Source organism: Peromyscus leucopus, chromosome 23 (assembly GCF_004664715.2).
Source record: "Peromyscus leucopus breed LL Stock chromosome 23, UCI_PerLeu_2.1, whole genome shotgun sequence".
Lineage (NCBI taxonomy): Eukaryota > Metazoa > Chordata > Mammalia > Rodentia > Cricetidae > Peromyscus > Peromyscus leucopus.
The window spans coordinates 5,852,176-5,922,187 of NC_051082.1; the positions used below are offsets into that span (position 1 = coordinate 5,852,176).

The window sequence follows — 70,012 nt, forward strand, 5'->3', positions numbered from 1 at the left end:
CTCTCTGGCCCAGGCTCCCTGATATTGGGTAGCGATTAGCTCTTTAAGACACAGGATGTTCGCCAGGCGATGGTGGCGCACACCTTTAATCCCAGCACTCGGGAGGCAGAGCCAGGTGGATCTCTGTGAGTTTGAGGCCAGCCTGGTCTACAGAACGAGACCCAGGACAGGCACCAAAACTACACAGAGAAACCCTGTCTCAAAAAAACAAAACAAAGACACAGGATGTTCTAATGGGAGGTGGAACACTCCATCTAACAGGGAATTCCTTAAACTCAGCAAGTACCACCTCAAAGCTTCAGGAAGTCCTTGAAACTGACCGGACTCACTGGGCCTCTCGCTCCCAAGCATATGGAAGCTGTGAGGACTGAAAGACACTCTCAGAAGAGCTGAGCTGTGTAGAGCAAGCTGAGGCCAACTGGCCTACCTGGAAAAAGGACACTCTCCAACTTGCCAAGCTGCCCGCAGGCTGCGTACACACCGACTCCCAGCTTTGATGAGCTCTCAGCCCTGCTGGGTGGGCTCTGGTGATGCAGCTGTCTGTGAGTCGTTTCTGCTCCTGTAAATAACCCCTCACTCACACTCCTATACGTAACCCCAATGAATCGCACTAGGTCCCTGAGCGGGACTTCGCGAGTTCTCACTTCGGTCCGTGGTCGGTTCCATGTGGGGTGAGTTGACGTGGGCTCAGGTGCCCCCAGCAACAGTGTCACTCGTCACCTCAACCTTGAGACTCCCCTGCTTTAGCCCCCGAGTTCTGGGCTGACAAACGTAGGCTGCCATGGCCAGCCTGACCCTCCATTTTAAACGTGGCCATAAAGTAAAATAACGTCATTAGTGCAGCCAGCTGGGGTCACTCTCAGGTTCAGTGTCATGGCCGTTCTATGTATGGAATATCTATTGGGGTTTTAACCAGTTTTCTTTCCTAACACCTATTTTTTTTTTTATTAAAAATTACAAAAGTGGCCGGGCGGTGGTGGCGCACGCCTTTAATCCCAGCACTCGGGAGGCAGAGCCAGGTGGATCTCTGTGAGTTCGAGGCCAGCCTGGGCTACCAAGTGAGCTCCAGGAAAGGCGCAAAGCTACACAGAGAAACCCTGTCTCGAAAAACCAAAAAAAAAAAAAAAAAAAAAAAAATTACAAAAGCGGGGGCTGGAGAGACTCCTCAGTGGTTAAAAGCACTGGAAATTCTTACAGAGGATGTGGGTTCAATTCCCAGCACCTACGTGGCAGCTCACAACTGTAACTCCAGTTCCAAGGGATCTGATGCTCTCTTTTTATCTCCTCGGGCACCAGACAAGTACTTGGTGCAGAGACATATATTCAGGCAGAAACACTCATACGCATAAAGAAGAAATGACTCCTCCCTCCCCTAAGCTGCTTTGGGTCAGAGTGTTTCAGCTCTGCAACTGAGAAGAAACCACACCGCCAGGAACGGAGGCACACACCTGTAACCCCAGCCCGAGAGAGAGAGAGAGAGAGAGAGAGAGAGAGAGAGAGAGAGAGAGAGAGAGATCATCCTCAAGATGAGGTTTTATCCTTAAGATAAAACCTTAAAAATGTTCCCTAAAACTTCCTACAGTATATTTTTCTTTTTTAGTGCAGAAGCAAATGCCCTCCAATGGGGTATAACTGCAGCCCTTTTGTATTTTTTCTTTTCTCTCTCTCTTTTTTTTTTTTTTTGATACAGGGTCTCATCAGTTTGCCATGGATGACAGCCCTTGGGTTTATTTGCTTTTTTGGACAGGCCCTCACATAGCCCAGGCTGGCCTCAATCCTCCATGGAGTTGAGGATGATCTCCTCTCCCTCTCGAGGGCTGGGGTTACAGGTGTGTGCCTCCATTCCTGGCGGTGTGGTTTCTTCTCAGTTGCAGAGCTGAAACACTCTGACCCAAAGCAGCTTAGGGGAGGGAGGAGTCATTTATTCTACAGGTTACAGTCCATCCTTGAGGGAGGCAAGGTCACCATCTACAGGAAGGAACTACGTTAGAAATGTGAAGGAGAAACCACGGAGGGACACTGCTTGCTGGCTCACTCCTTCAGGCTTGGCTAACTTTCAACCCAGGACCACCTGCCCAGGAAATGATGCCACCAACGGTGGGCAGGGCCCTCCTATTCAAGACAACCAAGACATCCCTGGGGGTTAACAAGGAGGGTCAGTGGTTAGAAGCATGAACTTGAGTTCCGTTCTGCGGCTCACAGGTGGCTCTACACTGAGCTCCAGGGCGTCTGCTGCCACCTTCTGGCCTCCGTAGGCCCTCACACTCACATAATGCATACACAAACATTCTGGCACACATACACATAAAATCAACAAATATTCCTTATAAGACAGGATAATCCCTTAGAGACGTGTCCTCAGGCCAACCTGACAAAGTTACTCAAGACTTTTCCAGGGGATTCGAGGCTGTGTCGAGTTGATAGTTAATGCTAAGCAGGACGACAGGCGTACCCAGTGCTGGGCTCAACCCAGGGCTTCATGCATGCTAAGCCAGCACTTGAGTGGATCTCATTCCCCCAGCCCCTAGACCTTGAACAAGGAAAGCAATCCGGGCAGGCAAGACGGCTCCTCGGTTAACAGCAGAGGCCCAGGCATCCAGCACAGTCACTTAGAGAAGCTGGGAGGGAGGGGCAGGCCATGGGGAGAAGCTGTTGGAGACAACTTAGGTAAGCATGTGGAGACAGATGGGGTCCTCTCCAGGGAGCGTGCACTTCCTCCCCTCTGCTGGGTCCCCAGCATCTAACAGTGCAAAGAGACGTCCATGAATATATCGGACATCTTCTCATGGGTGCATGTGTGGCCCTGGTCTTTCTGAGGTCCACACACTTCCCATTTACCAAGCCCTCTCTAGATGGACCCTAAGGCTTCTTCCATTTGCCCTAGACTTTTGGTCAGTTTGATTTTGCTCTCTCTGGCTTCCAAACAAGTGCCCTTTTGCTATTCACTGCCCCCTCGGCAGACTCTGAGAGCAGACTCCAATCAGGCTCCTTCCACCCCCACACCTCCAGCCTAGGCATCGAGTGAGTCCCCTGTACAATCATCCTATTCAGAGATACACAATAAACATTTGTATGGTAAAGGCAACTCACGCCGCCTTCTACTGAGTAGCTGAAATACTTAAGACTTACACATTAGAATCTAACCCAGCTGGGTTCTCATTTACCTTAGGGCAGTTCACCATAAATCACATGTGTCTCTAAGTAAGCATGATTACCCCCTCCCACCTCAGGAACTGTTTAGCATCCTCGGGCATCAGGCTAGCCCTCCACGTCTCAGCTTTCTTCCTGTGTATTTTCTTTCTATCTGGAGAACTCTCCCTCTGCCTTCATTTCCTGCCTAACACCATCTGGTTGTTCTGGTCTCCGTTTAAAAGCCACTCCCTCCAAAAAGCCCTCCCCTTCCCTGCAGCCAGGGTGAAGACCTACATACTCCGTGTTTCTTGTGACGACTGTTTGCTCTAATTGACTTTCTAGTTGTCTGTGAAGGGGGTGAGGACAGACATGAGGCCTTAGTCACTGCTGTATCCCCAGCACGCAGCACCCAGCCAACCAGATGATGCCGTGGCTCAATAAATGTTGAGTGAATGGACATATGTCGAACGGGCCAGAGGTGGGGGAAGCCACTCACATCCCAGATGCCAGAATCATACCCTGGCCTCTTGGAGCTGGGGTCACAGCATGCTCGGAGGAAAGCCTGCATATTTGCCACACCTCCAAGTAATGTCGCCATAGCAAGAGAAACTTGAAACTACAGAAGACAGAATAAATAATAATAATAATAATAATAATAATAATAATAATAATAAAGCCCTAGGTCCCTGGCTGCCTCACTACGGGGAATGTTTGTCAGTGTGGCATTCACAGCAGCCCTGCACATGCCATGGGCTTGCAGAAGAGGAAAGTTAGCCAGCGAGTCTCAGCCAGACACAAGGCAATTCAGCCACTGTGGATGTGTTCCTGCCCTCCGACCCCGGCACCTGTGTGTGTGTGTGTGTGTGTGTGTGTGTGTGTGTGTGTGTTTTCCCATGTTCTCCTGTTCAGGTGCATGCATGTGTGTCTCCAAAAAGCTTGGCTTTGGGTTAACATTTTTTTTCTTTAATAAAATCTTAAGAGAGGGGCCAGCAAGATATCCCAGCTGGTAAAGCTACCTGCCACCAAGCCTGACCATCTGAGTTTGATCCCCCAAGTCTGATCCCCTCCCTTGTGGGAGGGACCCCAATCTCACAAGTTGTCCTCTGACTTCCACATTCCAGCCATATCTTGTCCACAGATGAACACACAATACATTTTTAAAATGTACTTTTATATTGTTATTATTTTATTATTATTATTTTGTTTTTCAAGACAGGGTTCCTTTGTGTTGCCCTGGCTGTTCTGGAACTCTCTCTGTAGACCAGGCTGGCCTCAAACTCACAGAGATGGGCCTGCCTCTGCCTCAGTGCTGGGGTTAAAGGTTTGCCTCTGCCGCCACCGCTGCCACCGCCATCATCCCCATCACCGAGAAGCAAAAATGTACTTTTAAAACAGTCTTCAGAGTAGCTGGGGACACAGCTCACCGGGTACAGCATTCACTCATGAAGCCCCAACTTTGATCCCCATCACAGAATAAAATAGGTATGGTGGCACAGGCCTGTATCCCTAGTACTTGGCAGGCAGGAGGATTAGAGGTCCAAGGTCATTCTCAGCTCCCTAGGGAGTTCAAAGCCAGCCTCAGTTAATGATCTATCTTCAAGTCAGCTTGGGCTACAAAGTGAGCCCCGTCTCACACCAAAACAAACAGTGCTGGAGAGATGACTCCATGGTGAAGAGCACCAGAGCTGCTCTTCCGAGGACCCGGGCTCCGTTCCCAGCGCCCATGTGGCAGCTCACAAGCATCTGTGACTCCAGTTCCAGAGGACCAGAATGCCCTCTGACCTCCTCGACACTGGCACGGGCATTCATGCAGACAGAACACCTATCCACACAAAACCGTAAAATAAAAACCTCAAAGTAGTTAAGTACAATTAGGTATGATATAAAACTCAGTTTCTCAATACCAGTAGCCACACTTGTGTGTGTGTGCACACATGTGTGAGTGTCCGTGCACATGGAGATTGACGTCCGGTGCCTTCCTCCGTCATTCCCCACTTTATTTTCTGAAGCAGGGTCTCTCCCGTTGGAGCTCACGGTCTAGGCTGGACTGGCTGGCAGACAAGCCCCAGGGACCCTCCAACCTGCACCTCCCCAAGGCACCACAGGGAGAGTTCCGTGACCTGAACTCAGGTCTTCAGCCCTCAGAGGCAAGCTCTCTACAACTGAGCCAGCCTCTCTGTATCAGCGACACTTTAAATGCTGATAACTAGTGACTACCGTACAGAGCCCGGAACATTCCCATCGTTGTGGAGTTCTGGGCTGGGGAGGTAGCTCAGTGGGCAGGGTGCTTGCCCAGCAGGCACAAAGCCCTGGGTAATCCCTAGCACCGCATAAATCACGCTGGCCCATGCCTGTAAAATCCCGTGGAGACAGAGGGACCTGGAGGACCTATGGAGTTGGAGGACAGACTCGGTTACAAGAGAACCTGTAGCCGGGCGGTGGTGGCGCACACTTTTAATCCCAGCACTCGGGAGGCAGAGGCAGGCGGATCTCTGTGAGTTCGAGGCCAGCCTGGTCTACAGAGCGAGATCCAGGAAAGGCGCAAAGCTACACAGAGAAACCCTGTCTCAGAAACACACCCCCCTCCAAAGAAAAAAAGAGAACCTGCGTCAGAAATAAATAAATAATGGAGCTCGTGAAACGGCTCGGCAGGTGAGGGCTGCAAAGGCTCCCCCTGCCCCGGCCTGGCGGCACGAGTTCAGTCCTCGGAACCCACGTAGAGGTGGAAGGAGAGAACCATCTGCATGAAGTTGTCCTCTGACCGCCACGTGTTTGTTATTTAAATAATAAACACAACTTAAAATAAATAAGAGACGAAGCATGGTGGCCCACGCCTTTAAACCCCGTACTTGGGAGGCAGATGGATCTCTGTAAGCGAAGCCGTGGCTATAGACTGTATCTGATCTATGTAATGAGCTCCAGGGAGTCTCTGTGTGAAAAAGTAAATATCAGTCAGGTGTGGTGGCCCATGCACTCCAGAGGCAGAGGCCAGCAGGTCTCTGTGAGTGAAGAGCCAGTCTGGTCTACAGGGTGACTTCCAGGCCAGCCAAGGCGACAGATATAGTGAGGCCTTGTCTCAAATTAAATAATAATGACTGAGGCTTCTGTCTACTTGTAACAACTTAGCAAAAACAAGGCCACAGCTGCTGCAAACTCAGTGCTTTAAATAACCTCCTAGCAAAGCCGGCTCTCCTCTTCCCACCTGTTTGGCCACAGCCAAAGAAGCAGCAGGTCCTTCATCATCCCGTAATCATTGAAAACCGTGCTAAAATTCTTTTTCTGCTGTCTCGTTAGAAAACAGCAGAGGAGAATTATGTTCACAACAGACCGAAAACCTTCTTGAATCTTCTTTCCCTGCTGTCTTCTGGTCCTCCCACACTTGGCACCCGCCTCCCTCAAATTCTCTGCTCCCCCATGCCTCACGCTCTCCCCATCTCCTAATTTAGCTGCTGGTTCTTCCCAGCCCCCCCAGCCCTGCGTGGTTCGTGGCTCATTAGTATGGAGCTCTCCAGAAATCAACTCTTCCGCCCGTCCTTCTTCCTGAATCGAACCCGGGGACTTCGTGCGTGCATGCTGGGCAAGGGCTCTGGCACCAGGCTGGAGTCACGGACGCAGCTCACAAATACACTGGCACATGACAGACAGCAAGCTCCAGGCTGCCATGACCAGTCACACATTCCAGGGACCCAGCCCGCAGCTCCCATGCCAGCCAAGGCCCATTTCTCCAAGATGACTCATTCTCCTACTGACTGTCTCCTTCTTATATCACCCCCCCTTCTGCCTGCTGAGAGAAGTTCATGACTGAGCTTCACACCGAAGGAAGCATTTCACTGAGATGCCAGAGGGGACTGATGTCACAGGGAAAGGGGGGAAAAAAAAAACCAAACCAGGTGAACAGGTTTGAAGACATGGCTTTTTGTTTTGTTTTATTTAATTGGACACTGCCCCACTTTCTGACAGAAAATGGCTTGCTGTGGGAAGGCCCATTGGTTCATTAAAGTACATTCTCAGTATGCACTCCAGGCTGGCTTCAAACGCAAGCTCCTTTTGCCTCAGCTTCCTAAATACTGGGATTATAGTCACTCAACATTATGCCCAGCTCAGTACATTTAACTCCTCACAGTCTGTGAAGGTCAAGAAATGTCTCAGTCATGGTGCCACAGGTCATCTTTCGAGCTTCTTGGGAGGCTGACATGGGAGGGTCCCAGGTTCTAGGGTAGCCTGAGCAACTTAGTGAGACATTGTCTCAAAATAAAAAGTAAATGATAGGCCGGGCAGTGGTGGTGCACGCCTTTAATCCCAGCACTCGGGAGGCAGAGGCAGGCGGATCTCTGTGCGTTCGAGGCCAGCCTGGGCTACAGAGCGAGTTCTAGGACAGGCACCAAAACTACACAGAGAAACCCTGTCTCGAAAAAAAAAAAAAAACAAACAAACAAACAAAAAAGGAAATGATGGCCAGGGCGTCCAGAAAAAAATGATTCAGCAAGGGCCAAGGTGCTTGCTGCCAAGGCTGACAGCCTGAGTTTGATCTTTGGGACCTATGTGGTGGAAAGAGAGAATCAACTGCCTGAAGTTGTCCTCTGACCTCCACGTGTGCGCATGCACACGTGACCCTCTCACCACAAAATAAATACTTGTAAAAATAAAAACAAAGAGGGTTGTTGGTATAGTACAGTGACCGAGCACTTGTCTAGCACGTACAAGGCCCTAGGTTCAATCCCTAGTATTAAAACAATCCTAGTATTAAAGAACAAAACCAAACAAAAACCTGTGGGGCTGGGGAGGTGGCTCAGTTTTTAAGAGCACTGGCTGCTCTCGCAGAGGACCTGGGTCTGAGTCCCAGCACTGGGAGATGAGGGTGGAGAGAAAGCAATCCCTAGAGCTCACTGGCTAGCTAGTGTGGCCGGATCACTGAGCTCCAGGTTCAGTGAGAGACCCTGTGTCAAAACACATGACAGATGCAGACTGAAGAAGACACCTAACTTCAACCTCACTCTGCGCGCGCGCACACACAGACACACACACAGACACACACACACACCTTTAACGGCAGTGCCCTTGGCAGAACCCAAATTCCGAATCCCGTGACTGGCTTATGGCATCTCAGCCCCAGCTGCCCTTTCCCTCCGCACCTGCTGACCTTCCTGCCTAATTCCTCCCCGTCCTTCAGGTCTACAGCTAGTATCTCCTCCTGGAAACAGCTTTAGGATAGTTTTCTTCTTTCACTTGTAATGTCTTTTGGTGTGTTTATGTGTGTGGATGTGTGACTGCCTCAGTGCCCATGTGTAGGTCAGGAGACAACTGGTTGGTCTTCTTCCACCATGTGGGCCCTAGGGATCAAACTCAAACTGTCAGACTTGGCAGCAGGCGCCTCCACCCGCCAAGTCTCTAGCCCAGAAGTTTTCATTTTTCAATTTATTATTATTATTATTATTATTATTATTATTATTATTATTTTTCGAGACAAGGCTTCTTTGTGCATCTCTCGCTATCCTGGAACTCACTGTGTAGACTAGGCTGAACTCAGAGATCCACCTGTCTGCCTCCTGAGTGCTGGGACTAAAGGCATGCACCATCCATTGCCCGGCATCCAGAACATTTTTTTTTTCAAATTTATTTTTATTTTATGTGCATTGGTATTTTGCCTTCATGTATGTCTGGGAAGGTGGCAGATCCCCTGAAATTGGAGCTACAGACAGTTGTGAGCTGCTATGTGGGTGCTGGGAATTGAACCCGGGTCCTGTGCAAGAGCAGTCAGTGCTCTTAACCACTGAGACACCTCTCCAGTCCCCAGAAAATTTTTTTTAATTGTACAGAATACAAGGATAAACATAAACATACATAATTTAAGGGTTGTGTTTAGGAGATATTATTGTTTTATGGTGTAGCCCAGGCTAGACTCCTAACACTCAATGCTTGAACCTCAGCCTTCAGTTATCAGGATCCCCAAAATGTGACTACGGGAACAACGGCTGAGACAAGGGCTCAGTGAACACACTCATTGCCTGGAGTTACAGCTGACATTCTGCTGCCTTTACCTGATCAGATCCCTCCAGCCGTCTAGGTCTGGATAGTCTTCCAAGGCAGGCTCTCAGTATGTAGCCCAGGCTAGCCTACAATTTTCGAGTCTCTCACTTCAGCATTCCGAGTGTGAGAGTACCGGCATGTACCGCCACTCCCAGCTTTGTCTTATTTATTGAGGTTGTTCTCAAACTCACTATTATAGCCCAGAACGCACAAATAGCCAAACCCCACAGTGATGGTTTGGGTGATATTATGAAATGTTTGGTATTAGAGAGTCTTTTACACTCTTATCCTCCACTTCTTTTTTTTTTTTTTTCCCCTTTGAGACAGGGTTGCAAAAAGAGCTTTGGCTGACCTGGAACTTTCTGCATAGACCAGGCTGGCCTTGAACTCACACTTCTCCTGCCTCTGCCCCCACACGGAGTGCTGGAATGAATGGCGTGCACCACCACCATGCTCGCCTCTCCATACACTCTTGACAGCCAGGCTCTGGCGACCACCTCCGGCTGACACCCCAGGTCTAAGCCAAGGGCTACCGACCTGAGCCCTGGGGGCCACGCCGGCCCAGCGCGGGGTGGGGCAGTCTGGGGACTTGCGTGGGGTCAGGCGCCCGGCCGGGCTCGGTGGGTGTGCCCGCAGCCCTGCGAGCCTAGGCGGCGCTCGGGGCTCGCTCGCTCGCTCGCTCCCCGCGACGCCCCACGGGCACCTCTAAGGGCACCGGACACCCCCACCCCGCCCCGCGCACGCGCACGCGCAGCTCGCGGCCGCTTCCCCTTTAAGATTCCTTTAGTCTCCTCCGACCCCACGGCTCTCCGCGCTGCGTTCCCACAATGCAGCGCGGCTGAGCGCCTCGGAGCTCGCGGGGGAGCTGCGGCGGGGATCCGGGCCGAGGCGGCGGCGGCGGCGGCGGCGGGAAGTGGGCTGCGGCGGGCCCGCGGCGGCGGCGGGGCGGCGCGGATGTCGGGCTGGGCGGACGAGCGCGGCGGCGAGGGCGACGGCCGCATCTACGTGGGGAACCTTCCGACCGACGTGCGGGAGAAGGACCTGGAGGACCTGTTTTACAAGTACGGCCGCATCCGCGAGATCGAGATCAAGAACCGGCACGGCCTCGTGCCCTTCGCCTTCGTGCGCTTCGAGGACCCGCGGTGAGGACCCCCGCGCCTCGCCCGCCTGCAGCCCGGCGCCCTCCCTTCCCCCTCCCCACCGCGCCGACCCTCCCGGCGCCCCCACCCCACCCCACTCCCCACCCCCCGCTGGAGGCGGCAGCGGCGGCGGCGGCCGCGACGTCTTTTCCCTCGAGCGTCCCCGGTTGTCACTTCCTTCGTTAGTGTTAAAAAAAACCCAGATGGGCTCCGGGGGGCCCGAACCCGCCAGACTCTTGCCCTCGAGGCCCGGAAGGCACCCTAACCGGGGAGCACTCCCCCCTCCACCCCCAAGGGGGAGCGGCCCGGGGCTTCGAAGCCTCGGGTTCCCGAACCGGCTCTGCAGAGGACTTGGCGGAGTGGGCGGTCGCCCACCCCGCCCCCGGGTCCCGGGTCCCTCGCCGTTGCGGGAGAAGGGACGGCGGGGACAGGTTGCCTTGGGCGGCTGTAAACGGGTGTCTGCAGCCGATCCCCACCCGGGCTCCCCGCCGAGCCTCGACCTTGTAAAAAGAATCGGATTAAAGCAGCGGGGGAGGGAGGCGGCGGCGGCGGCGATTTCACTCCCCTCTGATGGGGGAGCCCCGCCAGAAGTTGCCGGTACCAGCGTTGAGGAAAAAGCTAGGTCCCCAAATCCGCGCTCGGTTGGGGGGCTGTGGTCTTGCAGACGTTAGCCCAGGACCTTTTCAGTGTGCTTTAGAAGTCGCAGCGCTACCGAGGTCACGTCACTGGGAGGGTCAATAAGGGCCTGTTCCTGTCTTCTCAGCATCGCGGGGAGGAAGGCATCATCTCTGCCTGCCTACCCGCCCTCGGCCGGCCTGGGTTGGAGATACCGATTGCCAGGAGAAGTACCCTGGACTTTGAGGGTTGAAGACTTAACAGAGCTTATTCCTAAGTGTCTTGCCTTTTACCTCCAGAGTAGACTGAAGCATTTTTACATATGACCGTGAGAAAGTCAGGGCTCTTATTTAACTAGGTAACAGTGCCATTGTGTACTTTGAAGTCACTCTGTGTCGAGTGCCATGCTGTGCAGTTGGCATTTCCAGCAACCCATGAGGCAGATATTGTTGACCGTATTTCACAGATGAGGAAATTTCGAGTTGGTTAATGCAAGAGTTTGGTAAGGGGCTAACACTTGATGTTTCATAACGGATCTAGGTAGAATTGGAATCTCGTCATGACTTAACAGGTACTGTGCGTTACATGGTCATGGTTTTCCTTTAGTCTTAACAGAAGAATTATATTCTGTTCTAATTGAGAAATTTCAAGCAAAGCACTTAAAATATTGCATCTTAGACCTTTTGATAACCCACTGAGATAGACTTATTTCTCAATTTAGAGGTATGAAAAGTTTAACTCAAGGACTTGACATACAAATTCGATTTTAATCCTTTATATGCCTGCCCCTTCCCAGGCTCCGTTAGAATCACATTCTGGCAGTCAGCGTTGTCCTGGATGTATTCCTAGATGCTGTTTTGTTTGTTTGCTTTAGACAGGGTCTTACTCTATAGCTCTGACTGGCCTGAAACTTTGGTAGACCACATTGGCCTCAAACTCAGACATCTGCCTGCCTCTGGCTCCCATTGCTGGTATTAAAGATGTGAGTCATCGTACCCAGCCCTCACTTATCTTTTTAAAAAGATTTATTTATGTGCGTCTTGCTCCACATGCATGCCTGTTGTCCGAGGAAGTCAGGAGAAATTGTTGGATGCCCTGGAACTGGAGTTACTGATGGTTGTGAGCCACCATGTGGGAGCTGGGACCAGCATCCTGAGATCCACATTTGTCTCTCATTTATGTTTGTATTGACTTTTTGAGACAGTCTTTTTTTTTATACCAGGCTGGTCTCAGAATTTCCTGCCTCAGCCTCCCCAGTGTTGGGAGTAAGGGTGTGTACCACCACACCTGGCCTTTTTAAACTTTTTTGTTTTGTTTTGAAGACAGAGTTCTTCTGTTTAACAGCTCTGGCTGTCCTGGAACCCCATTTTTAGACCAGGCTGGCCTCAAACTCACAGAGGTCCACCTGCCTCTGCCTCCCCAGTGCTGGGATTAAAGGCACCACCATCACCTTTTTAAACTTTTTAATGCGCCCTCCCTATAAGCTTTATGTCTTTAGGTCTTTTGGAAAACTATTACGGGGCCTAATGTGGGATAAACCTTTAGAGCAGTGGTTCCCAACCTTCCTAACACTGTGACCCTTTAACAAAGTTCCTCATGTTGTGGTGATCCCCAACCATAAAAATTATTTTCATTGCTACTTCATAACTGTAATTTTGCTACTGTTATGAATCATAATGTAAGTATTTTTGGAGACAGAAGTTTGTCTAAGGGGTCTAACTCACAGATTGAGAATCAGTTATCCATCAACAATTTTTTTTTGTTTATTTTTTTGAGACAGGGTTTCTCTGTGTAGCCCTGGCTGTTCTGGAACTCACTTTGTGGATCAGACTGGCCTTGAACTCACCGAGATCCACTGTCTCTGCCTCCCGAGGGCTGGGATTAAAGACGTGCGCTGTCACCCCTGACTGTCTCTCCACTTTTCATCCTTAGAATACCATGTGCTTGACGACTGTAGTCTGTTTTCAGTATGTGCATTCAGAATTATGAGTTTTGTTATGATGCCTTCACACTTACATATCACATTTTTTGCTCATATTCAACCCCTTCATTAACTGTATAGTTTAATCTTTTCAGTTCCTGAGTAAGTATTTTGCACTTGAGAATGTGTGCATGCCACAGCTGAGCCCTCTTACTGGCCCGGCTGTAAAGCTTATGAGGGATGTGAAAATGCCCTCAACTACAGTAGAAGTCCATCAAGGTTTTGTTTGGTGTCCATCTTCCTGTTCCCTCAGGCCGACTTCCCTCTTAATTACTCATGCCTTCACTGGGAAGTTACTCAGCCTATTGGACAGTACTGATTTCAAGCTTTGCTTTGCAGAGATGCTGAGGATGCAATTTATGGAAGAAACGGTTACGATTATGGCCAGTGTCGACTTCGTGTGGAATTCCCCAGGACTTTCGGAGGTCGGGGTGGGTGGCCCCGTGGTGCAAGGAATGGGCCTCCTACAAGACGATCTGACTTCCGAGTTCTTGTTTCAGGTATGTTCTCACCACATTGAATGAGAGGTGCGTGTGTGCTACCTCCCAGTCTGGCCGCTAAGGAACACGAGCTGTTAGTCAGTGTGTGGTGTATGTCGGCTTTTTAGTAGCCAGTGCACAGGGACCGTCTAAAACTTTGCTCTAGGTTTTCAGGGAGGCAGGTACTGTACAAATGAAACCGTACAAGTAATATGGCCTTGTGGTACAGAAACTTGTTTCTTTTTTGTTTGTTCATTCACACAAGGTCCCTATGTAGTTTTGACTGTCCTGGAACTCACTGTGCCGACCAGGCTGGCCTCACAGAGACCCACCTGCCTCTGCCTCCTGAGCTGGGATTAAAGGGGCGCACTACCACCGCCTGATAAACATGTTTCTTATAAAAGTAGTTTCTTATTGCTAAAAGGACAAGATGATATCAAGACCTTTGACCTAGAGTTCTAAAAATGTTTTCCTTTGGGAATGTTCCTTGATGTCTGGCTTTATAGACACCACGGGGCCAGATTCAAACAACTAAGAATCTTGGGGATTGTATTGGAAGGTGTAGAACATTTGTAACTGGTGTCAATGAATGATGGGCGAAATGCTAAGCTCTGAAGTTTATGTCTTTGAAATGCCAATGCGGTGTGAAGACCCGGGGGCCTTCTGCACGTTACAGGGAGTTTGGGGGCCCTGGTGGAGTGAAATGTATTGAGCCTGGCGCCTTTTAAAGTGTGAATGTCCCACGATCACAGTAGTGTGTGAGTGATGGTGTCTGTCTATCTTGTATCCCTTTGTAATTTTTTAACCCTAGGACTCTATTCCCTCCTTCAAGATGTCATACATTATCTTTTTTTCTCTCCATGCTGCTCTGAAATCCTGCTTAGAAAACTATTAGGAAATGGCTGCAGTCCTGAGCTGTGAGCGGTAAACACAGCCTTTGAGAGCAGGAGCACATTCCCCTTTCATGACACCAGGTAGGGTTGTGTGACTCCCAGCTAGCTTTAGCGTCTGAGTGTGACTTTCCCCAACTGTAGTGAGGAATGTTGGTGATCTCTTACGAGGTACTCTGTGCTCTGTCAACCATTCACGCTAATAGAAAACAAACTTTGATTTTTTGTTGTGCTGTTCCCTCAGCTACACTTGGTTTGTTTCAAAATTCCCATGTCTCGGGAAAGTAAGTTCACAAGAAATACTTGGTACGAATAAATTTCATAATGAAAAAAACGGAACTCGGTTTTGGGAGTGCCACATTGATTGTGAAGGACAGAGTGGTAAATTCTCAGAGGTCGTAAGCCTGTAACAGGATGCTTTGTTGGGAAACTTTGGTGTCTGGACAGTTAACTAGACTAGCTGCTCATGGTGGTTTTCTGTCTGTACTTATGTATATTTCTCTGGTTTTGTGCCCCTTATACGGATTTGTGATTTGGGAACCCTTAAGAATAAAGTGATCCACAGAGTATAGACCACCATAGGTATTGCTAGCTCTTAACAGGGCAGTTAACGTGGCTGAAGGATGTGGTTCTTCTCTTACATTCTTTGTGCCTAGGACTTCCTCCATCAGGCAGCTGGCAGGACCTGAAAGATCACATGCGCGAAGCTGGGGATGTCTGTTATGCAGATGTACAAAAGGATGGAATGGGGATGGTTGAATATCTGAGAAAAGAAGACATGGAATACGCTCTTCGTAAACTGGATGACACAAAATTCCGCTCTCATGAGGTGGGTTCTTACCTTCTAGTAGGTCTAATTTAGCAATCGTAGCAACAGGTCATGGCCTTTGCCATTGGATGACTTCCCAGTACCATTAAAGATCTATCTACAGGGGTTGGAGAGATGGCTCAGCTGTTAAGAGCACTGGCTGCTCTTCCAGCACCTACATGGCAGCTCACAACTGTCTGAAACTCCAGTTCCAGGATACCTGTATGACACCCTCATACAGACAGACACACATGCAAACAAAACACCAATACATATAAATAATAAAGGGAGTGTTTGCTATTCCTAAGTCCCACAAAGTCACAGCAGGGAGAAGTATGCATTTGTTTACCTTGATTTTCTTCCTTTTTGAAATGGGAGAGTAAGGGTACCTACCTCCAAATAACATTGTCAGAGTTGAATAACATCCCAGCCTCTTAGACAGCCAGGTTAGAGGTCGGCTTCGCTTACTGTTCTGACCCTTCTCCCTTTTCTGTTGTTCCAATCTCAGGGTGAAACTTCCTACATCCGAGTCTATCCTGAGAGAAGCACCAGCTACGGCTACTCCCGGTCCCGGTCCGGGTCCAGGGGCCGTGACTCTCCGTACCAAAGCCGGGGCTCTCCACACTACTTCTCTCCTTTCAGGCCTTACTGAGGACGGTGCGGGAAGCTTCTCTATTTTTTTTTAGATGTGCTGAACTGCTCCGTGCTCAGAATCGACATTCCAGATTGATAATTTAGCGTCTTAGGAAATTTTTTAATTTCTTTCTTTCTTTCTTTTTTAAGGAAATATATAATTTCAGCCAGGGCCACCGCACTAGCAGTGAACTGTTTTAGACTGCAGAGGTAGAGGTTGTGGCTCTGGTACAGAAACAAGTTGTATGTTTTTCACCCGATTATGGGACAGAAATCAGTGCTGCATCCTTGTGGGCTGCTGTGCTCTGGAGGTCAGCAGTTACGACGACTGAGTCGCCCATTTTGTTGAGAAATATATTTTAAATGTTTAGTAGTTGGTGTGTGGTTGTCTTTGAGTAAACACATGGATAGGTTTCATTTTTATCTTTTTAAGATTGATTTTTATGTGCATGTGTATACCACATGTGTGTTAGTGCCCACCGAGGTCAGAAGGACAGTACAGACCCCCTGGAACTGGAGTCACAGGAGGTTGTGGGCCCCTCTGAGTCGACATGTTGTAGGAGCCTGACTCCAGTCAGACAGGAGACTGGGAAGTGCTCTGTTTTGTTTTTGTTCTCGAGACAGGGTTTCTGTGTAGTCCTGGCTGTCCTGGATCTCCCTCTTAGACTAGACTAGCCTGGAACTCACAGATCCTCCTGCCCCTGCCTCCCGACTGCTGGGTTTAAAGACATGCGCCATGGCACCGGTTTAGGAAGTTCTCTGAACCACTGAGCCATCTCTAACCAAGATTCAGAGTTCTTCTAAGTCAGAGCTGACACTGTAAATTCAACTGCCTGTAAGATGAGTTCAGAGATGATCTGTTCATGCCTCTAATCCCTGTATCTGGGAGGCTGTGGCAGGGAGATAGCTGTGTGTTCAAGGCCAGTCTGAGGTACAGAGGCCCTGTCTGAACAGTGTGTGTGTGTGTGTGTGTGTGTGTGTGTGTGGGGGGGGGGGGGGGGGGGGGGGGGGGGGGGGGGGAACATTACAGATAAAGGGAAGAGGAAGAATGAAAACAAGCCCAGTGCTATTTTTAACAAGTTCTCTTTTTAGAAAGGAACTGTTGGCTGGTGTTCACCGACACTGTGTGTGTATGTGTGGGGAGGGGGAGGTGTTCACAGACACTGTGTGTGTGTGTGTGGGGGGAGGGGGAGGTGTTCACAGACACTGTGTGTGTGTGGGGGGGGGAGGTGTTCACAGACACTGTGTATGTGTGTGTGTGTGTGGGGAGGTGTTCACAGACACTGTGTGTGTGTGTGTGTGGGGAGGTGTTCACAGACACTGTGTGTGTGTGTGGAGGGGAGGGGGAGGTGATCACAGACACTGTGTGTGTGTGGGGGGGGGAGGTGTTCACAGACACTGTGTGTGGGGGGAGGGGTAGCCCTACCTTCTGAGAAAGGAAGATGATTCTAAATTAGGAGTTCCCAGGCTGGAATTTATTTCAGTGCTACGCAAACCTTTCCATAAAATGACCCCTCTGGTAGGAATAAAGTAGGGACCAGGGACAAATGAAGGTGGTGGGCTGCTCAAGTCAGTGGAAAAGAAACTAAAATGAGTTGTCACCTGGTCACGGGCGACCTCTCCCCTAAGCATAAACAGAAGAGTTCACAGAGATACATTCTGATAGTGGTTTTAGGAGATGCAGGAGGATGTTTTCCACACAACAGCCTGTGAGTTCTTGATCCATTTCCTTTGAAGCAGGCTGTGGTGGTCTATTGCTGGGTGTTTTCCATTTCTGTCCTCGGAAACCAAGAAGTCATAAATGTCCAGTTTACACCAGAATTCACAGTAGTAAGTGACCACCTTTGTGAGTCCACCATCTTGATAGGGTTCCCCTTTCCCAGAACAGCTACTCTGCTGTGGGAGAAGGGATCTTGTTTACCATGTCTGGCAAAGGAATATTACCTGTTTGAAAACAAGAAAGAGTATTAGAGTTGAGCCTGCTGTCCAGCTGGCCTTCCCAAACTAAAGGTCACTTGGTTTCCATGGAAAACAGTGGAAGTAGGTATTAATGCCACCCTTTTTCCAACTCTCACGTATCAGTAACAGTTCAAACTGAAGCCAGATCCACACTTTGCAGTGCATAGAGGAAGCTGTACATAACCACCACATATGCAGGAAGGAGTGGGAGACTAAGACTGGACCTCTGTGCCTAGTGTGCATGTCTGCAGCAGGTTCTATCTCTGTGATGTGGTCAGTATCGATCTGATGAGGTAGCAGCTGCTGGGCCCTGAGATGGCAAGGCTATAGATCAGTCTTTTTTCTTTAGCTAGCTGAGGCAAATATGGCCTTGTGAAGAGTTTAACCCACGGGCAGTGGTGGCACACACCTTTAATCCCAGCACTCAGGAAGCAGAGGCTGGTGGATCTCTGTGAGTTCGAGGCCAGCCTGGGCTACAAGTTTCAGGACAGCCAGAGCTGTTGTATAGAGAAACCCTGTCTTGAAAAACCAAAAAAAAAAAAAAAAAAAAAAAAGTTTAACCCATAAGTTTGTTAGTGTAGTTAGCCAAAGCTTTATTTATTTGTTAACTACCTGGTCTTGGTGTCTGATGTGGAAGCTGAGGACTCGTGCACAGGAGATAAAAGGTCAAGCTGCCCCAGCTTCCATTTTAAGTGTGTACAGTGAGGGTGGAGATGTAAGCTGCTGCTGTATCAGGGATTACAAACCATGGCTAAGATACATAGGCTTATGGCATGTTTCAGCTGGCCTATGGGACACGTGAATTTTTCTTACTTGAATTGGTTGCCAAGACAAGTTGAGGAACTAGCAGACAAAATGTCATACATTTAAGTTCTCCAAGCAGATGGGCTCGGGTTCCTCTGGCACCAGCAGAGCACCAGGGATGGCAGCTGTTCCTGTAGACAGGGTTCCAGCCCAGGAGGTGCTGTCTGCTGCACAAACACCATGGTCCTTCACTGCTGACTCCCAAGGGGAGTGTGGCTCCTGACACTGTCCTAACGCCACCACCCGTGTACGGCCGATCCTTCTGTCTTCAACGAGAAGGTCGGAACTGCTCTGTTGAACTTCCCCGGGTAACACATACCTGGCGGGGCCACAAAATACTCCTCCACGATGTGACGGGAATTCTGTAGGAGTTCTTCAGTGCAGTTGCCTTCGGCTACATGGTCAGATCTCAGGTAGAGACATCTGCAAAAGCCAAAGGTCGGAGTTCCACTTGGAGGGGACCGGGGCTTCCCGAGCACAGAGAGACAGGGTCAACAAGGAGGCTAGAGGGGAGCAAACAGTCTTCGCTGTGGTCACCGTCCCCAAGTAGGGGTGCTGTGATAAAAGTAAACTAAAGAGCTGTCTGCAGTGTGTGGGGCCTCCTGAGCACCGAGGTAAGCTGTGATTATTCCCTAGCTTGACTAGCAAACTTTTGGATAATTAGTATGAATGGATTAATTTTGGTGAAGTAAGCGAAAGGGCAACTATGCTACACCTGTATTAAATCTGGGCTGGAGAGATGGCTTAGTGGTTAGGTGCACCGGCTACTCTTGCTACTCTTCCAGAGGACTCGGGTTCGGTTCCCAGCACCTACATGGTGACTCAAAACGGCCTATGTAACTCCAGTTCCAGAGGATCTGATGCTTTCTTTAAGGGCACTGCACACACATACACAACATACTTTAAAGTGTCCCAGACCCTGCTTCAGTGAGAAGCATGTACTCAAGAATCACTGATGTCACTGGCAAAGGATAGACAAGAAATAACTGGATGGGGGATGGGGGAAATGGACGTTTTACCAGATGTAGCATGGGTTCATGCAAGAGAATACAGCTGATCAGAGAGTGAATCGGCAGGAAGTCTAGCAGGACCCTAAGATGAATGAAGCCACCTAGAGGGACACACAGATGCCTGCCGTCGGCAGGATACACTGAACAGTGCCATTAGATGTACATGCCAAGAACCCCTGCACTTAGGTAGTTTAAGGCTAGTGCCAACATTGGCTTTGTCTCAAAGTAAGGTGCATCACAAACATGAATCTCTCTATTCTCTAATCGTAGTGGCTTCTCTAAAATACGTAGATTGCTTAGTGGGTCAGGGCACCTGCCACCTAGCTTAACAAGCTGGGGCCACGTGGAAAGAGAGTCGACTCCCATTCTTTGTCCTCTGCTCAGTGCATTTCCGTACAGACAGACAGACACAATACTCAGGTGATGGGACACTGCTTTAATTCCAACATTAAGGAGGCAGAGGCAGGTGTGAGTTCTTGAGTCCTAAGCCAGCTTACTTACATACTAAGCTCGAGATCAGCCAGGGCTACACAGTAAGATTCTGTCTCAAAGAAAAAAAAACTTAAGTAAAATCTCTAGTGAAACTAAAATGGGAATACATCGACAGTGAAACATGTCAGGTGGTTTCACTCTGATTTCAAAACATGCAGGTGCCCTACCAGAGTGAGCCTGCTTCTAGATACTCCTGTTAAAAAGGAAGGGGTCTAGCACCTTTAATCCCACTACCTGGGAGGCAGAGGCAGGTGGACCTCTGAGCTCAAGGTCAGCCTGGTCTTCAGAGCATGCTCAGGACAGCCACCTGAGGAAGTCTGTCTCCAATAACTACAAAAGCTGAAGTCACTAGCCAAGGTAGCTAACCTAACAGAAGCATCCAGCTCACAGCTAGATAGTGTCATTCATGGTAAGAGGACGGAGGGGGGGGGGGTTTGGAATTAGTTCTAGGGTCCACACTTGTCTGGTTGGTTTTGGTTTTCCCATACTATGTATGCCACGCTGGACTCAAAACTCTTCATCCTTCTTCCTCTGTCTCCTGAATTGAGTGTGCCACTATAATAACCCCATCTCCTTCCCCACCCCAAAAAACTGAAACTATGTTAACTGTGGCCTTGAAATGGAATAGTCTTCCTAGACCAAAGTTTCTTTTCAAAAAGTGAAGGTTGCACTTCCATGGTTTTTTTCTTCGTTTGAGACAGGAACTCACCATGTAGTCCTGGCTAGCTGGAAGTCATGTAGACCAGGCTGGCCTCAAACTCCTAGAGATCCTCCTACCCTGGTCTCGTGAGTGCTGGGATAAAGGCAGGAGAGTTGGCATACCCAGCAAACTCTGTTTTGGGTTTTGTTTGCTTGCTTGTTTGGTTTTTTTGAGACAGGTTTCTCTGTGTAGCCCTGGCTGTCCTGGAACTCACTCTGTAGACCAGGCTGGCCTCGAACTCAGAAATCTGCCTGCCTTTGCCTCCCGAGTGCTGTGATTAAAGGCTGGAATTTGTTTTTTTTTTTTTTTAGCCAAAAAACAAAACAAAACAAAAATTGGGGGCTGGAGCTGTTGGTCAGTGGTACAGTGATTGCTTCATATGTGTGAGGTCCCAAATTCAATATCTAGCACAGAAGGTAGAGAAAAAAATTGCCATTGTACCATTCAGAGGCAGCCATTGGTCTTCCTGGACTTAGGATTCTGTTGGAGAATGCTGAGAACACATGCTGAGAACACCAGAGATCCTAAGTCCCAGCTCCGCAAAACCCATCTCTCTTAGCTTCCTTCGTTTACAGAAGTGCGGAAGAAGGCTTCATAATATTGCTGGTAACATCTAACGTGATTTAGAGATTTAGTTTTGTTGTGTGTTTGTGTGTGTGTGTGTGTGTTTGTGTGGGTGTGTGCACTCGAGTACAGTGCCCATGAAATCGAGGCATAGGATCCCCTGGAGTTCCGAGTCAGTTGTCAGCTGCCTGGTTTGGGGTGCTAAGAACTGAACTCAGTCCTCTGCATGAAGTTACCACTCTTACCGCACAGCCATCTCTCCAGTCTCCAAATGTGTGGTGCTTTGTTTGTTTATGTTTTTAAACAAAGGACTCCTGGTGATGGTGGCAACGGTGACAGCGCACACCTTCAGTCCCAGCACCTGAGTTCGAGGCCAGCCTGGCCTACAGAGGGAGTTCCAGGACAGTCAGGGCCACACAGAAACTCTGCCTCAAAAAACCAAAAAGGGAAAAAAAGAAAACCGGGGTGGGGTTGGCAGTGAGAGGGCTGAAGTAAAAGTGCTGCTTGGGAGCCGGGCGGTGGGGGCGCAGCCTTCAGTCCCAGCAGGGGGCAGAGCCAGGCGGAGCTCTGAGTTCGAGGCCAGCCTGGGCTACAGAGTGAGTCCCAGGACAGGTACCAAAACTACACAGAGAAACCCTGTCTCGAAAAAACAAACAACAACATGCTGTTTGACCCAACTCCCTCCACGTGTGTGCTATGTCATTCTCATTCCCCCCCCCCACTAAATGCAATAAAAAAGATTTAAGAAACATCAGCAGGTAGCAATACCTAAATGAGGTTAAGGTAGGAGTAGCAAAGCTGAAGCCAGACCAGGCTACCGCTGCATGACAATTTCCCAGGAAGACTGACAGACACCTCATCACAACGACAGACCAAAGTCTAGCTTGGGGAAGCAATTGGTTTAACCGGGGTTACTTGCAGGAGCACGGACAACTTAGAGGCAGTTATAACACTGAAGAAAAACACCGCTCCTAGCAACTGTTAACTGGTGGTAAATCTTGGGGAGGGGCAGGCCCTCATGAACCCCTTCCTCCCTCCATAATCAAAGTCAAGGAGCCCAACTTGGGCTGGTTTCCTTTGGATAATTCCACCTGACAGCTCAAGAGGCCGGCAGCATGTCATGCTGGAAGGCGATGTCTACAACAAATGCATAGCGAGATCCTGATGTTTGTTTGTTTGTTTGTTTTGGAGACAGTGTTGCTGAGTGCTGGGATTAAAGGCGTGCCACTGCCTGGTACAAGATCCTGTTTTAAAAAAGCAAAATGCAAGCCAGGAGATGGTGGCACACACCTTTGATCACAGCACTCAGAAGGCAGAGGCAGGCAGATCTCTGAATTTGAGGCCAGCCTGGTCTATACAGAGAAACCCCCTCTCGGTGATGGGGTGGGGTGGGGTGCGTGGGGGTGGGGATCTGACATGACAGCAGCAGGCCAGCATTCTTGCAGCAACTCCAGCATCTTAAACACTGAACAGGCATGGATGACTTTGTGAGGAGTTTTTTGTTTTGATTTTGGGAGTTAGTGGTGAGGAATCAACCAAGGACCTCATGCTTACTGGCTTTGGAGGCGTTATTTGTTGAGTAGAAGATTTTTAAAGGTTATTTCTAATTAGGTGTGAGTGCCAGTGCCTTCAGAGGTCCTGGAGCTGTATGTGGTTGTAAGCCCCCTACCGTGGGTGTTGGGGCTCAGCTTAGGGGTCCTTTGCAAGGGCAGCAGCAGAGATTCTTAACTGCGAAGCCAACTCTCCGCCCTTATTTATCTGTTTTCTAGAAACGGGGTCTCCTTCAGTAGCCTAGGCTGAACTCAAACTTGGGTCAGTCCTGCCCAAGCATCCCAGGTCCTACAGTTATGTGTGTGAGCCACCATGGCCAGTTCCAGGCCAGCTATTTACTACGTGTCTACCTCACCTGTCTTCCTACACTGGGATTCTACAAGATGAATTAAATGTTCCAAGACATTCATTTCCATAACGGTGGCTTTCCTCAGCATCAAGGCCAGTGGTTCTCAACCTGTGGGTCGTGATCCCTTAAGAGGATGCATATCAGACATTTATGTTACGATTCATTACAGTAGCAAGATTACAGTTATGAAGTAGCAATGAAAATAATTTTATGGTTGGAGGTCACCTCATGAGGAACTGTATTAAAGGGTCGAAATGTTAGGAAGGTTGCGAACCGCTGAGCTAGGCTAACATAAGCCATGTAGTTTCCTGTGAGGAATGAAAACTGATTCTTTCTGGGTCCTGGTTCAGATGAAGAATCCTGGCTAAAAAGGGTTGGGTTTGTGAACTCTATCTATGTTGCCACCCAGGAAAGCGCAGATAAGTCCTTTACCCCAGCACCCGAGGAAGTGCTTGGCACCAGGAGGGAGGAGGGACTTTGTGTGTGCTGCCGGGTCTTGAACTATGGAGCATTTGGGCCACTGTTTCCTTCTGCGTCCCCCTGTTCACTCTGGCACTCAGGCTTATGGGTGCCAAGTCATAAGCCTGGCTCTTCCTGTGAAATTCTGAACCCGCTTCTATGCATGGAATTGGAATTCTTCTTTGCCTTCCAGAGTCATGTATGATAACTGAGGTACTGCATACAAACTCCTAGTCCACAGAAGAGGCACACTAAGGCTCAACCCCAATAATACATTATTAATGTGTGGACAGACTTCTATTCTGTTACAGCTATTACTGGCTTCTGCCTTAAACTGCTGAAAAACTACTCGGGTGTTTCAAGCGCAGATGAGCATTTAAAACATTGAAGTCAGGGGCTGGGGAGATGAAGAGCACTTTCCACTCTTACGAGGGCCTGGGTCCGGTTGCTTGTACCCAGAGCGGGATTCACAACTGCCTATAACTCCAGGTCCAGGATCTTGCCAGCACCACACTCTTGGGACCTCTGTGGATTCCTGCACACATACGCATAGACTCAAGCACATACACGTAAAAACACATTCAAGCCTGGCCTGGGGTGCTGGGGTTTATGAGGCCTAGTTTTTTGAAGTCCTACAAATGTCATATTAAAATGACTAGTGGGCAGCACTCGGGAGGCAGAGGCAGGGGGATCTCTGTGAGTTTGAGGCCAGCCTGGTCTACAGAGTGAGATCCAGGACAGGCACCAAATCTACACAGAGAAACCTTGTCTTAAGAAACAAACAAACAAACAAACAAAGACTAGTGGGATTCATTAACCTAAAATATATTGAAATGATGGAAAGAAATGCAGTCCACTGAATGACAAGCTCAGATTCCAGCCAATACTTGCTATGTCAACTACTGCTTTTTATTTCAATTTATTTATTTTTATTTTATGTGCACTGTTGTCTTCCTGCATGTATGTCTGTGTGAGGGTGTCAGATCTTGGTGTTAGAGACAGTCAAGCCTGCTCTCTTCTTCCACCATGTGGGTCTTGAGGATCAAACTAAGATAATCAGGTCTGGCAGCAACCACCCTCCCCCCCACTCCATATTGCTTCTATTCTCTCCCCCAAATAAAATGATATGTTCATTCAAGCATTTACCAAGTATAGACTCAGTGCTTATACCGAAAATCAGCGATACAAACATGCTCCATGGAATGTAGTTAAACAGAAGGGGAGGGATAGAGAAAGAACATCCAAGTAGATCCATCGTGATTAACAGCTCTTCTGAGTATCATAGAACCACAAAGATGTAACTGGACAAAGGAATGAAGACTCTGGCAGTCAGCAGCTTAAGAGGAAAGGAAAACAAGTAGAAAAGCAGCTGGGATGAAGCACCGGTTAAAACAAGGGCTGAGAACTGTGAGAAAAAAGCAACACGGAGGGAGATTCTGTTTCAAAAATAGATGGAACATAGCTTATATGTTATTTGGATATGCCATATTAGCATATGAACTTACTTGAGAAGGTCTCCAAAATATATAATAGTATTTGCTTCTTTCAGATAGTTAATCTGATGAGTGTGGCTTGCTGAGAAAGTTATGAAAGCCAGTACCGGCTGGAGGGTCCAGAGGGAACAGTAAGTACATCCGAGTGGATGAGCAGGGGATCTATGAAGTAGGGCTTCGAAGGCGATGACTACAAGCAGTTCGGATTTTGTTCCTATTACACCGAGACTAGGAAGGCTAGAGGCTTCTAAACGGGAGTAACAGGATCTGTAATAAACTAGGGAGGAGTGAAGACATCCTCTCGGTGACTGGGCAAATTCCCAATCACGCAAAGGACACTGAAAGGACCTGAAGCAGCCTCGAAGGTGCCCTGGTCAAGACCTGGAGGCAGCAACCGAGAGTTTACCTGTCCTCCAGTACCGACTCCAGGGGCTCCACGCCGTCGGTGTCCACGGCGTGCAGCTGGTCGGCGAAGGCGATGGCTTTCTCCAGCCGGGCCACCGCCTCGCGGCTGCCGAAGTTCACCAGCGCCAGACGCTCCAGATGCTCGATTTTCGCGGGGGGCACGGGGCCGCCGCCCTGCGGGGCGGGGCGTGGAGTGTGGGTCCCGGGGCCCGCAGCCTGGACCTTTCCCTGTGGATCCGCTTTGGAAGCGAAGCCTGGGCCCCGGTGCAGGGCAGCCCGAAAACGTCCCCGCACAGCCCGTGCCCACATTTCTTTGCTTCTCCGCCTCCGTAGTGAGAAAGGCGGGGCGACGCGCGCGATACTGACGACATTAGAGTGCGCCGTGGTCGCCGTCGCAGCCGCCGCCATCGCCATGAACAGCGTCGGGGAGGCTTGCACTGACATGAAGCGGGAGTACGATCAATGCTTCAACCGCTGGTTTGCCGAGAAGTTCCTCAAAGGGGACGGCTCCGGGGACCCCTGCACAGACCTCTTCAAACGCTACCAACAGTGTGTCCAGGTGAGCCTCGCCCCAGACCCGCCGCAGACGCCGCCGCAGCCAGCCCTCTTCGCCATCCCTCGAAACTGGGTCTCTTCTTGACACACGGGGATGCTTTTGTGGTGCTTTGCTTTCTGCGGAGTACAGTAGCATCTTCTGGTTCCTTTATTTGGTGCTCATTCTAAACTTGCAAAGTAGCCGTAGTTATCCAACAGTTAAAAAAACTGTTGGGGATTTAGCTCAGTGGTAGAGCGTTTGCCTAGCAAGCGCAAGGCCCTGGGTTTGATCCTCAACTCTTAAAAAACAAAGAAACAAACAAAAAACCTGCGTGTGTGTGTGTGTGTGTGTGTGTGTGTGTGTGTGTGTCCGTGTCCGCGATGAGGGTAGGGACAACTTCCCGGAATTGGTTTTCTCCTTCCACGTTTATGTGGGCTCCGGAGATTGAGTTCAGGTCACCGGGCTTGGCCGCAAGACGTTGTTATCTGTATCTTACAGATGGAAAACTAGCACTCAAAAGTAGTGATTGGTTCAATCACTAGCACAATCAGATGCACTAGTGTCTGGTGACCAATGATTATTTTGTTGGTGGTGCAACGTTTCATTGTTATTAGAAGTGAATGGTGTTTACTGTTTTCTAGACTGTGGACATCGCGGTGGTCCTCACTGTTTTGTTATGATCTCTTTTTGGCCCTGTTTTTCCCCATCAATTCCCAGTTGCAGCTCTTAAGGTTTGATTCCAGACCAGCAGATGCACCTGCTCCATTCCAGGAGCGATTTTTAGCCAATTCTCAGACAGTGAAGGCGACTCAGTCGCATAGCCGCTGATACGGAATAGATTTGAACACTGACAGGAAGACAAAGTAGTGGTACCTCCTGCCTCTGCCTCCCAAGAACTGGTGTGAATACCACACAGGAGTTACTATCTTTACAGTGGTACTTCCTGTTAAAACAATGCTGGGTGTGGTGGTACACACCTTTAACCAGGAGGCAGAGGCAGAGGCATGTGGGAGTCCTGGGCTAGCCAGGACTACATAGTGACACCATGTCTCAAAGGGTGTCCTTTGACTTGTGGTTCACTTTGGTTTACTTTTGTGCCATTACACTGCAGTTATAAAACACTGACTTCAAGCTTCTATAGACTTTTTTTTCTTCCTGTTTTTCGAGAGAGGGTTTCTCTGTGTAGCCCAGGCTGTCCTAGAACTCACTCTGTAGACCAGGCTGGTCTTGAACTCAGAGATCCACCTGGCTCTGCCTCTCAGTGCTAGGATTAAAGGTGTGGGCCACCACCGCTCAGCTACTTCCATAGACTTTGATAATACATTTTCTTCTTCTTTCAGAAAGCAATAAAGGAGAAAGAGATTCCTATAGAAGGACTGGAGTTCATGGGCCATGGCAAAGAAAAGCCTGAAAGCTCCTCTTGACCTGCTTGTCACTTGGAAGATGTCGGTACATTGAGAGGCCTCTGGATTGTGTCAGCTAGGCTGTGAAGCTAGCCATGGGATTCCAGGAGTTTAAGAGGGGAGTTTTATTTCTTCCCTCTTGGTATTCTCCTCTCACTTCTAAAAGAGCAGCTGTCCCTCTTGCTTTGAGAGTTTCACTTTTGCTGGCATCTTGCAGGGACTCCATGTGCTACAATGGAACAGCTTCTTGGGGTTTTGGTTATAATAATACATGGTTTGGAATCAGCTTTAACTAGTCCTTGGATGTAAATAATGACAAGCTGGTCATGATCAAGGTTGCCTGACAGCTTTTGCTGCAGAGGACACTACACGGGAGTCATTATTCATGAGCACAGTTGGTCAGGACCTCTTTTTCCTCTCAGGGAGCTAATGCTCTGAAAAGGGATCCGGACACAACAGTTTCAATCACTGCTTGGGAACATGATTGTATTTTTATAGTAACGGTTATAACTGCTGGCGGCCTGGGTAAACGAAGTAGAAGACAGCTTTACTCAGCTCCTGCCTTAACGAGGTGTCGGATTAACTTGTAAAAGCTTCAGAAATGGCATAAACATCACTTTGGAGCTCACAGCGCCGCTCATAGCTCCACACCTGGAGTGGCTGTGGAAGAATCACCTACATTACAGCTTTGCTGTTGCCAACTTTCAACTCCGTGAATTAAGGTCAATCTGCATAGCATATAAAAGGCAAAATGCATCTGGCCAAGTGGGAAAAAGGTGCTTACTTATTTTTGTTTGCCTACCACGCCCTAAGTCTGTAATCATGAAAATGGAATAAATTCTAAAATTCAGATTTTATTCTTTGCCCTTGGAACTGTGCACGTTATAGAACAATTGTTACCCAGTTGCCCCATGTATCTCATTGTGCTGCCGAGAGCGAGCTTTGCTTTGTAACTTGATTTGTTTAAGCCTAGGTGGCTGAGGGAACACGTAGGTCAGCAGTTTGACGTTCAGGCTGGCCTCCTGCCTCTACCTTCAGCTTGCTGGGATTACACATAGGCACTGTAATACCCAGCTTATATAAATAGCTTCTTTAAATTAGTATGTATTGTGGTTCCAACACAATGTCATGTAGCCCTCACACCTCCCTAAATTTAGAATTTAGTATATCCCTAAAGATAGAATGAAAGCTGATGCACAAGGCTTACATTCTATTTTCTGTGTTACTAATTACTTCATTTTAATTTGACCAACCCTAGTGCCATTTCAAAACATTTTACATTTACATTTTTAGGAAAATATAGATGTAAAAAATATTCATGTTTTTCAACTGGTTAAGTCATTGTCCAAAAGATCACAAGAGATTTTTGAGACCTGTATGAGGGAAGCCAGGAGGCTAAAGGTTAGTGCATGTATTCTAAACTCAACCTGGCACAACTCTGTGTAAGGAAGGGCTCAGTACAGCCAGTAGATGGCAAAGAGAACAGATTTTTTTTTTTTTTTTTTTTTTGGGCAGTCTCCCAGGATGGCCTCAAACTTGATAATCCTTCCTCTACCTCTTGAATGTTGGGATTTCAAGTATGTTCCACCACAACCAGATTTACAAACTTTTTTTTTTAATTTAATTTTTTATTTTATTTTATTTTATAATACCATCCAGTTCTACATATCAGCCACGGGTTCCCCTATTCTCCCCCGCACCCTCCCCTTACCCTCAGCTCACCCCCCATTCCCACCTCCTCCAGGGCAAATCCTCCCCCGAGGACTGAGATCAACCTGGTAGACTCAGTCCAGGGAGGTCCAGTCCCTTCCTCCCAGACTGAGCCAAGTGTCCCTGCATAAGCTCCAGGTTTCAAACAGCCAACTCATGCAATGAGCACAGGACTTGGTCCCACTGCCTAGTTGCCTCCCAAACTGATCAAGCCAATCAACTGTCTCACCTACTCAGAGGGCCTGATCCAGCTGGGGGCCCCTCAGCCTTTGGTTCATAGTTCATGTGTTTCCATTCATTTGGCTATTTTTTTCAATAATTGAGTAAAACTGAAATTTATTATAAGCCACAGTCGTCCTAGGGACCTCCATGCTATATATATAGCCTCTATGGTTCTATGGGTTGTGGTCTGATTGTTCTTTATTTATATCTAGAATCCACTTATGAGTGAGTACATACCATGACTGTCTTTCTGGGTTTGGGTTACCTCACTCAGGATGATTTTTTCTAGTTCCATCCATTTGCCTGCAAATTTCATGCTTTCATGATTTACAAACTTTTTAAAACAATTATTTTATGTGCATTGCTGTTTTGCTTGTGTGTCTGTGTGAGGGTGTTAGATCCCCCTGGAACTGGAGTTACAGACAGTTGTGAGCTGCCATGTGAGTGCTGGGAATTGAATCTGGGTCCTCTGGAAGAACTGCCAGTGCTCTTAACCTCTGAGCCATCTCTCCAGCCCTGATTTTCCTGTATTTTTATTGCATTTTGTGTGTGCAAGGATAGAATCAGTTTTCTCTGCGTCCTGAGAATCCAACTCCTATCTATCTTGTTAAGTGCCTTTACCAGCTGAGCCATTTTTTTCCTTTTTTTAAAAAGATATAGTCCTTGAATTCAATGGATAGTTGAGCATGACCTTGAACTACTGATCCTCCTGCCTCTGTCTCCCACATACTGGGATTTAGTTAAGATCACACTTGATTTATGTACTGTTGAGGTTAAACCCAAGATTTCATGCATTCAAGTATTTATCAATTGAGCTACATCCCCAGACCATTTTTTTCCTTCCTATTTTTATTTATTTATTGTGTATGAATATTTTGTTCACATGCATGTATGTGCCTGTTGGACCCCTGGAACTGGAGTTATAGATGGTTTTGAACTATTATGCAAGAACAAGCACTCTTAATTAACCACCGAGCCATCTATCTCTAAGACTTCATGTAGCCCAGGCTGGCCTCAAACTTGCCATGTAGATGAAGAACTCTTGATCCTACCTCCACCTCCCAAGTATAGGGATTACAGGTGTGTTCCTCGGGTGTGTACCATCATATTGGGTTACTTTTCTATTGCTGTGAAGAGATAGGGAACTCAGTTCCAGAGAGGTTTTTGTTGTTTTAAAGATTTATATTTAATATGTATATAGTGTTCTGCCTGTATGCCAGAAAAGGGCACTAGATCTCATTATAGATGGTTGTGAGCCATCATGCGGTTGCTGGGAATTGAACTCAGGACCTCTGGAAGAACAGTCAATGGTCTTAACCTGAGTCATCTCTCCAGCTCTAGTTCCAGAGACTTAAGTCTGTCTTCATCATGTCAGGAAGCATAGCAGCAGACAGGCAGGCATGAAGCTGGAAACTCATCCTGATCCACAGGCACAAGGCAGTAAGCTGACTGGGAATGGTGTGGGTTTTTGAAACCTCAGAGCCTGCCTGCCCCCAGTGACACACCTCCTCTAACAAGACCATGCCCCCTAATCCTTCCCAAACAGTTCAACCAACTGGGGACCAAGAATTTAGACATGAATCGATGGGGCCATTCTCATTCAAACCACCACACTGGGGCAGTCCTTTTTGATAACTGATTCATGTGGGCAATTCAGCATTTGTGCATACGGACGTAGGCCAACATGAGCAGTTGGTCCCCTCCTTCCAATGTGTAGGTCTTGGGTATGGGACTCAGTCATCAGACTTGGCAGCAAGACCTCTCTCTACCTGCCTTCAAACCATCTCATTAGTGTCCCGTCTCCCCCCCTCCCCCCCCCCCCCCCCCCCCCCCCCCCCCCCCCCCCCCCCCCGCTTTCAGACAAGTCTCAGACTGTAGCTTAGGCTTGCTTTGAACTATGGCAGTCCTCTGGCATCAGACTCCTCTTCCCAAAATTCTAGAGGTTATAAGTATGTACCACCATGGTCTTTTAGGGTCTTTGTTGTTGTTTTGGGGTGGTGGTGACGGTGATCATTTTTGGCTTAGAAAGAAAATCATTCAAATTCCTTAACTTTCAGAATAGATTTAAGAATCCTTGAAATAGGGGCTGGAGAGATGGCTCAGAGGTTAGGAGCACTGGCTACTCCTCCAGAGGTCCTGAGTTCAAGTCCCAGCACCCACATGGTGACTCACAGCCATTTGTAATGAGATCTTCTGGCCTGCAGGCAAACATGCTGTATACATAATAAATAAATAAATCTAAAAAAAAAAAAGGGGGGGTAGAGAAAAGAAAAAAAAAAATCTCTGAAATAGCCAGGTAGTATGGTGGTGGTGACACACACTTTTAATTCCAGCACTCAAGAGGTAGATGGAGGTGGATATCTGAGTTTGAGGCCAGCCTGGTCAGCAGAGTGAGTTCCAGGACAACTAGGGTTACATAGAAAAACTCTGTCTCTAAATACAAACAAACCAAAGAATCCTTGAAATAATGGCATGGTGGTACATGCCTTCACCTAGCTCATGATGGTGGGGCTAGAAAGCCCAGGAGTTCAAGATCGCCTAGGCAACATCACAAGACTCCGCCTTAAAAAGAGCAGCCATAATAGTCGCCATGCAATATACACCACAGAGAATATTCAAACACAATTATTTTAAAGAATTGGAAGCTGGAGGCACGAGGGCCGGCAGTTCAAGGCCGTCCTCTCTGCACAGCACATTTGAAGGCAGCCGGCTACTAAAAATGTCATTAAGCTCCAGCCTAGTGTCAGGATTTAGAAAAACATTACTTCCTATTTGAGTTGTTTAGACTTAGTAATCACTGCCTTTAGTTTAGGTTTAACAGAACCCACCGGTCTAATGTTAGAAGCTCTACAGTGCCTCAGTTATGCATTGTACTATAAGTAGCCAAGTTACTCAGATGCTACCTGGGCATGGAGGTGGGGTGCAGTAGCTCTGTTCCTGGCTCAACAGACCAGTTTCACTCAGGAGCTATCAATAATCAAATGTAAAGTGACATACTCTTTCACTTGAAAATCTGGTTTTGTTGTAGGACAGAAATGGTTAGCCGTGTATTATTTTTTGGGGTAAATCCTTATAATTAGTGGCTATAACTAAAATCTAACAGTGTTAAACTCAATAAAATTAGTTTCTCACTAATAGATAAAATAATGAATAAAAGCCACTAATAACCTCCTTGCTTTACACCACATTCCAACAGGATCACCTTAAACTGCTAAGACAAATGTTGATTATCCACCCTACCTGACTTCATCCTCTCTAGAAAATAACCCCAGCTATTTCAAAGGTCTTCACTTTTGACAAGCAATTAATGGCTATGTCAGAGTCATTTTGTAATTACTGCTACTGCTGTCTTTTGTTTTTCTCCCCCGCCCCCCCCACAAGACAAGTTTTTTCTATGTAGCCCTTGCTGTCCTGGAACTCACAGAGATCCACCTGCCTCTGCCTCCTGAGTGCTGGGATTAAAAGTGTGCACCACCACGCCTGACTGAGAAACGAATCTTTACCCCTCTGGTGGACTCAAACTGGACAACACTGAGACCCACGGCAGAGCTTACAGGAGCACAGGCACTCTGTTGGGTCTGTGTGGCCTCAGCTGACCTGAACTTGCTGTTTTGAGGTGGTCACAGGTACCTGTTATTGGTGGTCAACAGCAGCCATTCTATTGACCATTCAGTGTCTGTCAGGGAACCCATCCCAGTAGATAACTGCTCCTGCTCTTGACGGTACCCACCCTAAGCACAAGAAACCAACATGGAACCAATTATAAACAGTATTCAGTAGGCTAAACCAGATCTGAAGCTCTGTAAAATAGCAAAGTAATGTCGATTTCTGGGAATAAACAAAGACTGAGACATTCAGCTCATGAACAATCTAAGTTTAAGTTATTTATTTAAGCCATCTCCTCTTGGAGCAAAGGGATGGAAGATTGGTGTAATGGTCACCTTTTGATACAAGGAAAGATGCGCTTTCGTGGTCCACACACAGAGTAATGGTCCACACCAGTGCTGTGGTCCCTTGCCGTCTGGGGGAAGGTCCAGGTTCTCTTTACTCGTCTTCATAGCCAGTCGGAAGTGGGTTCATATGAGGGTTGTGGAATAGGGTATGGTTACCATCTCCCCAGGGGAAGGGCTGTGGAGTGAAGATGTCAATTAGATAATCGTTCCCAAAAAATGCTCACAAAGATCTCGGCCATGAACTGCTTGAAACAGATGATACATAAAACCAAAATGAAATTCTGCCCTTTACTGGCACAATTTCAATTTTCCCATAGCTTTCCCCCCTTAGATTTATTTATTTATGTATTTTATGTATGAGTGCTCTGTCTTCATGCACACAGAAGAGGCAATCAGATTACAGATGGTTGTGAGCCACCATGTGGTTGCTGAGAATTGAACTTAGGACCTCTGAAGAGCAGCCAGTGCTCTGGACTGCTGAGCTCTCTCTCCAGCCTCGACTTTCCCATAACTTGTGTGTTCTAACAAACAACTAGCAGGAGGCCCTTGAAGTAGATGGTAAGGAAAGCAAGCTCAAGATAGCTTGAGATGGCTCAGCAGTGCCCAAGCTTGGCTCCCAGCACCCACATTAGGGAGCTAATAACTCCTGTACTCTAGACCCAGGGGATCTGAAGCTCGCTCTGGCTTCCCTGAGCATCCACATGCACACACACTTATTTAAAATAAATCTTTCTTTCTTTTTAGTTTTTTGAAACAGGGTTTCTCTATTTAACAGCTCTGGCTGCCCTGGAACTCTCTTTTGTAGACCAGGCTGGCCTCAAACTCACAGAGCTCCCCACCTGCCTCTGCCTTCTGAGTGCTGGGATCAAAGGTGTGTGCCACCACACCTGTCTAACTCACTACCTTATTTTAAAAACCAGTTTGTTTTGTGTATGGTCACTGTCAGAAGACAACTTGCAGGTGTATGTTCTAGAGCCTTCTACAGAGTGGGTCTCAGGACTGAACTCATGTCCTCAAGCTTGGTAGCAAGTGCCTTTACCTGCTGAGCCATCCCAAATCTGGGAGCCTAGATTTGTTTTCTTGTATGATTCTGCCAATTACAATGTCTTTTGTTTTCGGTTTGTTTGTTTTTAAGACAAAGTCTCTCTCCATGGCCTTGGCTGTCCTGGAACTTGCTATGTAGACCAGAGATCTGCCTACTTCTGCCTCCCAAGTGCTGGGATTAAAGGCATGCGCCACTATGCCCAGTTTTGTTTTGTTTGGCTCACAACCATTTTTGGTTTTTCCGAGACAGTCCCATCTGGCCCAAGCTAACCTCGATTATACAATGTAGCAGCAGAGAATAACCTTCAGCTACTGATCCTCCTCGTCTTCACCTCCCTTGTGCTGGGATTACAGACTTGAGCTACCACCTAGGGACAGGCTACGGAGCAGACATTTAGGAGGGATTAGTACTGCCACCTAGTGGCAGACGCCAAGGCAAGATGCTGTCAAACACCTTACCTTCCCCCCACCCCTTTTCCTGAGACAGGGTCTCACTAAATAGCTCTGGCTGTCCTGGAGCTCACTATGGAGCTCAGGCTGGCCTTGAACTCAGAGATCGACCTGCCTCTGCCTCCCAGGGCTGAGGCTGTACAAGACTGGGCTCGAGGCCCAGGGGTTCTACGTCTAGAACAAGTTTCTGCGAGGCTAGTCCTAGGTGAGTAAGGTGACACCGTTGTTTAAGGAACAAGAAGACACCCTTGTTAGAATACATCAAGTGACGGGAGAGCGGATTATTTGACTGTCTAAACGCACAGCCAAGGAACGAAACAGTTGAAATGATAGGCACCGTGAGGGGCACCCCGGCAGTCGGGTCGGTAAGCACCGAGCATCACCACCCAGCACGGCAAATGCCGAGATGGCGAATCACCTTCGGGGCTTGCCCTTGCTAGGAAAGGGCACCCCACACACCTCCAAGCTTTCATGCAAGAAAACAGCTGCTTCTGAGCTGCACCCGAAGACGAGAGGCGCCGTAAAACTGGGGAAAACGGAAACCTAGAGGCATTTTGCCGTGCGACCTTTCAAGAAAGCTGACCCACGAGCTGGCTTCCCTTGGGTAAAAAGGAGAACAAATAAAATGCCCTGTTTGCGCGGACAGGGCGGCAGCCAAGCTCCCGGGGCCCCCAAGGGCTCGGAACAGGGCGTGGGGAGGGAAGTAACGGCCGCTTCAAGGGCGGCAGAGGCCTGGGGCGAGCGTACCTTGGTCCTGATGCGGAGGTGGGGGTAGGCGACGAACTCGGGCCGCTCGTGCTCTCCTCGCCGCGACGTGAGGAAGGCGTTGAGCATGCTCACTGCCACCCCGGGCAGCGCCACGAAGTAGGTGAGGGCCTTCCACATGCGAGCTGCGGCGGCGGGGCGGGCGGGGGGCCACAACGTCAGCCTCGGCCTCTCCCCTCCCGCCAGGCCCTCCCGCCAAGGTCACACGGCCCGGCCGCGTCGCCCCGACGGCCGCCGAGGCCCCCCCCCGCGCTCCCACCCGAGTCCCTGTACCTGAACCCTCCTCGCCGTGGGAGCCACTCGACATGGGCCGCCCCACCCGTGGCAGGGCCCGGCCCAGCAGCCCGGACAGCCGAGACGCACACACCGCCGCCACCATCTTGGAACTACACCGGAACGCGCCGGAAGCGGAAGTGGGAACCCGGCGAAGGGGGGAGGGGGCGGGACAGAGACGCCGAACGACCTCCCCATTGGGCCACGCCTTCTCGACGCCGGCCAGGAGCCGCGGTACCTGCGCACCTCTGCGGTCCCGGCCCAAAGCCTCCGGGCGGCGCCAGCGGGGGTGCGCATGCGCCCTGCGCCTGCGCCCCGCTTCCCTCCTGTCTGCTGCTAGGTGACCGTGATCGCTGCATTGAGCTCCCGCGGAACTCGTGCGGCTTTATTTTTATATATATATATATATATATATATATATATGCACACATATGCATATACGCATATATATACATATGCGTATATGTATAATAAATATATTTAAATATATAAATAATATATTCTATATAAATGAATGTGTATATATATATATATATATATATATATATATATATATATATATATATATATATATAAATTGCTACCTTCTTTGGAGTCCCTGGACAGGATCTGAAGTTACCGGACACGCCGTTCTCTTTCCTCGCTGCCGTCTAATTCTGCGTTTTCCAAGGCACCCGACACCCTCGTCCCCGTTCTCATTCTTAACGACAATTATCACTGTCTTCTGTGACGCCCTCTATAGACTGTAAAGTCCGTGGTTGTGCCAGCGCTGCATGCTCAGAGTTACTTGCTCGGAATCGTGCCCAGGCAATCGTGCCTAGCAGGCGCTTAATACAATTTAATAAATGAATGTATGGATCCATGTCTTAATGAGTCATTGAATAGCTAGCTCCTGGAATCAGGAGGAAGCCTGGAAATGGTGCCGGAAAATCTGAATTCTGATATCAGCTCCATATCCTCAACGTTTGGCCTGTGGTTGTTGCTGCCATTTTCTCCCTCAAATTCCACAAACATCTGTTAAATTTTGTCTATATAACTTTTTTTTTTTTTTTTTGAGATAGGGTTTCTTTGATAGCTTTGGCTATCCTAGAACTCGCTGTGTAGACCAGGCTGGCCTTGAACTCCCAGAGATCTACCTGCCTCCGCCTCTGAGGGTTGGGATTAAAGGTGTGCACCGCCAGGGCCCAGCGCCTATATAAATTTTTAATTCCTCCTTTCTTCTTTCTATTTGTCTAGAAGCCTTCATTAAGATAAAAGTTAAAAAGCCGGGATGCCAGGTGTGGTGGTGCACGCCTTTAATAACAGCAGCTGCGTGAAAGACACAGATGGAGCTAATTCCAGGCCAGAGAGTTTCAGGGTACAATAGTGAGACCCTGTCTCCACAAAATAAAATACTTGCAGTATGTAGTGTCACATTCCTTAAATCCCAGTGATCAGGAGGCAGAGGCAGGCAGATCTCTGTAAGATCAAGGCTAACCTGGTCTACAAAGGGAGTTCTGGGCCAGCCTGGTCTATAAAGCAAGTTTCAGGTCAGCTAGGGCTACACAATGAGACCTTGTCTCAAATAAATTAAAAGCAGTTTTCAAAATGTACTCATGGTTTAACAGGCAATGTCAAGGAGGAAAGTGACTATAAAGAATGTCTGGAGACCCCTAACCCAAGGTCTTTATGCTTCAAATTAAGAACTCCTGGCAAAGCTAGGTGTGGTGGCTTACTCCTATAACCTCGGAAATCCAAGGGCTGAGCAGGGGGCTCTTGAGTTCAGAGACTATCAGATAGTCTCCGCATTTGCAAAGCTTTGGATGACTGAGTTTAGGCAGCCAAGAAAAACAAAACTGTTAGTACAAAGAATGTGTAATAGTTTTTTCATTTGTTTGTTTGTTTGACAGGGTTTTTCTGTGTAGCCCTGGCTGTCCTGGAACTCTCTCTGTAAACCAGGCTGGCCTTCAATTCACAGAGATCCACCTGCCTCTGCCTCCTAAGGGCTGGAATTAAGGGTGTGCAGCACCACCACCTGGCTTCTTTTTTCTTTTTGTTTTTTAAGACAGTGTCTTACTATGTAGCCCTGGCTGTCCTGGAACTCACTCTGTAGCCCAGGCTGGCCTCAAACTCACAGAGATCCAACTGCCTCTGCCTCCCAAGTGCTGGGATTAAATGTATGCACTCCCAAACTTACCAAATTTATCTCGTACTTAAATCTATGTTAGGCATTTTGTTTATTTTATCTAACCATCTTTTAAAATTTCATTTTGTTTTAGGCAGGGTCTCACGTGTCCAACGCCAGCCTTGAGTTCACTATCCAGCCAGACTTGAGCTTTGATGCTCCTGACCCACCTGCCCTGCCCTGCCAACCCAGATTCATGCAATGCTGGGAACTGAACCCAGAATTTCGTGTATGGTAGGCAAGCTTTCTACCAACCGAGTTCCATTCCAGCCCATGCTGTACCTTTTATATAAATTGCTTTCCCCACCTCAGGAAATGGTCTTCTATTCCTGTCACAGTCGCTGTAATCTTTAGACCTTCTCACTAATATTCCATCACCGCACATATATTTAAAATCTTTGTGTGTGTGTGTGCCTGCTTATCTGTATGTGCACCATGTGTGTGCAGTGCCCACAGCGGCCAGAAGAGGGCATCAGATACTCTCGAACTGCAGTTACAGGCTGCTGTAACCCACCTAATGCAGGTGCCAGGAACAGAACCTGGATCTCCTGCAAGAACAGCAAGTGCTCCACACTGCTGACCCATATCCCCAGTCCTTTATTTTATTTTAGACAGGTCATTTTTGTTTTGGCTTGGTTGAGTTTTTTTAGGCAGAGTCTCATTCTGTAATCCAGGCTGACTTGGAGCCCTCTGTGTGGCCAGGGTGGCCTGGAACTAACTATGTAGCTCCAGTTGATCTTGAACTCATGGTCAGCTTCCTGCCTCAGCCTCTCAAGTGCTAGGATGACAGGTGAGAGGCCCCACAGTGGCTGGGCTATGTGGGTTTGTTGATGTCTTTGTTTTTGAGACAGGGTCTCACTATGCAGCCTCTAACTCATAACGCCTTCCAGATGCTGGGATTACATGTGTGTGCTACCCATCTTCCCTGTTCTTGCAACCATTTTATCAGAGAGGCCTTCCTTGACCATCTTTAAGCAAAACAACTCCTCCCCGCACGGACACTCTATCTGCCTTCCAGTGCCTTATCTACTCCATCGTACTTACCACCATCTGTTGTATTAAATATTTATGGGATTCGTGTCTGCCTTCCTCCATTAAACTCCACGGGGGCCGGGACTTGGTTTTGTTTACTGGTGGGGGACCCCAGCACTTGTCCCACGACAGGCACTCACTGATGACGTGAATCCCCACCTGGATCCCGTTAGGTGGATGCCGTCCTCACGATTTCAGATCGTGAAACTGAGAGTCTGAGATCTTCAGGGAAACCGCCCCCAGATGGCACGGTCTTAGGTAAGCCGTGGACCCGGGGAGGCTGGAGCTCCACCTGTTCTCTTAGCCTCAGAGCTACGCAGAACAAGGACTTTCGGGAGCTCTTGTTGGCCAAGCTCTTGCTGAGCAGGTGCCGCATATCAGAACAGGAAGGGCTTAGCAAAGTCGGTCACGGTAGCGCAAGCCTATAGCCCCAGCACAGGGAGGCTGAGGCCGGAGGATGGACAGCGTAAGGGAAATACCAGTTAGGAGAGACTGGGAATGCTGTGGGCTTTCAAGGGAGGTGGAGGAGTAGAGAGATTGATAAGTGCACGTGGTATACTCGAGCAGACATATCACACTGAATCCCCTTAAGAGGCGCGGTTCACGTCCGCCAATCAAGAATAACCGTTTCAAAATGTTCTGACCTCTGCAGAAATATCTCATGTCTTCCTTGAGAATGGACCAGGCCATCGAATGTCTTCTAGGGACACTGAGGTGGTACTTCGGCACACGCTGCCTCTCACCATTTTCCACTACCTGGGGCCAGGCAGGCTTGGATCTGATGTCATCCTCTCTAGTGGCTGGTGATGGTCATGCTGGGGCCACTGAACCTGTCTCTGCCGTACTATTTTCTGGAACCAGGAGCTGGCAGGTAAAACGCTCCATGGTGGGGCAGCTCACGTCAGTGGAAGAGGGTTTTGGGGTGACCCTGGCTAAGAACAGCACTTGCTGAGGCAGAAACCATATCTGGGGTATCCTGCCTGCTACTTCGGCTACAGTTTCCCCCAGCTGAGAGCACTTTTTAATCCCTGGACCAATAGATGCTTGTCTACCAGGAGACTGATTCTGGAAGGCATTGAGGCATCTCTTCAGCAGATTTCCAGGGAAGCAAGGATGTTATGACCACCCCATTCATCCTTGTGTAGCTGAACTGGGCACCCTGATTTCTTAGGTGTCTCCATATCACCCTTCAGCTGGTGACCCAACAGTGGCCAGTCTAGAAGGAGGTACATGTCAATGTGTTATGACAGCTAGTGTGATGGAGACAGGACAACATAAGTCACTGATGTCAAGTTCAAGTCTCATGTCTGCCACTTAGCTATATAATCATCCCTAAGTCACCTGTGAGAGCCCCACTTGTGAGCTGGGGTTATTCTGCGGACTTGGGATGATTGATTTAGCTGGCATTTATTAAACACTTACTGTGTAACAGGGCTCTTCCCTTGTACTGATTTCTTTGTTACAACATGTTGACACGGGTTTCGTGCTCATCCCCATTCTGTAGATGAGGCAACTGAGGTTCAATGTGGTTAAATCACTGGCTTGAGCTTCACCCTTTAAATGATAAAGCCAGTGTTCAAATACAGAAGCTCGTACCAACATTTTCACGTTGGACCACTATGAAATGCTGCAGCAAGGGGCAAGGAGAGATGCTGGCCCAGCCATTAAGAGCACGTGTACAATCCCAAGGACTGGAGTTCTTAAAAAAGAAGCCCGGTGTCCACAAAACCCTGCAACTGCACATCCGAGGGATCTGATGCCCTCTTCCGCCTCCCCAGCGAGCGCACGCACAAACACCAAAGCAGACACACGTACACACAGATAAATGATGTTTTAAAATTTTAGGTTGGCAGATGGCTCAGGGGGTAAGATATTTTCTGCCAAGCCTATGACCTGAGTTGGATTACTGGGACTCGCATGGTGGAAGGAAAGAAACGAATCCTGAAATATCCTCTGTCCTCCACATGCGTGCTGTGGACGTGTGTGCACACAAATACATATGTGATTGAAAAAGCATCTTAAAGAAACACTATATATCAATAACTCAAGAGTGCCTGGCACAGAGTGAGAGCTCAGCTGGGCAGGATGGAACACTTGTGTGAGTTTGAGGTCAACCCAGACCATATAACAAGACCCTGTCTCTCAAAAGGAAAAACAAACAAACAAACAAACAAAAAGGTGAATAAATAAATAAAGTGATCAGGGTGATGGTGGCGTATGCCTTTAATCCCAGCACTCGAGAGGCAGAGGCAGGCAGAGTTCTGTGAGTTCGAGGCCGGCCTGGGCTACATAGCAAGTTCTAGGTCAGATAATATAGTGAGACCCTGTCATGTTCAAATAGCCCTCCTTCCTCATTGCTGTTTAGATTCTTTTTTAGGGCGGGTAGGGGTTTGGAGACAGGGTTTCTCTGTGTAGCCCTGGCTGTCCTGGAACTCACTCTGTAAGACCAGGCTGGCCTTGAACTCCCAGAGATCCACCTGATTAAAGGCATATGCCGCCACTGCGCGGTCGCTGTTTCGGTTCTTAGACTTGTCAATGCCTGACTTCCTTCAGGCTGCTCTGGAAGCGCACTGGATACTCCATCTCTCACCTCTGCTCTTCCTGCCCAGGCCCCAGCTCCCTACCCTCCACAGGCAGCCCCCTCCTGATTACTTCCTGCCTTCCGGCTTCTGGCCCCCCAGTGACCTTTACCACACTCTGCCTCTTGTAGGAAAAGGCTCTGTATCCTCATCTCCACCGTGAGTTTCAGGAGCACCTGAACCTCCAGGGGCTGGCACAAAGCAGGTCCAACACGCTGTTAGGCATGAAGGTTCAGGATGAAGCTGCATTTAGATCCTGGTTCGGCTGCCTTTGTTGAATAAATCTCTATTTTTCTGGGCCTCGGTTTCTTTTGCATAACAAAAGAAATTATAGCATCTGCTCTTAGTGTTATTCATAGGACTCAATGTGATCTATATAAATCATTTAGAATCTTGCTCAACAAATAACAGCAATTATTAATTTTCTTTTCTTTCTTTTTCCTCTTTCTTCTTTCTTTCTTTGTCTTTCTTTCTTTCTTTCTCTCTTTCTCTTTCTTTCTTTCTTTCTTTCTTTCTTTCTCTTTCTTTCTTTCTTTCTTTCTTTCTTTCTTTCTTTCTTTCTTTCTTTCTTTCTTTCTTTCTTTCTTCTTTTCTTCCCCCCTTGGACAGGATCTCACTGTGTAGCTCTGACTGCTGTCCTGGAACTCGATAAGTAGACCAGGCTGGCTTCGAATTCAGAGATGCACTTGCCTCAGCCTCCCAAGTGCTGGGATTAAACGCTTGTGCCATCATGCCTCGATGGATACAGGCCCTCAGTTTGTAGCCCAGGCTGACCTAGAATTATTATGAAACCCAGTGATCCCCCTGACTCAGCCTCCTGAGCAGCTGGAAATACAAACTCGCACTGTGAGTATCAATCACCCACAATGACATTCAATTCAAAATGAACCAGACCCAGGGATGTAGTTCAGTCGGTAGGGTGCTTGCCTAGCATGTAGGAAGCGCTGAGTTTGATGCCCCCCCCCCACAACCCTAATAAAACTGGGCGTCAGGGTACACATCATCACTCTACGAGTGGATTCAGGAGGATCAGAAACTCAACCTCATCCCGGGCTACATAGCCAGTTAGAGACCAGCCTAAAATACATGAGATCTTGTCTCAAACAAACAAACAAACCAACCAACAAACAAAACCAAATATATGGCGTGTGAAGGTGTGGACTTCGGCACCGAAGAGATAGTTCACTGGTGTAGAGCACTTGCTGTTCTTGCAGAGAACGAGGACCCAGCACCCACATGATGGCTCAGAACAGTCCATAATTCCAGTTCCAGGGGATCCAATGCCCTCTTTTGGCCTCCATGGGCACCAGGCATGCACATGGTCCATAGTCATACATGCAGGCAAAACACTCATACAGATAAAATTAATAATAATGAAAACATGGCATCCTGAAACACACTGTGTGCGTCCCTACCATATTGGATTTAAACATAATTAAAAAAAATAAAGGCTGCCTACAAAATATCATGAGTGGCTGCCTTCAATTTTGTAAAACGTATAGCGTAGCATCTCTGCACACCTGTAATGGAAGTTACGTTTGGGCTTTTCTTTGAAATATTCTGCTATGAATGTATACATACTATTTGTGTTGTAAAAAAAATTCTTCCACCAAAAACAGGGCTGTTAAGTTGCTGCCAGGATTTCTGTTCCTGTTATCAGCCCCATTAGACTGTAAGTCACATGAGGACAAGAACCCTTGGAGCTCAGTGGAAACCGGGAAAGAGCTGGGTAGGGGTGGGTCCTGCGCACCTGCGACTGCAGTACCGCTCTCTCCCAGTGGGTGGCAGGCTCCTCATATGCGGGCGCCGCCCAAAAGCCTGGCCCGGGGAAGCCCTGCCTTCGACCTTCAACGTGGCTGGTCTAGTCTCAGGTTCCTGGAAGGAGGGAGGAGGTGAAACCTGAGAAAGGAACAGAGAGAGGCCAGCCAGGCCTCAACCTCCGGGACTCTTTCTTCCGGCCTTCCTCCCGAGGCGTCTCATCTTCCCCACACTGGAACAAGAAGAGAAATCTTCAAGGTAAGGCATGGTAGTGCGCCTGTTATCCCGGCACCTAGGAAGCTAAGTCAGGAGAGAATCAAAAAATGGACGTGGCGGTGGCGCACACCTTCAATCCCAGCACTGGGGAGGCAGAGACAGGAGGGTCTCTGTGAGTGTGAGGCCAGCCTGGGCTACAGAGTGCATCCCTGGGTGGGTGGGGGATGGGGAACCTTCAGTTGTTCTAGGCAGGCCTGTAATTTCAGCTTACCTTGGAGGATGGAGAAAGGAGATCACAAGTTCAAGGCCAGCCTAGGGTAGAGATCCAGTTCCTCCAGGCCAGTCTGGACAACTTGCTGGTATCTGTCTCAAATAAGAAGTAAAAGTCAGGCACGGTGTGGCCCCTGATTTTAGCTTAGCTTCCAAGATTGGCCAGGGCGGTGTAGCTACAGATTGCCGCGGGGCACCTGCCTTTAAGCCCAGCAACAGAAGACAGAAACAGGAGAAATACTGCAAATTCAGGGCCAGCGGGAGCTGCATATAAAAAAAGAAAGAAAGAAAGAAAGAAAGAAAGAAAGAAAGAAAGAAAGAAAGAAAGAAAGAAAGAAAGAAAGAAAGAAAAGAAAAAGAAAAGTCAGAAGAAGGCTGGGCCTACAGCTCAGGGGTCCAGCAATTGCCTAGCATGTGTGAGGCCCTGGGTTCAATCCCCAGCCCAGCGACACCGTTATTAGGAGAGAACCGAGGAAAGCGCTTGGGATGAAGGTGAGCAGGTAAGGTGCTCGCCTAACCGTGCAAGGCCTGCGTTCAGTTCCCAGCACTGCACAGCACCCGCCGTGGTGAGGAAAACCGGCCTGGTGATGAATGCCTGTAACCCCGGCATGCAGGAGCACCAGGGACTCAAGGTCATTTGCAGTTACAGAGCAAATCCAAGGTCATCCCAGGCTGCACAAGAGCCCGTGTGTGTGGGGGATCGAAACTATTTTGAAAATCAGCATAACTCAGGACTCACTTGACAGTTTATTTATAGACCCTACTCGGCGGTTCCTTGTGATGTTTCAGGTGGTTGTGAGCGGTCTGATGGAGGTGGGGACTGGGATTGAAATTGGGGTCCCCTGGAAGAGCCACACACTGAGACATCTCTTCAGCCTCTGGTTTGTTGTTAAGTCAGGGTCTCACTGTGTAGTCCAGGCTAGCCTTGAACATACACTCCCTCTGCTTCCTCCTCCTTCGAGTTTATCTTTTTACTTTTATTTACTGCCTCTGTGGTGTGAGTGTGAGTGTGTGTGTGTGTGTGTATGAGTGTGTGTGAGTGTGTGTGTGAGTGTGTGTGTGTGAGTGTGTGTGTGTGTGTGTGTGTGTGTGGTGTGTGTTCAGTGGACAACTTTCAGGAGTTGGTACTCTCCTCCCACCACATGGGTCTTGGGGAATCGAACTAAGGTTTTCAGGCTTGATGGCAAGCACCATTAGTCAGTGAACCATGCTACCACCCCTTCTCTCTTTTTAATACAGGTCAGGGACCTGGGCAAAAGCGTAGTCAATAAAGTGCTTGCCTTATAAGCACTCAGACCTGAGTTCAATTCCTAGAACCCATGTGGGGAGAAAAATATTTGGAGGAGACCAGAGGTCCCCTGGGGCTCACCAGCCAGTCTAGTCTACTTGATGAGATTCAGGCCTGTGAAAGACAGACAGCCCCAGGCCCTGAAGAAAGACACACACACACACACACACACACACACACACACACACACACACACACACACGATATCATATGGTTAAAACAAGAGAGAAAGAAAGAAAACCTCTCCTTATCCCTGTCCTGTTCCCCAGTCTCATCCTGAACTTGTTGCACAGTTGAGGATGATTTTCAATTTCTAATCCTCCTGCCTCCAACTCTAGTGCTGGGATCACAGGCGTGTGTCGTCACTGTGGTGCTGGTGCTCAAACCCAGGTCTTCCTGTGTGCCAGGCAAGCACTCTGCCCACTGGGCTACACCTCCCACCCTGGAGGTTTCTGAGGTATTCTTTAAGAGATACCGTGACTTGGATGCTGTGGTGTGCATCCCTGTAGTCCTGGCATTCAGAAGGAAGATCTGAACAGTAAGTACTACATGGTCATCTTTGGCTCTATAAATAGTTTGAGGCTATCCTGAGCTACATGAGACCATGTCTCAAAACCAGACCAACCAAACAAAAACCATAGAAATAGGAGGTGTGCACCCACGTGGCTGCTCACAACCTGGAGTTGCTTCCGGTTCCAGGGGATCTGAGGTCCTCTTCTGACTTCCTCAGGTACCAGGTATGCAGGTGGCAGACATACATACGGGCAAAATATTTGTACACATAAAATAAATAACTCTAAAATTAATCCATAAAAATAAGACCAAACAGCAGCAACACACAGACACAGACACACAGACACAGACACAGACACAGACACAGACACAGACACACACACACACACACACACACACACACACACACACACACACACACACACAGAGCGCACCTATTTTACTGCCTCCCACTCTCGCGGCTGATCCTCCAACAAGAAGGACCACATTCACTTCTGTAGGAACTAAGTGTCGTTTCTCTTTGCTGGTTCCTTGGCTTGTCATCCAGGGACTCCCAGGGACACTGTCACCCACTCTGTGTGTGTCACCCACGTTGAATCATGTCCTCTTCCCAGCTCCTTTGTCTCCAGTGTCTCTGCAACTGCCTCATCGACTGAGATCTCCTCAGCCCTCGCTGCCTCTCAGTCAGAGCCTCTCCCTCCTTCGCCGCCCCGAGAGCTGCTGCAGGCATCCTTCTTGCGCATCTCGTGGTACCGTGTGAAACACACGGCTGTCTCCACACCTGCCCTTCTACTACATTGCTCACCTTCGGCATCTCTTGCCGTCGGTTAGATGGTCGTGTAATGGTCCAGTGGCGTCCCGGTCCTCATTCCTGCAAACTGGGTATCAGTCTTTTTCATCATCTCTCTCGTCCACATCTAATTAACCAAGTCCTGTGCGTGTTTATCTCCACCGTGTCTCTCAGGTCTTTCCAGCCCACCTCTGCTTTAGTCATGGCCCTTGTTGCCTCTGCCTGGACCATTACAGTGGTTTCCAGACTGGCCTCCCTCCTGCCAGCCTGTTCTGTATACAGCAGCAGCAGGGATCCGTCTAAAGTGCAGACCTGATGGTGGCACCTGTGTGTCCTTCGTTGAAAGCCTTCAGTGGCTGTCTGTTGCCCTTAGGGTAAACCCCAGACTGATGTCCAAGTCCTGAAGTATGCAATCTCTCCACTTCTCACCATCATCGATGGATACCGATGTATCTAGAACGAGTTAGTGTTCCCCATGTTTCTAAAACATGACAAGCCCTTTCCAACCTCAGAGCCTTTGTTCACACCATTCTCTGCCAGGAGTGATCTTATGTCCTCTTCCTCCTCCTCCTCCTCCTCTTCCTCTCCCTTTCCTCCTCCTCCCCTTCCTCCTCCTCTTCTTCTCCCCCTGCAAGTCCATGCTGGAGATAAAACCTAGGGCCTATTGCAAACCAGGTGGGCACCATACCACTGAGCCACCCCCATGCAGCATTGACTCACGAGACACCCAGAAGCTCCATGAGAGCAGAGTTGTGGTTTGCTTATTCCTGTTACCCCACATCTAACTCAGCCCCTGACACAAATGAGTAATGTTGACTATATGAATCACATTTTGCTGTTTCTTTTCTTCTCCCGACAACAGAAAATATGTCTGCCCAGTATGGTGGCATGCATCTGTAATCTCAGCACTCAGGAGGCAGAGACTGGATTGAAATTTCTGTTTGCTTATTTTTGAGACTGGGTCTCACTATGTAGCCTTGGCTGGCCCTAAACCCACTATGTAGACCAGGTTGGCCTTGAACTCACCAGAGATCTACCTGCCTCTGTCTCCTGAGTGCTGAGATTAAAGATATGCACCCCCACCCCCACCCCCAGTTTGGGGATTGAGATTTTGAGGCCAGCCTGGCCTATATAACAAGATACTGTCTACAAAGCCAAAAAACAAATAAACAGAAAATTAGAAAACAGTTGTGTCAGGACTTGAATCCAGGTGTCTAGGACCAAGGAGTCTTCAGTAGTGGCCATGAGGGAAATTCCAAGTGGGAAGCCCTCTTGAGCCCCCTCTGTAGGAAGCAGGTGCTCTTGGAGTCCCATGACAGACACTGCCTCATTGACTCTGCTGTCAATATTTCCTGCTGGGCACTAAGGGTCCAGATATATAGACTCAGTTCAAAGGCTTAACCTTGACAGTGGAGACGGCACCCGGACTGTACCTTCAGACCTCCACAGACCTGCAGGCAGACCCCTTTAGTCAGTCGATAAACGCCTCTATAAGACTGGGCTGTATGGAAGCTTGTAGGACAATTTTTCCTTTCCTTTCCCTTCCTTTCCTTTCCTTTCCTTTCCTTTCCTTTCCTTTCCTTTCCTTTCCTTTCCTTTCCTTTCCTTTCCTTTCCTTTCCTTTCCTTTCCCCTTTCCCTTCCCCCTCCCCCTTCCTTCCTTCCTTCCTTCCTTCCTTCCTTCCTTCCTTCCTTCCTTCCTTCCTTCCTTCCTTCCTTCCTTCCTTCCTTTGTTTTTGAGGCAGGGCTTCTCTGTGTAGTTTTGGTGCCTGTCCTGGAACTCACTCTGTAGACCAGGCTGGCCTCGAACTCACAGAGATCCGCCTGGCTCTGCCTCCCAAGTGCTGGGATTAAAGGCATGTGCCGCTGCCACCACCCGGCAAGACACTTTTAGTGATTTATGAGGGTGGTGCCATCCCTGGGCTGGTGGTCCTGGGTCCTATAAGAAAGCAGGCTGAGCAAGTCAGTCAGCAGCACCCCTCCATGACCTGTGCATCAGCTCCTGCCTCCAGGTCCCTGCCCTGCTTGAGTTCCTGTCCTGACTTCCTTTGATGATGAACTGTGATGTGGAAGTGTAGGCCGAATAAACCCTTTCCTCCCCAACTTGCTTTGGCCATGGTGTTCATCACAGCAATAGTAACCCTGACTAAGACAAGTTGGTACCAGGATAGTGGGGTGTTGCTGTGAGACACCTGATCACGTGTTTGGGGGAGGATTGTGGAAGGAGTTTGGAATTTTTGGCTGGAAAAGCCACTGAGTGTTGAGAGCTCCGTGAGCTGTTCCGAGGAGCTTGGAAGAGAAGAATGTTGAGAGCAGTGCGGATGATGGAGGCCTGGCTCCTGATGTTTCAGAGGGAAATTTAAAGACTCTATTGGGGCCATTTGTCATTTTGATTAAGGTTCTGTGGTTCTGGTTAGCTGGGGTTGAAGTATCAGCTGTAATTAACAAGATACTAGAACTGTAAAAAATGAAACCTTTGCTTTTCTGAGATACTTGATGCTGGCCAGCTGGGGCTGAAGAATCAGCAGTGATTAAGAAGAGACCAGCATCACTGAGGTGAAGTCTTCTGGGAAGGGTTTCCTCGGGGTCAGCACACAGAAGCTGTGTTCAGAGGCAGCCAAGGTTGCACCTTGTGCTGGTAGCTGAACTTGGTCATGTAAGAGTCACCCAGGTGGTCCTGGTTTTGGAAACATGAAGGGGCCATGGAGAGCAGCTGAGGCTTGGCACCGTGTGGCGGGGCTGGAGTCCCTGAAGAGAGCCCAGGAGAGGCTATTGGTGAAAGTGCAGTCCAGTTGTGGCAGAGACCCCAGCATTTTGGAGATGCCAGTACCATAGATGACCATCAAGAACAGCAGCTGTGGAGTGCAGCCAGCCAGAGCCCAGAAGACAAGCTGTGTGTGCTGCAGAGGGCGGAGCCGGAGAAGTGACCCAGGCCCTTGGAGGAGCCCCAGAAGACTGTGAGTGAACCCCAGACAATGGCTACGGAGTTATTTATATAGTTGGAGTTCGGTTTTGCTTAGATGTGACTGTGGCGGCCCTGTTTCTTCCCTCTTGAAGTAAGAAAGTATTTATTTATTTTCTAGGAGCTCACAGTTGAGAGCCTGAATTTTTAGAGAGATTTTTAGGTTCTAAAAGAGGCTTTGGGTTCTTAAATAGACTGAATTTTAAATGCTTGCATTTGTAAAGACCGTGGGACTTTAAAGACTTGGAATATTTCACATTGTGGTGTTCATGTTAATGTGTGCTCTTGGGGATGAACAAGAAAGGAAAGGTTGTGGCCTCACGGTGATGTGTGTGTGTGTCACGTTGACAAGGGGTCAGTTGTGCAGGCTGACTTTATGTCCGTTTGACACAAGCTAGAGTCATCAGAGAGGAAGGAGCCTCGGTTGAGAAAATGCCTCCATAGGATCGGGCTGTCTGCAAACTTGTAGATCATTTTCTTAATTAATGGTTGACGTGGGAAGGCCCAGCCCATGATAGATGGTGCCATCCCTGGGCTGGTGGTCCTGGGTTCTATAAGAAAGCAGGCTGAGCAAGCCATGAGGAGGAAGCCAGTAAGCAGTACCTCTCCATGGCCTCTGCATCAGCTCCTGCCTCCAGGTTCCTGTCTGGTGTGAGTTTCTGTCCTGACTTTCTTCAGTGATGGACTATGGTGTGGAAATGTGAGCCAGATAAACCCTTTCCTCCCCAGTATGCTTTTGGTCATGGTGTGTCATCACAACAGTGGGAACTCTAACTAGGATACAGCCCTGATTTCTGCAGGACATCTTTCTTTCACTTTATTTTTTAGATAGGAATTCACTATATAGCCTTAGCTAGCTTGGAACTCACTGTGTAGACCAGACTTGGCCTTGAGCTCAGAGAGATCTACGTCCCAGGTGCTGGGACTAAAGGCATGTGCTGCCCTGGGCTATTTTTCTCCACATGAGATGTGATGAAATGGGACTGCAAGTGTGGGTCTGTGACTGAGTGCTTGACTAACCACACACACACATACACACACACACACACACACACACACACACACACACAAAGCAATAATCTCTGCTGCCTGGAGCTGTCCTGAGAATTAAGTGAAATGACTCGAATATTCTTTATTAGCTGCAAAGTGCTTTATAACTCAAGTAATGAGCCAATATCTGATATTTTTGACCAGGAACAGATGAATAAAGAAAATCAACAAACAAATTCCACAATCCCATTCTCTCTCTCTCTCTCTCTCTCTCTCTCTCTCTCTCTCTCTCTCACACACACACACACACACACACACACACACACACTCACAATTTTACTGAGCATGGTAGAGAACACCTATAATCTCCAACTCCTAAACCTGAGTTTTCTAGACTTTTAGCTTTCTGCCCCATCCCCACCCAAGACTTCTGTGTTCAGATCACACCCAATCACTCCTCCCTCAGTGACTCCTGAGAACCTTTCTTTGCTCATGCTGTGTCCATAATGGGTCATCTGGGGCTTGGCTCCAAACTTTGTGTCTTTTAATTTTATTTTTGTATTTTATTTTATGTGTGTGACTGTAGTAATCTCTAGAACAGTGATTCCCAACCTGAAGGTTACAGCCTCTTTCGGAGTTGAACCACCCTTTCACAGGGGTCCCCCGAGACTGTCGGAAAACCCGGGTATTTACATTACATTCTGTGACAGTAGTAAAATTATAGTTATGAAGTAGAAACAAAAAAATAAGGTTATGGTTGGGGGTCACCACAACATGAGGAACTGTATTCGAGGGTCTCAGCGTTAGGAAGGTTGAGAACCACCGCCCTAGAGGAACAGAACTGATAGAATGAATCCATATTAAAAGGGGAATTATTAGAGTGGCTTACAGCCTGTGGTCTCCATAGCCCAACAATGGCGTCTTCCAGTGGAGAGGCGGGGGATTTGTGAGCTCTCTTCAGCACTCCCAGCCTAGTGCTGGAGCCCCAGGGAGTTCCTAGAGCTGCTGGTCTTCAGTCTACACTGGGATCCGAAGAAGTCGACTCTAATGTGAGTGAAGGAAGGCCTCCGCAGCAGGGTAGATGAACTGGCTAGTGAGAGTGAGGGAAAGCAGGCAAAGAGCAACAGTTTCCTCCATGTCCTATCACGTGGGCTGCCCCCAAAAGACGTGGCCCAGTTCTAGGGTGGGGCTTCTCACCTCAAAACAATCCAGTCAAGAAAATCCTTCACAGGGGTGCCCGGTGGCTTGGATTTTAGTTGATTCACCAAGACCAGCCATCCCATCCCAAACCTGGTATGTGTGTGCATACCTGGTATTCACACAGGTCGAAAGAGGGGTCAGATCCTCCGGAACTGGAGTTATAGACAGTTGTGAGCTGCCATGTGGGTGCTGGGAATTGAACCTGGGTCCTCTGGAAGAGCAGTCAGTGCTCTTCACCACAGAGTCATCTCTCTAACCACTAAGTTTTTCTTTTGAAGTATGTGTATGTATGTATGTATATGTGATGTATGTGGTATGTATGTGTGTGTGTATATGGTGTGTGTATGTGTTTGTATATGTGAGTGTGTATGTGTGTATGTGGTGTGTGTGGTGTGTGTGTGTATGTGGTGTGTGTATGTGTTTGTATATGTGAGTGTGTGTGTGTATGTGGTGTGTGTGGTGTGTGTGTATGTGTATGTGGTGTGTGTATGTATTTGTATATGTGAGTGTGTATGTGTGTATGTGTTTGTATATGTGAGTGTGTGTGTGTGTATATGTGTATGTGGTGTGTGTGGTGTGTGTGTATGTGGTGTGTGTGGTGTGTGTGTATGTGGTGTGTGTATGTGTATATGTGAGTGTGTGTGTGTATGTGTGTATATGTGTATGTGGTGTGTGTGTATGTGGTGTGTGATGTGTGTGTGTGTATGTGGTGTGTGATGTGTGTGTGTGTGTGTGGTGTGTGTGTGTGATGTGTATGTGGTGTGTGTGGTGTGTATGTGGTGTGTGTGTGATGTGTATATGGTGTGTGTGTGTGTGCATGCGTGTGTGTTTGTGGTGTGTGATGTGTATGTGGTGTGTGTGTATGTGGTATGTGTGTGTGTGTGTGATGTGTATGTGGTGTGTGTGTGTATGTGGTGTGTGTGTGTGTGATGTGTATGTGGTGTGTGTGTGTATGTGGTGTGTGTGTGTGTGATGTGTGTGTGTGTGTCTAAGCCAGAGGAGGATGTTGGGTTTCCAGCTTTGTTCCCCTCAGTTACCTGCCAGTGAACCTGGATCTGGACATTTTTCAGGCAGGTTGGCTGTCCAGCAAGCCCAGGTGATCCTCCTGTCTCAGCGTCCCTCTCCTTGGGGCTCCAGGCACATGTGGCCACCCCAGGTTTTACATGGATACTGCGGATCTGAATGCAGGCCCGGCAGCCCTCTTACCCCTGGGGTCATCCTCTCATCTCCATGAAGCATCTGCTTCCATTTACAGAAATGTTTGGTTTCTTTTCCGATCATATCAATCTGTCACACTAATTGTGTGATTAGTGACTGATAACTACGTGGATTCAGCTGACGGGTAAACGAAAAGTCACATCTGAAACCAGCAGCTGGTCCTTCGGCTCCTGTGGGCATCACGTGCCACTCGAAACTTACAGTAGACAAGAAGGGCCTCCCTTGATCTCATGATCCAGTGAGCTCTTTTGGTTGATGTTTGGTTTTTGATTTACGTGGATTCATTTGGGTATGCGTACATGTGTGTGTATGTGTGTGTGTGTGTGTGTGTGTGTGTGTGTGTGTGTAGGCACACGTGCCGCAGTGTGTGTTTGGAGGTCAGTTCTCTTCTAGCGTGTGGGTCCCAGAGTCTGAGGTCTCCAGGATTTGCAGCAACAATCTCACCAGCCCTTGGCTTGTGTTTTGGAGATAGGGTCTCCGGTAGCCTGAAGTACCATAAAAATCTCTATGTAACTGAGGCCAAGGTCCTCCTGCTTCCTGCCTCCCAAGTACTAGCGTTACACACACACACACACACACACACACACACACACACACACACACACGGGCACGCACACGGGCACGCACACCATCATGCCCAGCTCCTGCCGTGATTTCTTACTTGAATTGAGCTGGTCAGTCCAGCAAACTTCTGCTATACAAGCACAAACAAGTCTTTGCCATGGATAGTTGGGATGACCAGAACTGGCTGTTTGCCCTCCCTCCCCCTCCCTCCCTCCCCCCTCCCTCCCTCCCTCCCTCCCTCCCTCCCTCCCTCCCTCCCCCCTCCCTCCCTCCCTCCCTCCCTCCTTCCCTCCTTCTCTTCTTCTTTCCATTTCAGTGTCAGGAATTGGACCCAGGACCTCATACATAACATGCAAACACTCTCGCACTAAGCCATCCTCTCCGGCCCTCTTCTAATATTTTCTGTTGAGATAGGGGGATCTCTAATTTGCCCAGGCTGGCCTTGAACTCTCCATCATCATGCTTCAGCCTTCCAAGTCGCTGAGCTCGCAGAACTGAGCCGCTGTGCCTGGCTGTCCTTCTCTTCCCTAGGTTCTCAGCCCCAAGACTCAAATGCTCCTCCTGTCTCGGGCTCCCTCCGGAGAACCTAGGACCGCACAACCCATGCCGTCGCCCTGGCTTCTGCTGCTCCTTATCCTTCATTTACATCTTCCACGTTTCTTCTTTCTTTTTATTTTTGTGGTGTATGTTGTTTTTGTTTGTTTTGAGTCAGGGCCTCATGGAGCCCAGGCTAGCCTCAAACTCATTATGTCGCTGAGGTGGACCTTGCTTTCTGGTCTTCCTGCCTCCACTTCCCAAGTGCTGGGATCCTATATTGGAAGTGCCAGCACACTCGGCTGGCTTACATACAGCTTCCGGATTTTGTTTTCACACCTTTAAAGTGGGTAGGAGTCTTTCTTTGTGCTAGGGGTGGGAGTGTGCTCTACTGACTGAGCTGGACCCCAGCCCCTAGAAGTTCGCTGTTGCTTTTCTCCTTCCAACTTTTCTTTTTCAAGACGTTAAGACGACAGGATCCCGTAAGCTGAATGCTAAAAGAATTATAACAAACTTCAAGTTCCAGCAGTCCAGCCTTTTGTAACGGGCTGGGCATGACACAACGTGCCTAATTGGGATAATGACAGGGGGGGAAATCTTGGTGTCAGGAAGTTCTCAGTATGCCACGGACCAGCCACAGCAGCATGACCTGGGAATTGGTGAGCAATGTAAAGTCAGGGGCTCCACCCCAAGGCCGGCTTCCCCGGATACTGAAGGAGGAAGGGCGGGGGAGCCCAGCGGTGTGTGTTCCGACAAGCCCTCTGAGCCTGCATGCTGGAGCGCCCTCAAGTTAGCAGATGTTCACATCACAGGTCTGTGCACCACTCTGAGGCTGTGTGGTCTCAGACAGGTCATTGCATCCCTCTAAATACAAAGAGTGACGACAAACCTGTGCGACGGAGTCACTGTGGAGATCGAAAAAGATGGTCCATGCAGGGTGGGTGCACCCAGCGGGCACCCACTACATGCTAGGGACGTTTACTAACCCCGGGAGCTCTGTACCGGCAGCCAACGTTTGGGAGAAGAGCAGAAAGATATTAGAAGGCTAACATCTTCCTGAGTGAGCATGTTGACCTCCTAAATGTGCCCAGGGAGAAGTCCCTACAGTAGAATCACTGGCCACTTCACAGATGTGGAAACTGAGGCTGAAAGACGGCTGTGAAGCCACATGGCTGGAACACATCCATACCTTGCGCCCCACCCCACCCCAGCCTGAAGCAGAGGCAGGCTGACTGTCTGCTCCCCAGGACTCTCTCGGAACCATCTGCCCTTCAGAATCTGCCGGTCCCTGCCCCTCGGCTGGACTAAAGCAATCGCAGCAGGGTTGTGCTCAGGGCTCTACAGGTCATGGGTCAAAGGTGTCAGGGCCTCTTCTGGGGCAGAGGCTCAGCCGGTAGAGGGCATGCCCAGCATGCACAGAGCCCTGGGTTTGATCCCTGGCATCATATAAACCAGGCACATTGGCTCACCCTGTAAGTCCAGCACAGGGAGACTGAATCAGGAGAATGAGGAGTCCAAGGTCAGCCTAAACTACATACCGAGTTCAAAGCCAGCCTAAGCCTCACTCTGTCTCTATTCTAGCAAGTTCTATTATTGGTTTCTGTATGTTTTAGGAAATGAAATTCTGGGGAAACGTTTGTTTTGTTCAAATGGGTTAAATAACTAGACAGGAGGGTGAAGAATTCTATGCCAAGACAGGTGTGGTCTTTTAATCCCAGTACTTGGGAGACAGAGGCAGGCAGGTCTCTGGGGCCTAGTGAGTTCCAGGCTAGCCAGAGTTGTATAGTCAGGCCCTGCCTCAGAAAAAAAAAAAAAAAAAAGTAACCGTGTGTGTGAAAAAGGGAAAGGTTTGGGCTGAGAAGTTGGCTCAGCTGGTAAAGGGACTGGCCACCAAGCCTGATGGCCTGAGTGTGAGCCTCAAGACCCACGTGGTGAAATAGAACTGATCCCTGACCCCTGTCAGTTGTTTCTGGCCTTCATACTCAAACTAGAGCTTGTATGCATTCACACACATGCTCTTGTACACACACACACACACACACACACACACACACACACACACACACATACACACACTCCCCGCATAAACAAACAAACAAACAAAGGATGGATGGATGGATGGATGGAAGGATGGATGGATGGATGGATGGAAGAAGTTTACATTTCTAGGGCTGGAGGTGTATGTGGCTCAGCTGGTTGAGCTAGTCAGGCTTTATCCCTTCCACGCTATAAACTGGGCATGGTGGCATATACCTGTAATCCCAGCACTCAGGAGGCAGAGCCAGAAGGATCAGAAATTCAAATCCTTGGTTATATTGGGTGTTTAAGGCCAGTCTGGGCTATGTGAGCTGAGCATAGTAGTACAGACACACACACACACCACACATATACAATCAACACATACCACACACACACAACACACACGCCACACACACAAACAACACACACACCACACACACACAATCAACACACACACCACACACACACATACAACACACACACACACACACACACACACACACACACACACACACACACACACACAAAATCAGCACTTGGGGAGTGAAGGCAAAAAGATCAGGAATTCCAGGCCAGCCTGATTACAGGAGACTGGGTCTCATAAAGGCTAACTAAGACACATTATACAAAAATTCTCAAAGAACAGGTCCGGTATGGCGATGAATGCCTTTAATACCAGCACTCACAAGACAGAGGCAGGCAGATTTCTGTGGGTTCAAAACCAGCCAGGTCTAGTTCCAGGACAGCCAGGGTTACAGAGAAACTCCATCTTGGAAAAGCATACAAAAACAAACAAGTAAAATTCTCAAAGAACAAATAAGTAATCATAAAGGAAAAATAACCTAAATAAATAAATAAAGCCAGGGTTCTTGCGGAAGAAAACTTTGGAAAGAGTGAACTTCTTCCAGCCTAGTGAACACACAATGTGTGCGGTCCTCGTCGCCTCGAACAAGGAGACTGAATACCTTTGCCCCTTCTGCTGCTGAGCCCTTAATTCCCTGGGTTGCCTTGGGAACAGACAGCCCTCCTTAAGTCTTAGTTTCTGCATCTATAAGTCGTGACTGTAATGTCCCCACTAAATATATATTAAGCACACACACACACACACACACAAACATTTTGTTTATGAGTTTGTGTGTGCCCCAGTGTTAGAACACAACTTTTGGGAGTCAGTTCTGGTCTCTGCTCCTGACTCGTGGGTTCTGGGACTTGAACTTCAGGCGTCAGGCTTGCCCGCAGACCTACCCTACCCATGGAACCATTCCACCACCTGCATGTGTATCTCACACGCTTTCTCCAATCTTCTGTAGAGTTTGCTGAATCTTTTCCTAGTCAGTCTTTGTCTGTCTGTCGGTCTGGTCTGTCTCTGTCTCTGTCTCTGTCTCTGTCTCTGTCTCTGTCTCTGTCTCTGTCTCTCTCTCTCTCTCTCTCTCTCTCACACACACACACACACACACACACACACAAAGACATTTTTGAGGCCTCTTGTTTCTCAGAGGTTTTATTTATAGGCCGCTCCTCATTGTGAACGTGAAAAGGAGAAAGCGCAGCCTGGGGTAGACCTTTCATGTGTAAATCAGGCCGGCCTGGAGCTCGGGGTCACTGGGAGCGGGATTTCACTCTTAATTACTCCGAGAGAAAGCGACGGGGCGGGCGGGAGGCCCCTGCTCCGCTCCCCTGGGCAGGGCTGCTCCAGGCCCCTCGCTCCTGGTCCTTGCTCTCCGCAAAGCTGGGCTGGGCATGGTGCAGCTGCCCCTGAGCGAGCCCCAAGTGGCTTTCTTTAGGGGCAAGAAGTTTGCAAGAGTGGGAGGGTATCAAGGATGCTGCTGACGGGCCAGGGAAAGGGGAGGAGGTGTGTGTGTGTCTGAATTACTGTTTAGTTTTTTTTTTTTTAAGTCTCTGTTTCTTTTCCAAAGTACAAATACCATGTTCTAGGGGGGAAAAATAGGGGAAGATTCCCATATTGTAGTTAGCGTCCTTGACTCCAGGGTGAGTTTTTTTTTTTTTTTTTTTTCTTTCCATTGCTGCAGTTAGAACCCAGGGCCTCAGCCCTCTGCCGCTGAGCAACCCTGCTAGCCTTACAGTTCTTTTTTGTTTTCTTAGATTTCTTTTTATCACTTTTAAGTTATATGTGTTAGGGGAGTTGTGCGTGTGAGTCCAGAACAGGGTGCTGGAGCTGCTGGAGCTGGAGTCACAGGCAGTTGTGAGCTGCCCTGTGCCGGTGCTGGCATAGGGCACTGAATCTAATCCAGTCTTCTTGGAGAGGGGTGCCTGCTGTTATCGGGGAGCCGTCGCTCCAGTCCATAATCCTGATTTTGAGAGCAAGGTTCTGTCTCTTTTCCTCCATTGAATGAAATGTTCAGAAACTTCACCTGCTGTAACACAGCCCCCTCCCGCCCCCCGCCGCCCCACCCGAGTTCTCCACTTCTTTTCTCGTTCAGTTCTTTTCTGTGATGTTGCAGGCCTACCCCCCCCCCCCCACCCAGGGCCTTCTACATGCTAAGCACATGCTCTGTAAGAGCAGCTCCGTCCCCAGCACGGATCCTGTTTGGGGGACGATGCGAATTTCAAATGCTTCAAACCCTTTGCTACGTGATTGTCTACGGAAGCCTGTTTGCGTTTTGTTTGTTCATTTGAGAGAGGGTCTCACCATGTAGCCTTGGCTGACTTGGAACTTACAGAGATCCTGGCATCTGCTTCTGCTTCCAGAGTACTGGGATGACAGACATGGACCCCCGTACCCAACTGCTTGCTCTTTTATTAAAAAGTAAGTAGCTGGTCTTGGTTGTTAGGTGGTAACTTTGGCATTTGCCACCACTGCCTGGCTTACGGATCTGTTTCTAGATTCTTCTAGTAATATGTCTCTTGCTGGGTGGTGACCTTTAATCCTTTAATCCCAGCACATGGGAGGCAAAGGCAGGCAGATCTCTAACGAGTTGAAGGCCAGTCTGGGCTACATACCAAGTTCTAGACCAGCCAGTGTGATGCAATGAGACTCTGCCTAATAAAATAATAAAACAAAATAAAAATTTCTCTCTGTCCCCTCACTAATAATGAGTTTTTATTGCTAAGGGTTTTTTCCACTTAAAAAAACTTTTTTAAAAAATGTTTTTGGATGATTTGTGTGCATGTGTGTTTGTGCAGGGTGTGTGTGTGTGTGTGTGCAGTGCTCTCAGAGGTCAGAAGAGAGCGTCAGATCACCTGGAACTGGAGTTGCAGGTGATTGTGAGGGGCTGTGTGGGGGCTGCTGGAACCGAACCCAGGTCCTCTGCCAGTGCTCTCAACTGCTGAGCCGTCTCTCCAGCTCCACGTTTTTTACTGTAGAAGGGCATCATGAACTTGTAATGATTTCAGCAGCCCACTCCGCGGCTCCAGTTGTGACACCAAGAATTTCAGGTAATGCCTGGTGCTTGCTGAAGAAAAAAAAAAAAATCACCCCTGGTTGAAAACACCACATTAGAGGGTTTTAAATATTAATCATAGCTATTTTAAGTCCCTAGCTAGAGAGTTATGAAAGTGTGTTGTTCTCGAGCCGTAGACCGTCTCCCCTTTCCATGCGCCTTGTTGAAAACCACACGTCTTGTTCAGAACAGCTGTTCACGGGAAGGTCTCTCTCCACTGTTCTCCCAGGTAAGAGCGGCTCCCTATGTCTGAACTGCTTGCGCTAAGGATGTTTTGTTCCTTCCGGGACTCTGAAATGGTGGTCCGCACCAGGTGAGGCTGCCTGTGTGACCCGGCCTCCGGTAGAAGCCCTCAGTAAAGAGTGGCTGAAGAGCGAACGGTGGGCAGCAGCTCGTATCTCGCAGTGATGATGTCACAGTCATCTCTGTGAGGGTTGATGTCCCAAATGACGTCACTGGCGAGGGGCGTTGGAGCGATGAGTGTGTCTTGTTTGCCCTGGATTTTGCCCGATGTGCCTTCTCTCTTTGTAGGTTTTGCTGTGTGTCTTTTCACTGGGAGACTCCTGGTGACTTATCGAGGCTTGGAGGCAGAGGGATTGATAGAGCGGCAGCTGAAAAAAAAAATGTTTATGCCTAGATAGGCATGTCCACGGCAAAGCCTTTCATATGGGGCTTTAAGGTGATCCAGTTAGGGATTTAATGACTTAATGAGACAGGAGATTCTAGATTTAAAACGTAAGTCTGGCCAAGTATGGCGGTGCACATCTTTAATCCCAGCACTTGGGGGGCAGAGGCAGGTGGATCTCTGTGAGTTCAAGGCCAGCTTGGCCTACAAAATGAGCCCCAGGACAGCCAGAGCTACATAGTGAGACCCTATCTCAAACAAACAAACAAACAAACACAAAAGGTAGTTTGGGGGACGGCCTTGCTCAGTGAAAGAGCATATATTCAGTGTGGATAGACTTTGAATTCACTCCCTAGCACCCCCAAATCATGTGCCATAGGTAAAAGTAGAAGGAGATTCAGAAATCTATACCATATTAAATAACAAGTCACATTCCAAAACCAATGATTCTACATCTTTTATATAAAAACATTTTTATTACCTTTATGTGTGTGTGTGTGTGTGTGTGTGTGTGTGTGTGTGTGTGTGTGTGTGTGTACATGTACAGGCCGGAGGACCAACCCATGGGGACTGGTTCTTCCATCACATGGGTTCCAGGTATTGAGCTCAGGTCCTCAGGCTTAGAAGATGTCATCTTTAACCACTGATCTCCAGCACCTTGCAAACATAATTTATCAGTTCATTAAAAAAAACAAAAACAAACAAACAACAACAAAAAAAAAAACCAAAACTTGTTTGCAGAGGACTTGGTTTCAGTTACCAGCACCCACATGGTGGCTCAGAGCCATCTGTAACTCCAGAACTAGGGGATATGGAACATTCTTTTGACCTTAGAGCACCAGGCACACATGTGGTATACAGACATACATGCATGGAAAACACTCAAACACAGAAAAATCAGTACATTTTTTTCCTTGTTTTTGTTTTTGACAAGGATTCCTCTGTGTAGCCCTGGATGTCCTGGAACTTGCTCCATAGACCAGGCTGGCCTTGAACTCCTAGAGATCCATCTGCCTCTGCCTCCTGAGTGCTCTGGCTCTACCTATCTCCGGCTCTATCTATCTATCTATCTATCTATCTATCTATCTATCTATCTATCTATCCATCCATCCATCCATCCATCCATCCATCCATCCATTCATCCACCTATCTATCTGCGTGTGTGTGTGTGTATGTGTGTGTGTGTGTGTGTGTGTATGTGTGTGTGTGTGTGCATACATACACAGACGGACAGACAGATACACACACACACACACACACACACACATACACATATGCACACACACTCTAGGGATATGGCCCAGCAGTTAAGAACACTTACTGCTCTTGCAGAGGCCTGGGGTCCTATTCCCAGCACCACATGGTGGCTCACAGCCACCTTTAACTCCAGTTCCAGGAAACCCAATGCCCTCTCCTGGCCTCCAAAGGCCCCCGCATGAATGTGGTGTACATAAACTCCCAGAAGCACACATACATGCACATAAATAAACAAGGAAATGGACTACGGTTGAGGCATGCACGTTGCTTTTTTCTTTAAAAATTTTTCTTTTATATGTGTATTTCACCCGCCTGTGTGTTTGTGCACCATGTGCGTATCCGATGGTTGCAGAAGCCAGAAGAGAGCCTCAGATATCTGAAACTAGTCACAGGAGGTTGAGAGCCACCATGTGGGTGCCGGGGATCCAATCTAGGTCCTATGAAAAACAATGAGAGCTCTTAACTGCTGAACCGTCTCTCCAGCCTCAAGACATGTGTAAGTCTGTTATATATTCATTAATGGAAATGCGATATTCATTAAATGAACACAGAGTGTATTAAATACAGTATCAAAGACAACCACTGTTAGTTTTTAGTTCACTCTCTTCTGAGGTTATACTGGGAATGGAACCCAGGGGCTCTCCCTACCTGTGAGCCCCCATATCTCCAGCCCCCCCCTATGTGTATATATGTATGTATGTATATATATGTGTGTATGTATGTATATATGTGTGTATATGTATGTATGTGTGTATGTATGTATGTGTGTATATATGTATGTATATATATGTGTGTGTATGTATATATGTGTGTATGTATATATGTGTGTATATGTATGTGTGTATATGTGTGTGTGTATGTATGTGTGTATATGTATGTATGTATATATGTATGCATGTGTGTATGTATGTATGTATGTATATACGTGTATCTATTTAAATTTTAATTTATTTTATATGTATGGGTGTTTGTCTGTATATATGTCTGTCCCACGAAAGCCTGGGAAGGGGATCAGATCTCCTGGGCCTAGAGTTGTAGACTCCAGTTGTGAACTGCCATCTGGTCGCAGAGATTCAAACCCAAGTTCTCTGTACGAGCATCCAGTGCTCTTCACCATCTCCACATGCTTCTTTGAGGAAGGGTCTCCTGTAGCCCAGGCTGTTTCTGAACCTGCTATGTAGCCAAGGAAGGCCTTGAATCCCTGATCTTACTGCCTCCACCTCCCCGGCGATGGGATTATTGGTGTGTGGCACCACCATGCCCAACCTCTCTCTCTGTAACTATGAAGTCCAGAGTGACCTTGACCTCACAACTGTCCTGCTTCAACATTCTGAGGAGTTAGGATTACAGGTGTGTAGTACAATGCTACTTTAATATACTTATTTAATATGTATTTTAATGATCTGTTTATTCATTCTGTGTTCATTTGCAAGTGCCCTGGGGCCATTGCGTGCATGTGGCGTTAGGGTGACAGTTTGAGATTCTCCCTTCTGATGTGGGCCTGGGGCATTGGACTCAGCTTGATGGCCTTTACACATTGAACCATCTCTTCGGCACCCCCTTTTAATTTTTTAAAAATTATTTTTATTTTATGTTCATTGGTGTTTGTTTTGTCTGCATGTATGTCTGGGTGAGGGTGTCAGAAGCCCTGGAACTGGAGCTACAGACAGGTGTGAGCTGCCATGTTGGGGCTGGGAATTGAACCTGGGTCCTCTGGAAGAGCACTGCTCTTAACTGCTGAGCCATCTCTCCAACATCTCTCCACTGTTGAAGCCTCTTGGCTAGGGTCTCAGCCCAACAAACGTAGTCCTCTCCCCTCATCAAGGAAACTTCTCTTTGCACCAGACAGAAACCCACAACCCATCAAAATGCAGCCTTGTGGAGCCCAGTCCCAGTGCATAAATGTACAAAGCAACCCCTCCGCCTGAGGCTCAGGGACTCGGGGACCATCACTGAAGGGGCAGAGAAACTGAGAGAGCCAGAGGAACCCTGTGAAATTGTGTCTCCTAGGGAGCTGCACCCATGCAGCCTCACCAACATGACTGCATGAGCTGAACAGGGTCAACAATAATAGACAGGATAACGTGGATGAGGCGTGAGGTACGGAGACCACGGGGCCTCAACCCTACACAGAGAACTACAGGCAACTAAGGACGCTGAGGGTGGGAGAAATCATCTTCCCCAGGGAAGAGCACACCATTGGGGCACACCCAAATGCTCAGCCCTGGGAACACACGCAAGTAATATTACATAGACTGAAGAGGATGCATTTATATATGTAGGAATGTGTGTATGTATGTATGTATGTGTGTGTATATATATATGTATACACACACACACACACACACACATATATATATATATGAGCAATTAATGAAAAAAGACCATGAATTTGAAAAAGAGCAAGGGAGGTATATGGGAGGGTTTTGAGGGAGGAAAGGAAAGGAGAAATTATGTAATTATAACCTCAAAAATAAAAAGAATTTTAAAAAGCAACTGGAAAAATGTACCTAAATAATACAAATACACAAAGTTAGAAACTAGAGGCCACTTAAGCCTTACTAGTCACCAGTAACTGCTGTTTAAAATTCTTGGGTATAAATGGAATCTTCTTCCGAGGTTTGGCTCTTAAGATTTTATTTTTATTTTTAATTATGCGTGTATGTGTCTGTGGGTTTGTGTGAGTGAGTGCGGTGCCATCAGATCCCATGGAGCTAGACTTATAGGCGGCTGTGAGTCGCCTGAGGTAGGGCAGGGAACCGAACCCTGGTCTCTCTAGAAGGGCAGCAAGCACGGAGCCATGTCTTCCTCTCTTCAGTGCCCCCCTTTTGTGAGAATAATTTTTTGCTATTTATACTGTTCCTTTTGCAGATATAGATAGCTGTTTTGCTCTTACTACTGTATATTGTTTGATATTTTTGTATGTTTTTCAACTGTTCCTTTATATATATATATATATATGCAATTAGGAAGCAGTTTAATAACTCTAAATTAGCACTGGGCAGTGGTGCCACACACTTTTAATTCCAGCGCTTGGGAGGCAGAGGCAGGTGATCTCTGTTGAGTTTGAGGCCAGCCTGTGCTACGGAGTGAGTTCCAGGACAGCCAGGGCTGTACAGAGAAACCCTGTCATGAAACCACACACAAAAAAATTACAATTAAAAACAAAATAATTCTAGGATAGCCCAGCAATAATAGGCATTTTACTCCACATGCTCTCGTTAATAAACTGCTAAGTTGCTTCTAGGTCTTTGTGATTGCAGACGACTCAGAGGAGCATTTCTACCCACAGCTCTTCTTCATGTCAAGTAATGTCCTTATGTAAGGACATTAGGATAAAGGAAATAGGGTTGCTGTTTTGTTTTGCTTTCCTTTTTTTTTTTTTTTTTTTGGGGCAAGGTGTCTTAAGTTCCAGCCTAGCCTTGAACTCCCTACGTAGCTAAGAATGACTGTCTTGCTTCCACCTTCCACGCACTGGGATCACAGGCATGTACCATAATTACAGGCAATGCTTTTTTTTCCAGGCTACTAAAAAGCTTGGTGTGGTAGTGCATGCCTGTGATTCCAACACTTGGGAAGGTGAGTCTGGAGAAAGGTTGGGAGTTCAAAGCTGTCCTTGGCTAGGTATTAAATTCAAGACTAGCCTGGGGTACATGAGACTCTTTCCAAAATCATTTCTCAAGCATATTAGGCTTTATAGTTGAGAGGCAATAGACCAGAAAACTGTTGAAAATTTGAGGCCAGCCTGGTCTACATAGTGAGTTCCAAGCCCAAGAAGGCTATGTAATAAGACTCTGTTAAAAAGAAAGAAAGAAAGAAAGAAAGAGAGAGAGAGAGAGAGAAAGAAAGAAAAGAAAAGAAAGAAAGAAAGAAAGAAAGAAAGAAAGAAAGAAAGAAAGAAAGAAAGAAAGAAAGAAAAAGAAGCTGGGTGGTGGTGGTGGCGGTGGTGGCACACACCTTTCTTTAATCCCAGCACTGGGGAAGCATAGGTAGGTGGATCTCTGAGTTGGAGTAGACTTTGAGTCTCGATCTCTAAGTAGACTTTGCCAGCCTGGTCTACAGAAGGAGTTCCAGGATAGCCAGGGCTATACAGAGAAACCCTGTCTCAGGAAAAACAAAACAATAACAACAAAACACACACACACACACACACACACACACACACACCAAAAAAAAAAAAAAAAAAAAAAAAAAAAAAGGAAAGAAAAAGAGCGTGTTGTTCTCTATGTCTCCATGTATAGGCTATGAGACACCATACCCGTTTGCTGTGTGTTGGGGACACAGACCTTCTGAACGGAGGAAAAGAAATCAGAAAGGAGGGGAGGTCAGGTTGGCATGCCGGAGGGAACACTTAGCATTCAAATAATCCACTCTGCTGCCGGCTCTGCCTCTTCTCTGACAGCGCAATAGCCACCACCAGTCACTGGGCCTTCCTTGGTTGCTGGCGGGATGCCCTCTGCTTCTTCATACACCGTATCGTGTGTTTCCCACAAGAACTCTGGGAAGTGGGTGATCTTATCCCCACTTGACAGACGGGGAAAGCGAGGCAGAGGGGGAACCGCCTTTCCCAAAGGCATGTGGCTGGCGAGTGGTACAGTGGAGATTAGAATCAGGTAGGTAATCCAGCTCTCTTTTCATGAATTTACAAGTTCAGACTCCTGTTTTATGGGTTGAAAAACTGAGGCCTGGAACAGGGCTCCCAGCCAGGGAGAAGAACACAGCCTAAGTAGACTTTGCCCCTCTTAACCTTCTAGTCTGCTCCCAAGGTATGGGTCTAGGGACCTAAGGTAGCAAAACACCTCCTTATAAAATTTCTCTGTGGGACCTGGGTTCCAGAGCCTTTCGGAGCCATAGCCTAGTTGCGCACTCCCCCTCCGGGGCTGGGGACTTGCCTGTCCATCGTAAAAAAAGGAAATAGCAGTTTACACCCCACATGCCCAGACACGGAGGAAACCACACAGACGGAGCCATCCTGCCACAGGGAATGGAGCTTAGACACCCAGCAGAGAAGCGAAGGAAAGGAGAAATACCCGAGAAACAGGATTTGGGGCAGAATCCTGAAAATAGGAGGAGGAGAGGTGTCTGGAAGACGGCCACTGGGAATAAGCTGGCCTCACACAGGGAGGAAGGATAATGCCTGGCCAGAGTTCCTACTCCAGAGAATTGTGGAGTGAGCAGCTGACCTGGAAGTTCCTGCTGCTGGTTGTTTGGAAATGTTGTTATTGTTTTTTTGGGACGGGGGTTTCATGTAGCCCAGGATGGCTTCAAAGTCACTGTGGAGCAGGGTGTACCCTTGAACTTCTGATTCTCCTGCTTCCACCTCCCCAGGGCTGGGATTGTAGGTGTGTGTCACCATATCTGATTTACACTCCACCACGGGCACTACATGCCCAGCCTTTGCAGTGGGGAGGGGGGGCTTCCCCAGGCCACTCAGCCAGCAAGTCTGGGGTTCGGCCCCTGCCTCCGAGCTCAGCTCCCTGTCTTGTCATCGTCTCTGGGCTGGAGGTCAGAGCTCTCAGAAGGTAAAATTCTAAATCTTTTTTTTTTTCTTACAAGGGGGCCGAGTTGCTCTTGTGTCAAGGATGAACGGGCAGGTGGTAGGATGAAAAATTCCAGGAACGCCAGGCCAGGGTCCTAGGTATCCATTCATCATCCATCCACCCATCCATCCTTCTGACAGACCACTCATGGACTCCCAGATACCCATCATCCGTGATCACATTAATCACGAAGACATGCTGGCTAATACTTCCTTCTATGCTGGAGAGATGGCTCACTGGGTAACGGTAGCCACCACCAAGCCTGATGGCCTGAGTTCGATCCTCAGAACCCACGTGGTGGAAGGAGAGAACTGACTACTGCAAGGTGTCCTCAGACCTCCACACATGAGCCATGGTATACTCCCCTCCCTCCCTCCCTCCCTCCCTCCCTCCCTCCCTCCCTCTCTCTCTCTCTCTCAATGTTAAAAAAAAAAAAGGAATCCTCCTAGGTGGAAGGGATGGCTTTGTGGTTAAGTATACTTACTGGTTTCACAAAGGACCTGAGTTGGTTCCAAGCACCCATGGCAGGTGGCTCACAACCACCTGTAACTCCAGTTCCAGGGATCTGAATCTCTCACCTGGCACCCGCCCCCACACACATACATATACACATAGTTAAAAATAAACCTTTTTTTAAAAAGTTCTTAGCTGGGTGTGGTGACACACGCCTTTAGACCCAGCACTTGGGAGGCAGAGGCAGGCAGATCTCTGTGAGTTCGTGGCCAGCCTGGTCTACAAAGCGAGTTCCAGGACAACCAGGGCTACACAGAGAAATTCTGTCTTGAAAAGCAAAAAAAAAAAAAAGAAAGAAAAAGGAAAAAAAAACACTTAGAACTGGCTCTCATCTAGGGAATAAATGCTTGTTACCATTACCCTCACTTGTCAATCAACAGTGTGCTCAATCGGATCCTGCGGCTCGAATGAGTTGCCCCGGGAACAAACAGTTGTGTTGAGGATCAAGTCTGAGAACACTGAGCTTCCTGTTCCTTGACTCTGTTTTCAGGGGACACTAGAATCTGAGGACCTGCTAGACATGACCTGAGGTTTACACCGAGACATGCGTTTTCCCATTTCCTGGAGGCCCTGGTCTCTGACAGCTCACAGGTTAATCCCTGTCTGTCCTACCACTGAGAAAAGCCACACTGCCTCCTCTCTGTCACCCCTGTCCACGGACTGATCCACACAGGTCTCATTGCTCAGTCCCCTCACGTCAGCACAGGTCAACCCCGACAGACCGGTGAGAGCTTCAAAGCCTCTGCTGAGACCATATACATCTCCACTCTTCTACCACATCCTGACCCCTCCCCTCCCCTCCCCTCCCCCTTCCTCCCCTTCCCCCATTATGTCACCTCCTTAGGGCAGATCCACACTTTTGGAGCATCAGGCTCTCCCTTGACCAATGGTGACATGCAGATTGTGGATGTGAGTCGTCTTCCCAGCAGACAACCACCTTACTTAGCCTTTGGTCCCGTCTGGCCTTCCACAAGGGTGGCTGATGTCTCCTACCACAGTGGAGGCTGTGTAATTATGGTTAAGAGAAAGAAATTATGGTAGAATTCCTGCCTAGAATGCATGAGGCCACAGGTTCAATTCCCAGAACAGCACTTAAGAAGGGGGGGGGGAGGGGAGAAAAGGTGCCAGGCATGATAGTGCGTGCCTGTAATTGTTTTTAAATTTTTATTTTACTTATAGTGTGTGTGTGTGTGTGTGTGCGCACATGATGTGTGTGTGTGTGTGTGTGTGTGTGTGTGTGCACATGATGTGTGTGTGTGTGTGCACATGGTGTGTGTGTGTGTGTGTGTGTGTGTGTGCACATGATGTGTGTGGGTGTGAATTCCAGTGCACCATGTGCCATGCTTTGCATGTGGAGGTTAGAAGACAACTTTGCTGGTCGTCGGTGGCGCACGCCTTTAATCCTAACACAGCAGAGGCAGAGGCAGGCAGATCTCTGAGTTCAAGGCCAGCCTGGTCTACAGAGAGAATTAGAAGACAGCCAGGGCCACACAGAGGAAACCTGTCTTGAAAAACAAAAACAAAACAAGCAAACAAAAAAAGAAGACAGCTTTGAGAAGCCGTTTTTCTCCCCTGCTGTGGGTTCCAAGGGTCACACCCAGAGGCTGTCGGGCCTTGGTGGGAAGCCCATTGACCCACCGACCACGCCGCCGCCGCCGCCGCCGCCACCGCCACCGCCACCGCTGCGTCCTGCCAGTCCAAATGCTTAGAATCCCGACTCAGGTCAGGTGGAGGGAGGAAGAGCAGCAGTTTGAACTGAGCAGCAGAAGCCTCAGCAGCAAACAAGCTGTGGACCGAAACTATTGACTTCAGATCTCACCTTTGGTTTTTAGCTGTGTGAGACGGCCATTGGTTGACGGCCCTGGCTGTCCTGGAACTCTGTAGAGACCAGGCTGGCCTCAAACTCAGATCTGCCTGCCTCTGCCTCCCAAGTGCTGGAATTAGAGGCGTGCTCTACAACCTCCGCCCGGCTTATAGTTTAATGTTTTATTATATTTATTTGTGTGTGTGTGTGTGTGCGCGCGCACGCACACACACGCGCGTGAACGCACACCAAGGTGCCTGTGTGGAGGTCAGAAAACAACCTGCAGGAATGGCTTCTCTCCTTCCGCCACGTGGGCCCTGGGAAGCGAATTCAGGTCCTTAGCCTCGGCAGCAATCACCTTTACCAGCTGAGTTATTTGCAGACCTTGTAAAGTAGGATTTTAATAGCAATACCATTGAAGGTTTTGTTGTGAGCACCCGTTCCAGAGGAGCAAAGAGCAGAGATACATGATTTTCTAGCCCAGTGGTTCTCAACCTTCCCAATCCTGCAACCCTTCAATACAGTTCCTTATGCTGTGGTGACCCCCCCAACACACAACCATAGAATTATTTTCGTTGCTACTTCATAACTAATTTGCTGCTGTTATGAATCGTAATGAAAATATCTGTATTTTGTGATTGTCTTAGGTGACCCCTGTGAAAGGGGCCTTCCTTAGCCCACAGGTCGAGAACCACTGTTCCAAAGGAAAGTGCTTCCATCAAATGCTTGCTTTGAGAAGCAGGTGCCGTCGTGCCCATTTTATAGACGGGGAGACTGAGGCTCTGCAAGGTGAGTAACTTGCCTCCAATCACACAGTAAGTGAAATGACAAGATCAGATCTGGGATGCTGGCCTGATTCTGCTCCCCGACATCTCCCTTGTCTTCTTCACCACCCTCCGGTCACCGGGCTAGGTCAACAAGCTTCTGGATT

General features: G+C 48.3%; 4 protein-coding genes across 4 annotated transcripts; 2 read left to right on the forward strand and 2 right to left on the reverse strand.

Annotated features, from left to right (window-relative positions):
* Window positions 1-9,972: 9,972 nt before the first annotated feature.
* Srsf9 (serine and arginine rich splicing factor 9) lies at window positions 9,973-16,077 on the forward strand. Its single transcript, XM_028854772.2, has 4 exons — window positions 9,973-10,301; window positions 13,234-13,394; window positions 14,920-15,092; window positions 15,580-16,077. The coding sequence occupies exons 1-4, from the start codon at window positions 10,114-10,116 to the stop codon at window positions 15,721-15,723; spliced, it is 666 nt and encodes a 221-aa protein (XP_028710605.1). The 5' UTR covers window positions 9,973-10,113; the 3' UTR covers window positions 15,724-16,077.
* Window positions 16,078-17,157: 1,080 nt separating this feature from the next.
* Window positions 17,158-25,819, reverse strand: Gatc (glutamyl-tRNA amidotransferase subunit C). Its single transcript, XM_028854771.2, has 3 exons — window positions 25,492-25,819; window positions 18,787-18,890; window positions 17,158-17,648 (listed from the first exon to the last, which is right to left on the reverse strand). The coding sequence occupies exons 1-3, from the start codon at window positions 25,797-25,799 to the stop codon at window positions 17,593-17,595; spliced, it is 468 nt and encodes a 155-aa protein (XP_028710604.1). The 5' UTR covers window positions 25,800-25,819; the 3' UTR covers window positions 17,158-17,592.
* A 29-nt stretch (window positions 25,820-25,848) lies between these two features.
* On the forward strand, window positions 25,849-28,285 carry Triap1 (TP53 regulated inhibitor of apoptosis 1). The gene is made up of 2 exons (XM_028854770.2): window positions 25,849-26,049; window positions 27,366-28,285. The coding sequence occupies exons 1-2, from the start codon at window positions 25,903-25,905 to the stop codon at window positions 27,447-27,449; spliced, it is 231 nt and encodes a 76-aa protein (XP_028710603.1). The 5' UTR covers window positions 25,849-25,902; the 3' UTR covers window positions 27,450-28,285.
* Window positions 28,286-33,219: 4,934 nt separating this feature from the next.
* Window positions 33,220-35,989, reverse strand: LOC114681332 (cytochrome c oxidase subunit 6A1, mitochondrial). The gene is made up of 3 exons (XM_028854784.1): window positions 35,846-35,989; window positions 35,555-35,697; window positions 33,220-33,488 (listed from the first exon to the last, which is right to left on the reverse strand). The coding sequence occupies exons 1-3, from the start codon at window positions 35,949-35,951 to the stop codon at window positions 33,405-33,407; spliced, it is 333 nt and encodes a 110-aa protein (XP_028710617.1). The 5' UTR covers window positions 35,952-35,989; the 3' UTR covers window positions 33,220-33,404.
* Window positions 35,990-70,012: the final 34,023 nt, after the last annotated feature.

Bases quoted from the DNA above. Each gene is read 5' to 3' on its own strand.
- Srsf9 (XM_028854772.2), top strand. From the start codon at position 10,114: ATGTCGGGCTGGGCGGACGAGCGCGGCGGCGAGGGCGACGGCCGCATC. The intron at 10,302-13,233 runs GTGAGGACCCCC...TTTGCTTTGCAG, and splicing joins GTGCGCTTCGAGGACCCGCG to AGATGCTGAGGATGCAATTT. The intron at 13,395-14,919 runs GTATGTTCTCAC...CTTTGTGCCTAG, and splicing joins CTTCCGAGTTCTTGTTTCAG to GACTTCCTCCATCAGGCAGC.
- Gatc (XM_028854771.2), bottom strand. From the start codon at position 25,799: ATGTGGGCACGGGCTGTGCGGGGACGTTTTCGGGCTGCCCTGCACCGG. The intron at 18,891-25,491 runs GTAAACTCTCGG...TGGCTTTTGCAG, and splicing joins GAGTCGGTACTGGAGGACAG to ATGTCTCTACCTGAGATCTG. The intron at 17,649-18,786 runs GTATGTGTTACC...GTTTTCAAACAG, and splicing joins GTATTTTGTGGCCCCGCCAG to GTAATATTCCTTTGCCAGAC.
- Triap1 (XM_028854770.2), top strand. From the start codon at position 25,903: ATGAACAGCGTCGGGGAGGCTTGCACTGACATGAAGCGGGAGTACGAT. The intron at 26,050-27,365 runs GTGAGCCTCGCC...TTCTTCTTTCAG, and splicing joins GCTACCAACAGTGTGTCCAG to AAAGCAATAAAGGAGAAAGA.
- LOC114681332 (XM_028854784.1), bottom strand. From the start codon at position 35,951: ATGGTGGCGGCGGTGTGTGCGTCTCGGCTGTCCGGGCTGCTGGGCCGG. The intron at 35,698-35,845 runs GTACAGGGACTC...CCGCCGCCGCAG, and splicing joins CCACGGCGAGGAGGGTTCAG to CTCGCATGTGGAAGGCCCTC. The intron at 33,489-35,554 runs GTACGCTCGCCC...TTCACTCCACAG, and splicing joins ACCTCCGCATCAGGACCAAG to CCCTTCCCCTGGGGAGATGG.